This window comes from Armigeres subalbatus, chromosome 3 (assembly GCF_024139115.2).
Source record: "Armigeres subalbatus isolate Guangzhou_Male chromosome 3, GZ_Asu_2, whole genome shotgun sequence".
Taxonomy (NCBI): domain Eukaryota; kingdom Metazoa; phylum Arthropoda; class Insecta; order Diptera; family Culicidae; genus Armigeres; species Armigeres subalbatus.
This window is the reverse complement of record NC_085141.1, coordinates 197103776-197173609: the sequence shown is the minus strand read 5'-3', so window position 1 is coordinate 197173609 and position 69834 is coordinate 197103776. Positions and strand designations below refer to the sequence as shown.

Below are 69834 nucleotides of genomic sequence, written 5' to 3'. Positions count from 1 at the left end.
GACGGCTGAGATATTGGTGTGACAATTCTTCATTAGTAGTCTGAAAATATGTCTCATATTCGTATTTCACAGATATCTCTGAAACCGAATTTTCCAATTGCAGAAAAAAATGAATGGGTCCAATGACAAAAACATAGCTTTCGTTTAAAGATAAAATCGCACAAATCGGTCCAAGGACGACTGAGATCTTGATGGGACATATTTTACCAATGTGTGAAGTTGATACGTCTAATGCTTTATGTTCGTATTTCAGAGATATCTCCGGAACCCAATGTCTAATTGCAAAAACAAAATACAATGGGTTCAATGGCAAAGTCATAGCTTTCGTTTAAAGATAAAATCATGCAAATTGGTTTACAGACGGCTGAAATATTCATGTGACATTATTTTGTTAGTTTTCTGAAAATGTACTTCATGTTCGTATTTCTCACATATCTCTGGAACCAAATGTCCGATTGCAAAAAAAATTGAACTCGTACAATGACAAAGTCATAGCTTTCGTTTAGTGTTAAAATCGTGCAAATCGGTCCACGGACGGCTGAGATCTTGATGTGAGATTTTGTAACGCACACATACGCACACACGCACACACGCACACACACACACACATACATACATGTGCTCAGTTCGTCGAGCTGAGTTGATTGGTATATACGACTTGGGTCTCCGAGCCTCGGATAAAAAGTCGGTTTTTCAAGCGATCTTTATACCCTTCTTAGGGTGTAAGAAGGGTAAAAAGAAGAAGAAAAAGATCAGAACAGGAAGATTCACCCATTGTTGAACGGCTAAAATTCTCTCTTTATTTTTGAACGTCCATGCTTTTTTATGGGTGTTCAAAACGGACCTCTACATAAGGCTGAAAACTCATATAGTTGAACACAAAAGGCTAAAACGAGCAATAGGTAATGTTTTCAACATAACCGTGGGTAGACGTAGGACTTGTATAAACGTAACGTATTTACATTTAAATTCTAACTTTTGGATCAATGGAGTTTGATTATAGTATTGATATTGGAAACGACAACATCCATGCTGTGTAGAATTTTTAGCCATTTGTTTATTTAAAACTTCTGAAAAAAAAAATAAACTATTAAACTATTAAATTAACTATTAAGCCCTTATTTCCTCAAGCAAATGTAGAGCATTTATAGATTTCTTATTGATGATAGTATTATTGATTGATAGATGATATATTCTATTTATAAAATTTTCAAACTTGGGCAAAATGGGGAACTGTCCCATTTTCCAAACAAAGAAATACAGCACCAATTTCGTTGCTTCTGTTTTGCTAATATGCGTGCTTACTATAGGCTGCCCATGATCACATTGACGTATAAGCCAAAATGACCAAAACACACTTTTTTGCGGATATGGATTCTTCGTACGGTTATACATCTTCTTCTTTTGAGCCAGCCTAGGGCTGCAAGCCTCTTTAATAAAGAAATTAAAAAAAAAAAAATCTTCTTCTTCTTCTTATTGTCCCCACACTGGGACAGAGCCGCCTCGCAGCGTAGTGTTCATTAAGCACTTCCACAGTTATTAACTGCGAGGTTTCTAAGCCAGGTTACCATTTTTGCATTTGTATATCATGAGGCTAACACGATGATACTTTTATGCCCAGGGAAGTCGAGACAATTTCCAATCCGAAAATTGTCTAGACCGGCACCGGGAATCGAACCCAGCCACCCTCAGCATGGTCTTGCTTTGTAGCCGCGCGTCTTACCGTACGGCTAAGGAGGGCCCCTGCGGTTATACATATGCTCCATGAAAAAATATTCATGTTTTGTTCGGCGATATTTTGGCGATAATTGTTTTTGGAAAAATGGTCATTTGATCGCATAAGTTGACGTACCTCCATTACCTGCTGCAATATGGAGCAAAAACCTGTCTCATATTTTTTCGACATTCACAATCCACTAATTAAGCACAACATAGGTCGTTTTACTTTGTCGTATTACAGGACTACTTTATGATTTGGGCGTAACTGATTTTTTTTATCAAAAATTAATATGCAAGTTCCTGCTAAAGCAAGCATTTCTTGTTAAATCCACGGTATAATCCGACAAAATAAGCTTTCATCCATCTAGGTGTAGGTCTGGAGATAAACGTTTACATTCTTTTAAATCAATGCTAAATATTGTCGCCAAAAGCTATGATTTAAGACAATCGCGATCATTCAAAAGGAAGTATAATATAAAAGAAGAATGAAAATCCATTAATTATGTAACGCAATGATTAGCCATTTGTGTCACACTTTTTTTAGAAGCATATCAAAACTGTGTATGGAAAATCATACTTTTCTAAATCCCCATTCCTCTTCTAAAGTGTAGTAATTTTTGGGTATTTTCTAAAAGTGCATTTCAGAACCAAAATCTAGCTTCATTTTTTGCGTGACAGTAGAGGTCTGCCACTGACTGTGGTCTTAACACATAAGAATTAGTGCGTGTTAAATGGCTTTTTATGTGTATCTCACAAGGATGTTAACGATCATTCAGTAATTTGCGTTCGATCATTTAGTAGTTTGTCCATAACACATTCCAGAAGCTGAATTTCAAAATGTGTTGTATGGTGGAATTCTAGTGCGAAGGTTTTTCTACAACTTTGCCTAATGGTTCGTTATTAGAATTCAACTAATAACGGAGTTACAGTGCTAGTTATAGTAACTCAAACTAAATGATTGGAATTTTGTTATCATTTAGTCTAAGTTACTGAAACTATAGCTATAACTCCGTTACTAGTGGAATTCCAACAACGAACCATTAGGCAGAGTTGTAGAAAAACCTTCGCACTAGAAGTCCACCATACAACACATTTTGAAATTCAGCTTCTGGAATGTGTTATTGACAAACTACTAAATGATCGAACGCAAATTACTGAATGATCGTTAACATCCTTGTGTATCTCAGTTTGATAATATTAGTGTGTATATTTCGAGCACATTTACCTGGATAGGTTTTACAATTGCAATGCAATTCTTATTAATGTTTTTCATTACCTTACCCGGACAGAACTAAATTATAAAACATGATGTAAGATTCAAAAGAGCAGGCAAAAATATCAACAAAAAATGCAGCGAAATGTTATTTAAATATCAAGATGTGTTAAGGATAAAAGCAATCTAATAGCTCGAGATATTAATCACTTCTTCCAAATACCATTAACTGATAAACTCATGATATTTCAGAGCAAATTTGGATATTGTCGTCTGATATTTTGTTCTTTTATATCCTACATATAAATCAGGCCCATATCTCATTTTGCAATCTAAACACGATTGATTTGGGGATTGATTTGGGATTGAAATAGGGATTGGAACCATTTTTGCTTAAAATTTGGTTGGAACGAGGGCTTTGGCCAATACATGAAAATGGTAACTGCTTGCACACTTGGTACAGAACCATACTGATGCTGTAATAGTGTAAAAATCCCTGTACGGTACTGATTAAATTCTTTGCAACACGAACTCTTCCACACATAATTTTATCTTTACCACATAATTTTAATTTTCACGGAAAGAGCTATCCGAAAAACCTTTCCCGGAAACTCGAACCTTTCAAAAGATTTCCCTTCTTCAATCAATAAATCGTTGGAACTAACTACAATTATTCTTTAGCGCTATAGCGCTACGCGTGGTTGTAGTAGGCTGGTTTTTACGCCATGTTGTGGGAACAAACATTTAACAAAACGTTTGTTCGATCGCATAAACTGTCGTATGCATATTTTGATCACTTCAATTAAAGGAATAATAATTAATTCCCCGCGGCCTACTAATATTGTCCATTTAGACAGATTAGTTCTTGTATTTTGTTGATTGATATGATGATTCGGGTAAAATTAATAAAAATGCGTTTTCTCAACATCGATGGTGCTGGTTGTTACGTCAACTATGAAATCATGGGCTGCTTACTGCTGAAAAAACAATAAGAAACAGGTCAAGGAGCAGTACCCGGATAAAAGTGTACCATACGCTCAACAGTGTAAACGATTGAATTACCATATGCTCTACGGTATACAATAAGATATATTGTTTCTTGATGGTTGTCCATATTGTATCAACATCGTGGATATAATACGTCAACATAGTTCTCTAATGTAACAATACTTCCAATTGTTTTTAGAACATTTACTGTATAAATTTTAATCAATGATAACTTCTGAAAATGTTGTTCAAATTGCATATAAGCATATAACAATATTTATCCCATTGCCGCAAATATGCATTGTTTTTCTTAAAATTTCATTATTGAACGGTAGAGCCGTCATAATTAAGAAATCCAATATTGTATTGTTTTACTATAAAATACAATTCAATGTAATGTAATTTGAACGGTTTTCTTCGGATATTTCAACAATATATTTACGATACACTCTATTGTTTTACAAAAAAAAGTGTATGAAAAAATCTCAGATTTTGTATAGTTCAATACTTAACAACCCGTACGTTTTAATGCGAAAACTTCATTTACAATTTAACAAATGGTTCATTACAATACATTCTAATGTATTTCTATTATTTCATCTTCAATAAAATCTATTGTAAATTTGTTGTGTTTTATAGTGATGTTACAATAAATTGTATTGTTTTTCTATAATATTTTTTATTCGGGTGGTGTTCAAGTTGGCGCTTCGGTCGTTCGTGTGTGATATCGTTGGTCGAATAAATTGATTGTTCGTGCCGCTGTTGGTAAAACCTGATGGATGTTTGAATAAACGAGAGGTGGAGTCAATGTTGGTCAAACTGTTTGATCGTGTGTACGTTCTATAATGCGTCGCATTTGGATAAAAAGATTCGCAAGCGCAACACGGATCGAGCGTGCACAGTTCTACGCAAATTTAGCGAGATTGTTTCATAATGGTTCTACTTTTTTTTTTTAATTTAACAAATGAAAAGTGTTATAATTAAATAATTTCTTTACTAAATACGCGCTGGATTAGAGAATCTGGAAGTTTGTTTATGGACCCCTTATCCAATTGATAATGGTAGCTTAAACAGGCGGGGCTTATTGTGTACAAAAGTGACCTCGGACTGGTCATGAAATACCAGGCAGTCTGTAACGGGTCACTGGAGCTGCAATAGAGCTAGCACTTTCTAACTCCCGGATTAAATCTGACTGTTTAATCATGTAATACATACAGCTTTCTTCCATAACATCACTGCCAGATAGTGGGGGTTAGATTGGACACACACTTTTGAGCATTATGTTGTTAATTTGTTAATTAAAAATATATAATTTTTGTCTTTAATATAGCAATACACGAACGGCTTGTTTTAATAAGAAATTGCAGAATTTTTTTAATGAAGAGCCATTTCTTCATCCAAAGCATACAATTTTTTTTTCATTCAATAACATCATTGGCAATAAAGCTATCTATCTGTGTGTAATTTAAAAGGGGGAATTAAAACATTATGAATTGCAGAATTTAAAGGTGATCCATCTTGCCCCGCTGCTTGGCCAATCTTACCCCGGCATTTTTTGATTGATAGAAAAATAGACTTCTACTTTAATGACTCAAAATAAAATAAAAAGTGTAATTTTTGTTATTTTATAAACCTGGCTTAAAAATTATGAGCTACTTTTATACTGCCGTTCTACGCATAATTGTCCCATGTTACCTTTGATGAAAAAATTCATACTCGAGTCAATTTGTCCCACTGAAAAAATGAAGTTGTTGTTTGATGATAATGAAACTGAAAACCGTTTTAATAAGTAGTGATTCGTTTTATGTCCTGGAAAAGTGTTGCATACGCTCATAACATCCCAAAAACATTTGTTAAATTTTAAGATTCAATCGATTCTGAAATAAGTGGGACAAATTGACTCGAGTTTGGATTTTTTCATCAAAGGTAACATGGGACAATTATGCGTAGAACGGCAGTATAGATCCACGTTGAATAGTAGAATTAAAATATTTGTGTTTTAAGGCAGTCTGGGTTCGTCTTAGGTGACTCTTGTCCCATCCTACCCTACTTCTTACGCTACAATCGTTTGAGGTTTATTATAGGTTCAGTTTCATTTTCTTCTTCTTCTTCTTATTGGCATTACATCCCCACACTGGGACAGAGCCGCCCCGCAGCTTAGTGTTCATTGAGCACTTCCACAGTTATTAACTGCGAGGTTTCTAAGCCAGGTTACCATTTTTGCATTCGTATATCATGAGGCTAACACGATGATACTGTTATGCCCAGGGAAGTCGAGACAATTTCCAATCCGAAAATTGCCTAGACCGGCACCGGGAATCGAACCCAGCCACCCTCAGCATGGTCTTGCTTTGTAGCCGCGCGTCTTACCGCACGGCTAAGGAGGGCCCCTCAGTTTCATTTTAGAAAATTATTTGTGTTAGACCAATGGGCCGGTCTTAAAAACAAACGAAGGCAAATTACATCACATTACATTACTCTTTTATATCGATTTTTATTGAGTTGACATAACATTATTTTCCATGCTGTTCAAGGTCATTCCATGTTTTCAGTTCCTTGGTCCAGTTACTCAGATTACGAAACCAACCCGTGTTTTTCAACTTTCAGTAAAGAGAGCTTTGATTACATGTTTATGTACATACATCTATTTGTGTATTTAAACAGATGCTGGAGCGAACTTGATGCATTCTAGTATGGAGCAGACAAATCAAGGATTCACAATGGATTGCACGAACCCATCCAGAATCTCTCCTCCTAAATCAACAATAGACTCAACACCCCTCCAGCCAGCTATGGACAAAAATAAGGAATGTAAGTAATACTATATACATTTAATTTAAGAGATATTTATAGTTTCTGTTTCTGTTGAACCCCAGCTTTCATTTGCTTGATTGTATTTTTATTTAGAAATTTTAAAAAGGTTTTGTAACGCTAAACTGATTATTATTAGTTGTGCAACTAAGTTCCCATTGTATATATGGCCAAATAAACTCGGCAGAGCAACAAAGTGGACCGGAGCGAGATGACTCTTCTGCCCTTTCCGTCACTCGCTGTCACTCTTCATCAAACTAATCATTTCGTTGGCGTCGTTGTGCAGTAGAGTGGCCCAGACTTGTATGGGGAGAAAAAAAAGTTGTCGAATTCTACGGGGCACCCCCCAGGATTGTGCCTTTGGGTAAGCAAATCAATCTCTGAAAATTTCAGCTCAATCGCTTGTTGCATAAGCTGGCGCAATTGATTTAAAGTTTGTATGGTGGTTTCAGCCAAGATGCATAGGAAAATACACCTCCGTCACTCTTTTGTTCAGGAAATTGGTCAATTTCAGATCAATTTCACAGAATATTATACGATAATTAAATGAACTTTTCTATAGTTTTCGGTCGATCTATTAGGGGTTAGGTTGTATACACCCAATTAGGTTCAATGGGAATGCCATTTCTCATTAACATAACATGTTCAAATTTCTACAAAACATTCTCGAGATGCCAAGTTTTTGAAATTCAATTAGGGAAAACAATGATATCAATAAGTATTTGGCCGTATACGTAGTAATGGTAATGGACATCTCGTCCTCGCCAACGATGCAGCAAAATCTACTAGCACTGTTTCAGAAGCCATCGAACCTTTCATCTCCCACTGACCATCCCGCTCTCGACATAGGCACTCGACGGGCACTACCGAGCCTGATCACGTTCGACGACGCTCCTGATATTTGCCAAATGTATTGTGATTCTCGAGATATTATAGCATTTTGCTCATTCACCTCTGCCTCGCTTAGTTGTGCGCCGCTAAGGTATTGTGTCATATTATGGTACTTTACTCAATTTAAGTGTAGAATATTACATCACAAATTAAACATAATTGCACTACTAATCTCCACTTAAACAATATCCCGAACGCAACACAGGCGAAAGAAAAGCAAAAAACTACTAAACCTCGAACAATTTCACTTAAAAATATCTTTTCGTAAAGGGACGACAATATGCTACATACCTTACAAGCGAATGTGGAAAAGCTTACCGAAAGCTCACATCTATTTGACATTGGTTTATTTACTTTTTGCATGGCGCACAACTCGGCGCATGGGACCCGGCGCGTAACTGGTGAGCCAGTATGCTAATTTTAGAAAAGAATCGCAATATAATCATATGATCACCGCCGAGCAGATTACGAAAGTATTTGCGATGCTACCACACGTATTCATTGGTCATCCATCGAACATGACGTTTGTGTAGACAGGGATTGAACTTATCATTTCATTATCATTTAGTATGCAGCCAATAACTCATTCAAGAGGCGGAATTCCGAAAAGTATTGTATGGCGGACTTCTAGCGCTACATCCCCACTACAACTTTGTCTAAGGGTACATTGCTCTATGTCTAATATTTACATCGTTAAACGCTAGAATCACATAATATACTAAGGGTCTGTCTCGTTTGGAGAATTAAACTGAAATTAAACTTAAAAGTGACATTTCAATAATTATCAAATAACCCTGCTCGCAGAGCAAGATTACTTTTGACAGATATCGAATCATTTTCCATCGATGTCCTATTGGAATTGCTGGGTAGCACCAGCCATTCTTATAACAAATAATTAAGTTTAATTCTCCAAATGAGACAGACCTTAAGTCACTAAGGGTCTGTCTCATTTGGAGAATTAAACTGAAATTAAACTTAAAAGTGACATTTCAATAATTATCAAATAACCCTGCTCGCAGAGCAAGATTACTTTTGACAGATATCGAATCATTTTGCATCGATGTCTTATTGGAATTGCTGGGCAGCACCAGCCATTCTTATTACCGGGTTATTTGCTAATTTTCGAACTGCCACTTTTAAGTTTAATTCTCCAAATGAGACAGACCCTAAATGATAATAAATGTTATTATCATTTAGTATGTTAAATGATACTAGCGTTTCACACAGTATATATCAGTGGTGCTCAGCACTTTGGGCGTTTTTTACATTAATTTGCTTCTTTCACGTTAAAAATGAGCTTTCACCATACAAATTAGCACTTAGTCGAAAGCTTCCACACTTCTTTCTCCCTTCATACGGGAATTTGGCAGAAGGAAGGTCGTGCGATATACACCTGATTCTGTTATTACACGGATTTTTTTACATGGCCGTGTAAAAAAATCCCATAAAATTTTTTTACAAAGTTGCTCCATTTTGCTTAATTTGTCGAGAAATCATAAAACTTTATTGACACGGATTTTCAAATTTTGAACTGAAAGCTTTTTTTACACGGAACGCATCCCCCGTGTAAAAAATCGGGTGTATGGTAAGACGGTATAATGCGCCCCACCTGGCCAAAAGGCCCCCCTTTGATTTCTAGAAAACTATACCTAACTAAGGGTAAAAAACAGTTGGAACCTATAAATATTTGTAAAACCATCATACAATGTGAATTTGGAAATATTTTTCTATTACACAATGAAAATAATAGCAAAATACAAAAAGTTACAGTTTTGATGTAACTTTTCATGTTTGTTTGCTCAACATTCTGGAGCGACTCTGGCATACTGTCCTCAAAACTTGCACTGGAACACTCAGTTGGGCAACAAAATAAGTTTTCTCAGTAATTAATAAGATATAAAATTGCTTCCATCTTCAAAAATGTAACGATTTTCGAAAGCATGTTTCACTGGCCAAAACGCCCCATTGTAGGCAGGACGATATGCCCTTACCAACTGTACACAAGCGCAGCGAGCCTGCAGCAGTTGCTTCCAAATTGTATGGACAATATTAAAATGTAATTCACACCTGCTTAAATGGACTTATGTTAGTTTTTTAATGTCAAGCGCATAAGGATTTGTAGCCTTTTTATTATGGGATTGATAAAATACTAATGAAGGGCCATGTCTTTGGTTGAAATGGGGCGTATTGCCCAGGCACTTTTAGAATTCATTTTTCACGACTTTTCAAAAAAGCTTTATTACGTGTTATCTGTAATATTTTTATATGACTACTCACGGGCAATGCATTTGCGACTTCCTGGACTACCAAATAACACAAAGTTTGCATAAATTACTTTGAAAAGTAAAAAGTTTTCATAGGTATTGTCTTAGGGGGGCATATTATACCATCTTACCCTATACCATCACAATTATTGCCCTCCGTTCGTTTTCAATCGACTTCTATAAAAACATTCTTCATGCCTGCCGTATCCTAACGGAACAACCGCGCACGCACCATACTTTGCGCAGTTAAGGAAATGCAAAATTTAATCAACTCGTACAACTTACGGGAAGTAGCTATCCGCCTGAAATAGTTTCCATGCTGAACTATTATTATTATATTATTGTTTGAGTACTAAATTTGGCACAAAAATTTGAAATAAATAGTAAATTAAACTTCAAAGGGGATCCCTTATTATATGCCTAACTTTGCGCATATAACTTGGAAAATTTCTAACACGAAGCAAGCAACTATCATACAATTTTTCATCCAAATTTTATTTTTTCAACTAATACTACTATTACAAATCATGTTCATTCCATTTGTAGGCATATATGAGCATATTTGAGAAAATTAGGGCGCCCGGAATTATTTTCTTATGATTAGACATTCTTGGTATGTTCTTACGTCTGTTGGTGTATGTACAGCCCCATTTATGTGCATTGATCACAGCGAATTAAAGTTCTTTTTTGTGAAAACCATTTTCCGATGAGGTATATCATAAATGTTGAAAATACTGAAGAAATACGAGTTGTGTGCAAAATTAGGTACACTTTATTGAAAAATGGTTCCTAACATTGCGCATAATATATTTTAACGACAAATATAAATGACAAACCAAATTCTCATGAGATGGCTACAACAATATTATAATTATTGGATCCATGTGTAATCAGATGTCACCGAATGTAAAAATTTACAAAAAATATAGTTTTTCGGGTAAACCGTCACTTGTCATTTGTGCTAGAAACACGCCATTTTGGTCATTTTTACTGTTTTCAGTACAAATTTTAACTAATAAAACGAAAAATGTGTCATTTAACAGCGGCAAAATGCCTGCACTGTGATAATAACATGCTGACTAGTTGTAATTATATTCCGAAATTTAATTTAAACGCATTCTATAACAAAAATAACCGCAAAATGCGCAAAGTTAGGTGCGTGCACGTTATCAATTATATACTTTCTCCTCTATATCTATCATGAACATGTACGTCTAAGTTTGGAAGATGATATTAGCATTTCCATATCATTGTAAATCGTTTAACTTCACGTAGAAGTAATAAACTCAAATCATTAATAAGTGTAAGATTTTATGGACTGATCTTAGTATCGGAATTTCTAAACGTTTTGTTTTCTTCTTATTGGCATTACATACCCCACTGAGAAATTGCCGCTACTGGCAGATACAGAGGTGGGGCACCACACGATGCAATCACACTATTGTTCTCATAGGCTATTGTTCTTGCGCCAAGTGGTACCCCACCAATAAACAATAGCTGGCACCGCCAGTGATTGCCGCCTCGCTGCTTTGTATTCATTCAGCTCTTCCATAGCTGTTAACCGCGAGGTTACCATTTTTGCATTAACATATCATGAGGCTAACACGATGATACTGTTATCCCCAGGAAATTTCCAAACTGAAAATTTCCTAGACCGGCACCAGGAATCGAACCCAGCCACCCTCAGGATGGTCTTGCTTTATAGCCGCGCAGCTTACCGCTAAGTTAAGGAGGGCCGAGAATGACTTGTTATCTTGAAAGATCAATAAAACATATATAAAAAAAAATCGATATCTGTCAAAAACTCAAAAGTAATTTTGCTCTGTGAGCCTAATCATCGAGAATTATTGAACTGTCACTTTTAAGTTCAACTACAGTTTAATTCAGGAAATGGGACAAAAAGTTATGCTGAGGGGATTGAATTGTGCAATACAGAATTTTGTCCAATTTTCATTTTGCAGTTTCCCGAGCAGGAGCGACGACCTCGAAAACAGAAATTTGTATGAACCTTTGAACTAGATTTGCAAAAGAGGTAAAATAGAAAACAATAATACCAAAATTAATATGCAAAATACATTAGGCATACTTAGGTATTTCAATACCAGGCGAATAATAATGTGTGATGCGTTTGGTATCGTAATAACAGAGTGTGTTATGCTTGAAGTATTGCGCATATGAATTTTTGGTATTATTTTTTGCCAATTTAACCTCTTAAGCAAGGCTAGTTCAAACCAGAGTATGGTATCAATAACAGAATAAGGTATTATTGAGTTAATTGCTCCTGCTTGGTTTTCCTGCTAGTTCTGTTCTATAATAGAGTAGAAACTATGATTTGCTTGTTCATCAAATGTTCAATATTCTTCTCCTGGTTAGCTCGGTTTCCTCATCTTATCACGCTTCTTTTCTTTTTTTCAGCACTGAAAGTAAAACTTTTGGTCAGAAGATCTTTGAACCAGTTAGTGGAACAGGGAATTATGCCATGTAAGTATGCGTCCACCACAAATATATCAGCATCATACTACCCCAATTCACACAAAAGTCCCATGTCGATTTTTGACGATTGTGATTTTCATTCAGAAATAAGCCAAAAATTACCTCCTATTTATGATAAACTGATGAAATGATAAACTTCGTTCAAGAGATTTGAAAATTCAACCCCACTTATGTTGTCCATTCTTGATATTTATTACACTAAATTATATGGCCCGTTTAATAGTTCCATAACAATATGTACAGTTAAAGAATATTACGTCAAATTTTCAGAAAGATATCAGAGTTTATTAGAATTTTTGTATTTCTCTACCCATGTAAAACGGGTTTGAAAACGGCAAATTACTCAAGGTTAAGAAAACTGGCATGGGACTCTTATGCGAATAGGTTTATCATATCGGGACTGATTTGCGATTTGAGCGTAACTTCTTATGTAAACACATATTGGATGGCAAATTCCTGGTAAATCAAGCATTTCCAGGGAAAACCACGGTATGGATCAGACCAGTTTTCCTCTAACAGATAAGGGAAGTTCAATCAAAGTTAATTGCCTATTTCCGGGGATTGAACCACCTGACTTGGACGTTAATTTACAATGTTATGAAAACTCATATGTGAATATGTACGTTATGTGGAAGATATTGATTTGGAAAATGTATTGGAGGTAACCACTTTCCCTTCGATGGGACTCGAACCCATGACCCTTTATTTATTTATTTATCATCAGACTAAGGCCGGAGTGGCCTGTGCTGCACATAAAAGACTTCTCCATTCAGCTCGGTCCATGGCTGCACTACGCCAACCACGCAGTCTGCGGAGGGTCCGCAAGTCGTCCTCCACCTGATCGATCCACCTTGCCCGCTGTGCACCTCGCCTTCTTGTTCCCGTCGGATCGTTGTCGAGAACCATTTTCACCGGATTACTGTCCGACATTCTGGCTACGTGCCCGGCCCACCGCAGTCTTCCGATTTTCGCGGTGTGAACGATGGATGGTTCTCCCAACAGCTGATGCAACTCGTGGTTCATTCGCCTCCTCCACGTACCGTCCGCCATCTGCACCACACCATAGATGGTACGCAACACTTTCCTTTCGAAAACTCCCAGTGCGCGTTGGTCCTCCACGAGCATCGTCCAGGTCTCGTGCCCGTAGAGAACTACCGGTCTTATAAGCGTTTTGTAGATAGTCAGTTTGGTACGGCAGCGAACTCTATTCGATCGGAGCGTCTTGCGGAGTCCAAAGTACGTACGATTTCCAGCCACTATGCGTCTCCGAATTTCTCTGCTGGTATCGTTATTGGCGGTCACCAGTGAGCCCAAGTACACGAATTCTTCAACCACCTCGATTTCGTCACCACCGATAGAAACTCGTGGTGGGTGGCTCACATTGATCTCTCTTGAGCCTCTTCCTATCATGTACTTCGTCTTCGACGTGTTGATGACTAGTCCAATCCGTTTAGCTTCACTTTTCAGTCTGATGTAGGCTTCCTCCATGAACAGTGGAAGAGGAGGTCCTTCGTAGCTTAGTTGGTTAAAGCACCAGTCTAGCGTACTGTAGGGTCATGGGTTCGAGTCCCATCGAAGGGAAAGTGGTTACCTCCAATACATTTTCCAAATCAATATCTTCCACATAACGTACATATTCACATATGAGTTTTCACAGATAAGGGAATTTGAAGAAAGGCGCTTGCATTCTATGTTATTCATAAAACAATGTTTGTTTACAAATAAGTTACGCCTAAATCGCAAATCAGTTTGATATTCCCTTTTAAATTTAACCGTCAAATCACCATATCGTGCACACCTAGTGCCTAATTCTGCAATTTTTTTGATAGCTTTTAGATATTGACAGTAGTTCCGAATAGCATTCATGCGTGAGTAAAAATCACATATACATGTTGAACATAATAATTTCGGGATTATTACAATAAATCATAAAATTTTGGCTCAAATACGCAAAATTAAGAACAACGCAGAATTAGGAGCTGACATGATATTTGTTCTTTAATAAAACTTCGTACCTACATTACAATGTCTAATAATAATAATGTGTGAACAGTAAACACTACCTCACTCGATGTTCAGTAACTCATTGTGTTCTCTAATTCCATGCAAAGCTTTCTTCATACTAATTTCTAAATGTTACCCCTGTAACTCGATTCGTCCCTTCCTAGATATTCCCAATATTGAGTGAGGAGAGTTCACTGTAGTATATGCGTTATTTAGCTGTAAACAATATTAGTTATTGAGCATAATACAGGATGCGAGTAAACGAAAAGATGAAATGTGAAACAATAGTGAAATGCTATATAATCACCCATGTCCATAACTGCCATATAACTACGAATCATACTCCTCCATTTAAAAAGATTTTTTTTTTCAACTCATTTATGATCACTCTCTATTTTACAGCACCTAAAACTTCTCCGGCAATATATGAACAACAGCGGCAACTTGAACGTGCCAAAACTGGAGACATGCTCAAGGCCAAAATAAAGCAGAGGCCGGATCGGATGGAACTAGAACGGAGACACATTTTGGAGCACCAGGAAGGCAACATTGATCCCAGTCTTGCAGAGAAGAAGCGAATGCTGGAAAAAGCTCTCTTGGTGGACCATCTCAATTCCAAGATATCCCATCGGCCAGGCCCACTTGAACTAATCGAAAAAAACATTCTACATGCAGAAGAGCCCATTGAACGGATAGTCAAGGAAGGCTTAGTTAATTATACTTCTACCGATGAAGCTGTTTCACCAGCACAAACACTCAGAAGTCCTGAAAGCATGGTGTGCATAGAAGATGATTCACTAAGCTCGGAAGGTGAAACCCAAAATTTGCAACGCCTCACACCTATTAATGTTTTGTTACTCACGCAACCACAAAGTACAACAGTTTCTACCGATGCTCTCATCGGAACATTCTCGGTTGGCGTTGGTACAACCAATGTCTTGGAAACAGCTAGTTCCAGTGACACTACCAAATTTGCGCGACCTGAAACTTGTGTCAAAAAAGAGGGAATTGAACCAGTTCCCTTCAACGTAGTTGAATGTATCAAAAAACCCTATGTTGGTAGCAGTGCTACATCATCTAAAAGTGATTTAAAAGAGAAAAGCAAAAAGAAAAACAAAAATAAGGTTATATCTAAAACCAGATCAATTAAGTTTCATGAATACAAAGGTCCGCCCAATGCGCAAAAACACGCTTCTAGTTTACACAACAGTGGCGAAACCAACTATCAGCTCATAATGAAGCAACAATACCTTCTGGAGTATTTGGAAGAAATATGCAAGCATCCTCCGGCAGCTTCAAGCAGCTCGAGTATGTCATTTTCGGTAACGGCAAGGGAAAAAGATGGCAACACAGTGACACTGGGTGGCGATTCTCAAAAACTACCACCAGATCCGGCAACTGAAACCTTGAATAAGCTCAAAGTATTCCAACTGAAGAGGTATTGCAAAAAATATAATCTTCCAGTGTCGGGTTCTAAATCAAGTCTCATCGACCGACTTAAACCTTTTCTGCCCTTGATGGAACAAACTTCCGACTTCGAAGGTAAAACTGAATCGGATATATCGCTGAATAGCAATCCAGCATCTGAAGCTAAAGCTACTGAAGGTGTGGATGAGCAGGTGCTCAAAGAACAACAGAAACGAATTGCTGAACTGCAAATGCTATTGAAGAAAAGTCAAGATGAACTGGAGCATATGAAAATGATACAGCAGCGTTCTCCACAGGACTTCAACCAAATAGCCAGCTCCAGTTCTGATAATCTTGAACAAATAAGCGAACCAGAAACGACAAAGATTTTCAAAAGTGAAGAAATCAACATCACATCCTTACATACTGATAAAATCTTGTCTGATATGGACATTAAAATAACCGTTAGAATTGACACAGATTCTCCAGATTCTACAATTAAGCCTAAACTTGAGCCGAATTTCACCGGAAAAGACACCATGTTAAGTGTTTTAGATGGTCCTAGCAGTATACTTAATACAAACGCAGCGAAGCAGTGGAAAACTGATGCATTGCTCGATGCCGTGGTGGAAGAGGAGCACATGCTACAATGCGATGCCATACCTCATAGAACAGTCAGTTTTCCTTCAAACACTGAAACACTCGACAAATTGCTAGGCCAGGTCCAACCTGGCATTCCTAATTTAAACGATAGCAAAGATCAAGTATATAAAATGCCTTTGGATACAAACGCCCAAAGTGATATGTTGAGCAACAAAGACATGGACACAAAATCGATGAGCGCTGAACCGATGCACACTCCCCTAGTGCTTAACGATTACAATGATGTGGACTTGCTCGACTTCCATATGCAGATTGATGATACCAGTGACAATTATGCGATACCCAAGTCGATTGACAGTGCTTTCCCTAGCATGGATATTAAGGAACCCGATTGCAACACTGTCAATAGTAATAAAATGAACTATGAATCGGTTACGTCGGACAGCAGCTTAATTTACAATGGAGACGATGACAAAACAAACGCTTTCAATGATTTCGATGGTATGCGCTTTGTGCACAATGGGCCATACAGCGAACTTTTTAAGCTGCATCATACTGGTATGAATGTGATTCAAAACCCAACAGTAGATCCAGAGTCTTATTTAAAGATGAACCAAACAAACGATATCAACGATAACTTCACCAATATCCCTGCCAGCCATGATTTAAGCTGTTCGTTTGCTCCGAAGCATTTAGATCTTTCCTCGAGCTCTGAAGCATCTAACGTAAAACGGTGCTGGATGCCCAATAGTACGTTCTACGATGGTTCCAAGCTCAAGATGGTTGCCTTAGATAACCAACACCATGGTCTGCAATCGAATCAAAATCACAGTGACATTATAAACATAGCTGGAATGAAAAATAGTGATGATAGATATAGTTTTGGCGATCATAATAAGGACACTTTGTTGAATAGTACATGCAATAATAGCACACACACCGGACACATCAGTCCGATGGACTTTGATAGTTTGTTGTCGAATATGAATTCACCTTTAACTCCGCAAAATTGTGATCGTGGCGTACTTGATGAGAATCAAGACAAAGCATTGTATGATTTACAACAAAATAATTTACTTGATTACTTTACCGATGATTATGGTATGCATAATGCAATTATATAATATGTGAAAATAGATAACACTAGATATTAGAAAAAACAAACGGATATACCTATTTGTTTTTCTCAAATTTGAAGACTCCGTCATACTTGATATCAGGGACACATATATTGACATATATGTTTCAATAAATACAGATAAGTTCTGCATTGGGTATCCACTTTTCACTATTACCACCAGGGCCATAATTTCGACTTAAACCACGGAATGACCTGAATGCCGTCTGGTGGTCACCTCCGGTCATAACAGAGTAAGAACTGTGTATTAACTTCAAGATCACCGACAGAAATGGCTTGAAAAATTGCGCTGATGACTATTTTTACTGACGTTCCGGATTATCCGGAAGGCCGCATGGTGACCACCTGCGATCATAGAAGAGTACGAACTGTGTATTAACTCTAAGATCACCGCCAGAAATGGTTATGAAAAAATTTAGCTGCTCCAGGACGAACATTCTAAAATGACAATTTTTACGGACGTTCCGGATTAGCAGGGCTGGGTATTAATTCTAGGATTACCGTCAGTATCGATTTAGAAAAAAAAATGCGCTGCTCTATGACGAACTTTGTGAAGCAACTATTTTTACAGACATTCCGGATTATCCGGAGGCCGTCTTGTGGTCACCTGCGGTAATAGTAAAGTAAGAATTGTGTAGATCACCGTCAGAAATCGTTTAGAAACATAGGCAAAAACGAGCTGATCTAGGACGATTTTTACGGACGTTCCGGGGTTTCCCTACGGTTTCTTACCTTTTACGGTCATAGATGAGTGAAAACTGCGAATTAACTCCAAGGTCATTATCAGAAATAATATAGAAAAATCGTACCGTGACCTGCCCTAATTCCGCGCATCGCCTAATACCGTGGTTTTCATCAAAAATCAGAACCTGGCTATCATGGACATCGTATCATTTGGTTTGAACATATTATGTTTGAACATTTCACCAAATAATGTGATGTTCATGATAGCCAGGTTCTGATTTTATATGAAAACCACGGTATTGGGCGATGCGCGGAATTAGGGCAGGTCACGGTACTCCCTTTGATGAACTATCAATGAAATAAATGAATATTTCATAAGAAAAAAGGACGGGTTTGCGCTATTCCATTTAAGTACACTACTTTATTGTACCTTCAACAGATACGTATTTCGACTTCAGCAATAAGGCCGTCTTCAGTGTCTCGTAAGTTATTAAATGGAAAAATAAATATTATCAAGTTCAGGTAAGACATTTCTTATATAGATATACTGCCGTGAATCGCATATTTTCCCATATGAATAGGAAACCCAGCAAAGATGGGACAGTTATGCAATTCACGGCAGTATAGATATAGAACTCAAATATGATTCTCTACTGTAAACTTTTTTATTTTATTTTTCTGTCTTTGTACTTTCCGTTTACCATTGTCGATAGTTTGTGCACAGACAAAGTTTGTGTACGCTCCGTATCGCTTTTAAAATAGTCAGGGCGCGTTTTTTCACGTTACGAACAGCAGAACGATCGCGTGATCTCCCGAAATATTATGTTCTGCATAGTGCGGTCGGTAATAAAGTTAATCATTGCGCGTTTGTCGCACTCTAGTTCCCGGGGAACCGGTGCTAAAGAGGTACTGTTTGAGCTTCTCAATTTGGCACCAAATTATCGAGTTTCGTGTTATGAAACATAAAATTGCTTGCAAATATGTGCTCTGATGATCCCAGCTGTATTTGCTATATTGTATATGCCATTTCTGAGCAAATTTATCCCTCGAGCGGTCATCGGAAAGCCCTCTGGAAGATCCGGAACTTCCGTAAAATTGGCCAATTCTAAAAGTTCATCCCAGAGCTTCGCGATTTTTTTATAACCATTCATTCTGGCAGATAGTGGGGGCAATCAATAGTTAAAGCCTTCTGTGACCCCCAAATGTCTCAGAAATCAGTCCTCCGGAAGATCCGGATCATCCGTAGAACGGCCAAATCCGAAAGTTTATTCTAGTGTTTATCGATTTTTTGATAACCATTCATACTGACCCTCCTTCTGGGGCCCTCCTTAGCCGTGCGGTAAGACGCGCGCCTACAAAGCAAGACCATGCTGAGGGTGGCTGGGTTCGATTCCCATTCAGGTCAATAGGTAAAGTCTTCTGTGACCTCCAAATATCCCAGAAACGGTCCTCCGTAAAAGTGGTCAATTCTAAAAGTTAATCCCAGAGCTCCACGATTTTTTCGTAACCATTCATTCTGGCAAATTGTGGGTGCAATCAATAGTGGATGTCTTCTGTGACCTCCAAATGCTCCAGAAACGGTTCTCCGGAAGATCCGGAACATCCGTAAAATGGCCAATTCCAAAAGTTCATCCCAGAGCTTCGCGACTTTTTGACAACTATTCATTCTGGCAAATTGTGGGCGCAACAAACAGTTAAAGTCTTCTGTGACCCCAAAATGTCCCAGAAACGGTCCTTCGGAAGATCCGGAACATCTGTAAAATGGCCAATTCTAAAAGTTAATCCCAGAACTTTGTGATTTTTTTTGGAACATCCGTGAAAATGGTCAATTCCAAAAGGTAATCCCAGAGATTCGCATTATTTCGTAATCATCCATCCTGACGAATAATGGATGCAATCAGTAGTGAAAGTTTTCAGTAATCCCAAAAAGCTCCAGAAACGGTCATCCGAAAGATCCGGACCATATGTAAAAGTGGCCAATTTCAAAAATACATCTCAGAGCTTCGCAATTCATTCATAACCGAATCGCCTGTCTTCTGCGACCCGAGAATGCTCCCGAAAGGAGCAGATACCACAAAATCATTCCAGAGCATTGCTATTTTATTCATAACCATCCATACGGGCAAATTGTGTACGCAATAAATTGTTTAAATCTTCTAAGATGACCACAAACGGCCCTCCGGGAAATCCGAAACATTCGTAAAAGTGGCCAATTCCAAAAGTTCATCTCAAAGCAAATTCTCGAAACTGTTTATATCATCGAATGGATTATGCAATCAATAGTGAAAGTCTATTGTGGCCCGAAATGACCACAATACGGTCCTCAAGAAGCCCGAAACATCCGTAAAATAGATTAATCCTAAAATTTGATCCCAAACTTGAGCACTTTTGTTAGCATTCACGTAGTAATGGTGAATTATATGTGGAGTAAATAGTGAAAGTCCTCTGTGACCTACCAAAAGTTAATCACATTCGATTTTTTAGACATTAACATTCACATTGTTAACGGCTCCGGTTCTCCGGGAAATTTGGGACATCCGCTAAAAGTATGAATTCTAGAAGTTTCTCCCAGAGCTCCAAATTTTATTTCGAAAACATCCATAGCGGAGAAGTGATTGTGCAATCAATAGGGGAAGGTGGAGAGACTTGATCCCCGGGGAGACTTGATCACCCCCTGTTTTATCGAGAACTAAAGTAGTTTTGTTCTAGCGTATTTTTAAGTGTAGATCCTCTAATCAAATAACCAATTATTCGTTTGGTCAAAACAATTATTCGTTTGGTATTGAAATACCTAAGCATGGTATGCCTCAAGTATTCTGCATATAAGTTTTTGGTATTATTTTTTGGTATTTTACCTCTTATGCAAGGCTAAATCATACCAATTTCTGTTATCAAGGTGGTCGCACCTGCTCGGGTTGCATTCGACGGGGGACAAACTCTAGTTGAGCACTATTGAATATAATTACGATCGGTCATTGCGTTCAAAAGTTATGAAGAAAATGGTATGTTAAACCAATAGAGGTAGTAAACTATAGAGAACGATTGTCGCTGCGGTTCCCTTTGTTCTCGTCCCAAACGTGTTGGGTACACATTTGTCAAAACGTACTGAATTTTCCATCCTTGACATTTAGCGCCCTATCCTCGCCAGCAAAAGATGTTTCGCCAGTAACGACAGCGACAGTCTTCCTCTATAGTTTATTAGCCCTATTGTTAAACCATATACGGTTGGCTGATTGATTCGCCTTATAGCGTATGCACACGGTGTGTTTGTTTGTCCGGCTTATTTTCAAAAAATCAATATCTCTAAAACACCCACTACACGAATGTATAGGTTTTCCTCTTTCACGTAGGTGCATTTTTAAAATGTTCTATCGGGGGTCATTTTTCCATACATTTTCATCGGCTATCAAGTATCATTTGAAATTTCTATGGATTTTGAACCAAAAATAGTGAAAAAAATAAATAAAAATTGTTCTAGATCCCCCGATAGAACATTTTAGTTTACCCACTATATGAAAAAGGAGAGCCTATACTTTCGCATGGTGGGTGTTTCAGAGATACTGATTTTTGAAAAATAATATCTCCCCATAGAGACAGCGTGTGCAATAGCCGTAATGTAGGCAATTATTTATGTTGTGTATCATGCTAAGGAAAAACCAAGGGATTGAATCAAGAAAGGCATCGTCACCGCTAGGTTGATTAATCTGGGATTTTCTAATGGGATACCTTAAACTCTCTACAACTACAACTCGGGCAGGGGACTCGAAATTTTCAGATTCTATAAAATCTTTATTAAGGTTTTTTTTTTTAATTTTTAATTAAGTTCACACCGCTAATTGTTGTATGTATTTCGTAAAGTAAGTAAAAAATGTAAAACTTAAATTTTCGTACAATGGCCGCCCAAATCCCCACAGTGCAATAGTAACTGCAGAAATGCTTAGAATGCTAATTTAAAAAGCAGACCAAGTTCCAGTTGGAATGTAGAACCATTGAAGAAGAAGAAGAAGAAGAACGTAAATTTAAATTATGTGCGGCTGTCGTAACGATCGTTATTATTCGTAGTGCTCACTACTAGTTAGGTGAGTGAAGATAATTAACCTCAAAATGTGGTTCCAAATGTACCACCATTCAAGACACTTATTCTGCCCATAAATGCATAACAGTTACTGTTCAGTATATGTTAATAAACTAAGCAAATAAAAAACAGTTATGCGTGCAGCGGCAGTATTCTACGTGGATGTTTCATCACTGCCGATCGGTAAATTCTCATAATTCTATACTTATTGAACGGTCTTTTATGTATAACCGTGTTAGCGTTTCCCATAAATCGCAAAAGTCCAATGTATTGTTCTCAACTGTGTACATATGTATCGCTTATTTTATCTGCGGTTTGATATTTTATTCGTTAAAATTATACTAAGGGCCCTCCTTAGCCGTGCGGTAAGACGCGCGGCTACAAAGCAAGACCATGCTGAGGGTGGCTGGGTTCGATTCCCGGTGCCGGTCTAGGCAATTTTCGGATTGGAAATTGTCTCGACTTCCTGGACATAAAAGTATCATCATGTTAGCCTCATGATATACGAATGCAAAAATGGTAACCTGGCTTAGAAACCTCGCAGTTAATAACTGTGGAAGTGCTTAATGAATACTAAGCTGCGAGGCGCCTCTGTCCCAGTGTGAGGATGTAATGCCAATAAGAAGAAGAAGATACTATGATGCAGGGTTGAACTTTATTTATAAATTAAAAAAATGTTAAGGTTGTATTCAAGACACGACTGCTCGACGTAAACTACGTAGGGAAAACTGGGGTAATATGCACTCCCGGTGCAAAACGACCTTTTGGCATTTTTAAGTCCAGTCTAGGCAGTTTTTCGAGAGTATTTTGACGTAAACAACGTCTAAGGGGAAGACTCGGATACAGGGTGTAAAATGTAAATTTCAAAATTGGGGACCGTCACGAAATCATGTAAGATTTGAAGCATTAATAGGTCCTTTATCTTTCAATGGATTTTAAAGATTTATACATCAATCGATTCATAAACTTTCCACCAATTTTCCAGTACTATTGAAACTTTTGAGTATCAACGCTAAACTATTGAAAAATTCAGTTCTTTCATGCATCATGCATCTTCTATTCAGCGCGTTCCAATCATTGGAAATTACCTACTTTTAGGGTATTATCAGTTGTTGAACTGGAGTGTTGTGTATGAATGGGGTAGCCCAGCTACTAGACAGTGGGGTTTCTACTCCCTACGGAGTGCCAGATGCTACTAAAGCTGGGTAGTAGTGTCGGTTAGATAGTTCCTTCTCTTCTATATAGAGCGGAATAATTGGTTCAGTGAACTATACAGTATACCCTCGCTGATCCGACAAATGTATGGCCGGACTACTGGGGTTTCTCTCGTTAATCCGACTGTCAATTCCATACAAATGATCCAAAACAAAATCACAGCACAAATTTGAAAACTGACAGCATAATGTGTTTAAATGGGTGTTGATACTTTTTAATCCGGAAAATTCCGAATTAGCGAGATCCGGACTAACGAGTCGTCGGATTAGCGAGGTCCGGATAAGCGGGGGGATACTGTATTTGCTTTTAGGGTAAACTGGGGTAATATGCACCCCCGGGGCAAAACGACCTTTTGACATTTTTAGCGGTGTTCCAAGAATATTTTCAAGAATGTTTACTACTGGATTGGTAGTTCGAGATCCGAACTACATGCGCTGTAGTAAATACTCTCTAAACTAAAGCCAAAAATGATTCAATGGATTTATACGGCGATTGTGAAACCCAGAATATCATATGCCGCATTAGTATGGTGGCCAAAAACAAAAGAAAGGGTGGTACAGAAGAAGTTGGGAAAACTTCAAAGATTAGCTACTCTTTCAATAACTGGTGCGATGAGAAGCACGCCGAACACAGCACTAGACGCTTTGCTCCACGTGCTACCATTGGATCAATTTATTCAATTAGAAGCAGAGAAGAGTGCTTTGAAGATCAAAAGAGATTCAAACCTCTTCGAAGGTGACCTAACAGGACATCTTAGTATTCTAAACAAAATAAGTATCAACTCACTGATCACTAGGGCAGTTCAAATTTCAAAAATGTTGGAAAATTCCAACTCCCATATGTCTATTAGCATCATTTTGATAATATAGGAGTCCTGGCAAAATTTCAGGCAATTCGGTGGCCATTTAGGGGTGGCGCGAAGTCAATTTATGTTTATATGGAAATTTGTATGGGAAAAACTTAAATTTATTCAAGTCTCCCCACAACTGTCAAATCGTGATGAATTCAAATAAACATCCCCAGCCTCCCTTTTTGGAATCTATATAAATGAGACCTCCGGATAACACATCAGTTATGAGTGGATTGAACGGTTCTATTGACAGTGTGAATATGAGATAAATGGCTAAAATGGTGTAATTAGCCTTAACGTAGCAGTGGAAATAAAAATCAAAATAATGAGTTACCCACTGGTTGAGCTCAAATAGATTCCAAAAATGGTGGTTGGGGATGTTTGTTTGAATTCATCACGATTTGTGAGTTGTAGGATGATTTGAATATATTTTAAGTTTTTCCCATACAAATTTCCATATAAACATAAATTGACTTCGCGCCACCCCTAAATGGCCACCGAATTGCCTGAAATTTTGCCAGGACTCCTATATCATCAAAATGATGCTAATAGACATATGGGAGTTGGAATTTTCGAACATTTTTGAAATTTGAACTGCCCTACTGATCACAAACAACGATGATTGGATGAGAAGAAGATACAACTTTTATCGAAGTTTTGATGTAATTAATCTTGAGCGAAGCACATGGACAAATGGTGGACCAAATCTTCGCTCAGGATCGATTGTGTTTTACACCGATGGTTCAAAGCTGAACAATCAAGTTGGAGCAGGCGTGACTGGCCCAGGGACGAATATTTCGATTCCCATGGGCAAGTGGCCAACTGTTTTCAAGCTGAAGTTCAGGCTATTCTTGAATGCTCTAATTTATGCATACGTCGAAATTACAGGCATTCAAATATTTGCATAATGTCTGATAGTCAAGCAGCATTGAATGCTCTGAAATCAGCAAGATGCACATCTAAACAAACACAAAATGCACATGAACACAATTGAAGTAAATTAATTTTAATACACAACACTCTACACTTATCGTATTCACTGCATAGTCAACTGGGCACAGTTTAAGAACTTTTACAGTTGAAAACCTAATAAAGAAAAAAAGTCTGTTTAATAATTAGTCACTCCAAACTCAGTCAACAGTGAAATTTGTTCTGCAGATAAAGATCAGTTATTTTGTTGTTAGAAAAATGATGTTCTGCGGTATACATGAAGATTGAACATCTGTTATGACATTGTCCGGCAACAGCCCCCTGTTGAAGAACTGTAATCTTTTTCTAAAAATTGCCGGACAATGGCATAACAGATGTTCCGAGTATTCCACATGTATACCGCAGAAGCGACATACATGATCTTGAAGTTTTCCTAGCAGCTTCAGGTGATAACGGCTCGGGCAATGGCCTGTTACAAGACCTGTATATGTGTTAAGATCTTCTTTTGAAAGATCTAAAATTTTGCGAGTGATAAATACGTTTGGTGTGATGAAACGGCTAGACTGCCTCGCAATCAAGGTGTTCTTCCAAATGTCCTCTATTTTTGAATGTTCCCAAGATTTGAGTTCCATTCTAAGAGAACACGCAGATACACCACAAAAAGGATTTGGACCTATGAATTGTCGAGATGAACCAAGTCTTGCCAGCATATCAGCTTGTTCATTGCCTTCAATGCCACAATGACCAGGAACCCAATATAGGTTCACTTTGTTACAACTGCCCAAGGTTTGGAGTGACTGAACACATTCCCAAACGAGTTTAGATGTGCATCTTGCTGATTTCAGAGCATTCAATGCTGCTTGACTATCAGACATTATGCAAATATTTGAATGCCTGTAATTTCGACGTATGCATAAATTAGAGCATTCAAGAATAGCCTGAACTTCAGCTTGGAAAACAGTTGGCCACTTGCCCATGGGAATCGAAATATTCGTCCCTGGGCCAGTCACTCCTGCTCCAACTTGATTGTTCAGCTTTGAACCATCGGTGTAAAACACAATCGATCCTGAACGAAGATTTGGTCCACCATTTGTCCATGTGCTTCGCTCAAGATTAATTACATCAAAACATCGATAAAAGTTGTATCTTCTTCTCATCCAATCATCGTTGTTTGTGATCAGTGAGTTGATACTTATTTTGTTTAGAATACTAAGATGTCCTGTTAGGTCACCTTCGAAGAGGTTTGAATCTCTTTTGATGGTAGCACGTGGAGCAAAGCGTCTAGTGCTGTGTTCGGCGTGCTTCTCATCGCACCAGTTATTGAAAGAGTAGCTAATCTTTGAAGTTTTCCCAACTTCTTCTGTACCACCCTTTCTTTTGTTTTTGGCCACCATACTAATGCGGCATATGATATTCTGGGTTTCACAATCGCCGTATAAATCCATTGAATCATTTTTGGCTTTAGTTTAGAGAGTATTTACTACAGCGCATGTAGTTCGGATCTCGAACTACCAATCCAGTAGTAAACATTCTTGAAAATATTCTTGGAACACCGCTAAAAATGTCAAAAGGTCGTTTTGCCCCGGGGGTGCATATTACCCCAGTTTACCCTAAAACCAAATATAGTTCACTGAACCAATTATTCCGCTCTATATAGAAGAGAAGGAACTATCTAACCGACACTACTACCCAGCTTTAGTAGCATCTGGCACTCCGGAGGGAGTAGAAACCCCACTGTCTAGTAGCTGGGCTACCCCGTTCATACACAACACCCCAGCTCAACAACTGATAATACCCTAAAAGTAGGCAATTTCCAAGGATTGGAACGCGCTGCATAGAAGATGCATGATGCATGAAAGAACTGAATTTTTCAATAGTTTAGCGTTGATACTCAAAAGTTTCAATAGTACTGGCAAATTGGTGGAAAGTTTATGAATCGATTGATGTATAAATCTTTAAAATCCATTGAAAGATAAAGGACCTATTAATGCTTCAAATCTTACATGATTTCGTGACGGTCCCCAATTTTGAAATTTTCATTTTACACCCTGTATCCGAGTCTTCCCCTTAGACGTAGTTTATGTCAAAAAATTTAGTGTGCAGTAAAATTTCAGAGTTTCGTTATGCAACGTACACACCAGTCAAACAGTTTGACGAACATTGACTCCGCCCCCAAGAAAACGCTTCGGTTGCTGCTTTGTTTGAACGTGTGTGAAGTTGTTGGAACAACCATTTGACAGTTGGCGGCTCGGTTGGAAAAAATTAAAACGGTTTGATTTTGGTTTGAGTTGTCGGGGGCGGAGTCAAGGTTCGCCGAACATGTTTGAGCATTTGTAGTGAAGTTGCACAAACCCCCATATATTTTTTGATGGTTGGTGCTCAAGTTGTTGTCGGTCGGTTGGTATGGAAGCGTAAATAGAACATTGCCTGCAGCGACCTAACGATAGAATCGTGGCGACCAGCTGTCGCCGTCGCGGCGATGAAATCGCTTAGGTTTGGGGGAGCCTTTATTTTGAAAGCTTTTTTATCAAACCCTCGAGTTATCACATGCCACTGTAACCAAAGATGCTGCCTGTAATGCTGTATTAAAATCGTTTGTCTGTCTGATACATATGCCTTTAGATTAAGAAAAGTAGGAATACTCAGAAACGTAATGCTGGGGGTTTTCACTTTTCAGTTAGCGTTTTAGGTAGGTACAAAGACAAAAAGGAAGAAATGTCACGTAGAAAAAATAAAATATTCTTCTTTTGAGGTTGAAAGTTGAGCAGTTGAGGGAGCAGGTTGAATACAAAGAAAACTTTTAGTAGACTCTACCACAACAATCCTCTGCATCTCTATGAGCGCACTGGAAAGGAATAGTATGTTATTTGGGAATGAAATAGGGGTAATGACGGCTTTGGCAGGTTTTGTTCTATTATTGTCAGGGGGGGTTTTTATGACTGATAATGCTCAAATTTGGCCCAAACATTCTTTGCATATTTTATTTCATTTCATTTCATTTATTGAATAATACTTGTAGTGTAAGGGTTTTCCCTTATAAAATACTACAATCGTTTATTTTTACTGTTCTTACCACTTCTATTCTAAGTTATTAACTAAAGAAAACAAAATAAAATATACGCTATGTCTATCGTTACTACTTGATATTCATTGATTCTTTGCTTCGTTCACTTAATTCCCCTCATTGAGCCAGGTCATGCAGTTACGGCGAAATCTTGCTACAGTAGAAACAGATTTTAGTTCGTTCGGAAGTTGATTCCACAAGATGATTGCACGCACGAAGAAAGTATTGCCATAGAATGAAGTGCTATGCTGGTTTAGAACAAAGTGTCGTACGCGTATACTTCTAAAAGATTGCAGCTTATCACTGAGATACTGAGGTCCTTCATGAATAATTCTGTACAATGTAGTGAGCCAACGCAACTTGAAATAGTTATAGAAGGAACATCCCAAAAGCTGCCGATGCAGGTGAGTTACTCTGGAATATCTAGAAAGGTTGAAAACCCAGCGCACGCAATGGTTGAAGCAAACCCTCAATCGATCAAGACTGGCAGCTGAAGCGTTTATTATTAGTTCAATACCGTATGACAAATGAGGCTGCAAGAGTGATTTGAACAGCTTAATTTTGATGTGAACGGGCAATATTCCAGCTGTGAGCTTCAAATGCCGAAGGCTGCCATAAATTTTACCACACTGAGAATTTACTTGGTGGTTCCACTCAAGATTGTTTTGAAAAATAATGCCCAGGTTTGAAGCTCTATCGACATATTCGATTGGCTCATTGTTGATTAACAAATCAGGTAAAAGTACTTGATTTCGATGCCTGGAAACAAACATGGCTTTAGTCTTTGATGGATTTATAGGAAGTAAATTGTCATTAGACCATTTTTGGACGCGTTTGAGATCATTATTGATGAGCAAGGCCATTCTATTCAGATCGGTATCTGTTGAGCAAAAATAAAGTTGCACATCATCTGCAAACATATGAATAAAACATGATTTAAGCACTAAAGGGAGATCGTTTTTAAACAATGAAAACAGTAGGGGACCCAGTACGAATCCTTGAGGGACCCCTGATAGTATATTGACAGGACTAGATAACCTATCATTCGCATCTACCACTTGTGTGCGTTAGCTCAAATAGGACCTAATAAGTTCAACAGAATTACGATGAAAATAGAACTGATTCGATAGTTTTTTTAAAAGTTTGCCATGTTAAACTCGATCAAATGCCTTGGAAAAATCCAGGGTTGTTACGACTACGCGGATTTCGCGATTTTCGCGGATTTCGCGGTTTTCGCGGATTTGGCGCGGATTTACATAACGATTTTAGGGTTTCGCGCGGATTTGGCGCGGATTTAGTTTTAGGTGGAAATATAATGAATAAAATGCTAAATCTCAAGAAGTTTATTTTGAAATAAGTTTGATGCCTATCTAATTAATTTTCATTAGCAAATGTTGTTGAGAACAAATTTACGTTTCAAGGTTATTAACATTATTTTTCGGATATATCCAAGTCCTTATTTAATGGCATGCATTACACTCTCAAGCATTATTTAAACAAATGTTTTGAGGAGAGATACGCCACTTGTTGTCATTTTTAATCCATTCTAAAACACGACGCACAACAAACCATGTCTATTGAAGGACATGAACACCCATTTTCATCTTGCAATTTCTTTGTAATTCCAAGATATTTCAGTTTCCAAGATATCAGTCAGTTTCTGATTGGTTGTTTCTTTTACGATGAACCACTCAGCATGATATATTATATCATTCTTCAAAAGTCGTCAGGAATTCTTTCATAATATTGGAACATTTTATATTTTCTTTATAACATTCATCTAGGACGAATAAGGGTTTATACAACAATTGAAAACATAAAAATTTTCTGTGATTTAATGCAGATGCCTCATTTTAATAAGCAGAAAGTCGATCAAAAATTAGAAGATGATGAAGTTATGATGAAGATGATCAAAAGTTATTTCTGTCGGTTTTTGCCTTTCTCGTATACAAAGTATACGTAAAGGCTATATGTTCGCTCCAAAAACAAACTTTTTATAGGAGGCTCGGAGACCCATAGTGTTATATACCGATCGACTCAGCTCGACGAATCGAGGTGATGTCTGTGTGTGTGTATGTGTGTGTATGTGTGTGTATGTACGCAAAAGTTCGCAAAAAGTCTAGCCCATTTTTCAGGCACTTACCCATCGATTTGCTCAACAAGTTGCATTCGACGCAGAATCCAGTCCCATTGTTTCCTATTGAAAATAGTACGATCGAACTATGGGCTTAGAAGTTATGGCCAAAATTTTTGGAAGAATTTCCTGGAGCGGTAACCGCAAGTATGACTATAGAAAATCGAAAAGAATGCCGCCTAGAATTTATAAGGAGTTAGAGCGATGATCACAGTAATTGCTTTATTAAGTGTTCAAAAACAGAAGCGGGAGTTTTTTTTTCCGCAGGAAGTCACCAATCAATTTCTGCAAGAATTTCCAAAGCGATTTCCGTAGGAATTCATGAAGGGATTTCTGCAAGTACGCACCGAAGATTTTCCGCAGGTTATTCGAATTCACGACAAAATTCCCAAATAAATTACAAAATAATTTCCCAGGGGAATTTTTGTAAGAATACTCGGAGGAACTTCTGCATTTCAGAAGATTCAAGGGCAGTTGGATTTCTACAAACATTTCCATGAAAATTTTCGGAAGAATTTCCGGAGGATGACCCGCAGAAATTTCTGGGATGAATCTGTGCACGAAAGATGGATTTCTACAGGAGTTCTCGGAGTTTTTAAATGAAATTCCAGTAGTAATAGTCAAAAAAGTTTTGGCATGAACTTTAAAAAAAACTTGTTACAAAAATTGAAGGAGAAATAACGGACTAGATTCTGTTGGAGTTTAAGCAAATTATTCAGCCGTATTTCCAAAGAAATTTCTTCTGAAATTTCTAAAAATATTCCTCTGGAATTTTTTACGGAATTTACGCTTGATTACGACTTAAAAATCTTGAGCAACTTGTTCTGTTTAGTTCTTGTTCTCTTAGATTCAGTACTTCTAGTGGTGAATAAGGCCATTTAGTAATACTTACTGCGGTTTTATTAGTCCTATTAGCATTTTTATACAAACATATGTTGGAGTTTAAAATAATATTTGAAATCAGTAATATTGTAAAAAAAGAACTTGAAGAGAAGACGTTCAATAAATTGTTATGCAAAAATTGACATTTAACGTGTATTTGCTTAGAATTAAGATCTAGATTGCCCAGATTTGGCGCGGATTGGATTTCATGTCGCGCGGAAATGGCGCGGATTTAATTTTAGTCGGCGCGGATTTGGCGCGGAAAATATGTCAGGATCTCCGTAACAACCCTGAAAATCTATGAGTAGCAAAAATGCCACACCTTTTTTATCAACTGTTTGATGGATGTCGTCGTGGACTTTTAGTAATGCTGATGTTGTCCTATGTCCAGATCTGAATCCGGATTGGCGGGAACTAAGAAGGTCGAAACACTGGATATGTTGTTGAATTTGTGCTTTTAATATCTTCTCGAAAGCCTTGGAAAGTGAACATAGGATGCTAATTGGACGAAGGTTGCTTAAGCTGCAACCTGTAGGTTTTTTGCGTATAGGAATGACTTTGGCACATTTCCATGAACGGGGAAACTTTGACGTAAAAATGAATAAATTAAAGAGATAAGTAATAGGAGATATCACATAAGGCAGAATTATCTTGATAAATTTTAAGGGTACTCCATCTAAGCCAACCGCATTCGATGAAATGGAAAAAATTGCAATCGCTACATCGAGTTCGTTACAGGGTGTGAAACTAAAACCACCTGGATTAAGAGGAGGTATTGAGTAGGAATTAGGTTCAAGAGTAAAGTTACCTCCAAAGTAAGAATTAATTTCATCACTAGTGTGGTCGAATTCTATCTTGGTATTTGAATCAACAACCTTAATTTTTTTAAGTTTTTTCCACATATCCTTGCTAGATGACGATCTTTCCAAGTGAGCACACATATAGTTCGATTTGGCTTTCCTTACCAGGTAGTTAACTTTATTTCGGAGCCGTTTATACTGTGAACGATGGTAGTCGCTTTTACTAGTAGTCCATTGGGAATATGCTATATTCCTCACAATCATAGCATTTAAAATGTCATCGTTGAACCATGGTGCCTTTGGTTTCGAGCTGGTCACACGAAGTGGGACACAATTTTCGTAAAGTTCAATTATATAGTTGTTAAAGTAATCAAGAGCCAGATCCGAATCACTTATACTATAAAAGTAGTGACCAATCAAAATGTTCGAGAGAATGTTGTAGAAGGGAATAATTCATCCTGTTATAATCTCTGAATGTACGATGTTGGTCAGTTTGTACACGATTTATCGCAAGTGATGCAAAAATGATATCATGTTGCGAAAATCCCGGAGCAGCCACTTGATTGAAATTGAACACAAAATTGGAATTGTTTGTTAACAATAAATCAATCAGCGAGCTTCCACCTTGGTAAAAATGAGTTGACTCATTGTTAATGCAATTGAATCCGAAATTATCCAATACATCACCAAAACGAATTGTTCGTGGACAATTTTGGTTTAAATTTGTATTGAAATCACCTGTTAAAACTATGTTTTCGTAGTCTAAGGAAAGCTCCGATAGCTGTTGCTCTAACATACTTGAACAGTCTACTCCTGGGGGACAGAAGAAAACACCCAAAAGAAATTTGTTTTGGTTAACATGTAATTCTATGAATAAAAATTCTACTCTATTAGCATCATCCAGTCCTGATGCATCTGAAGCAGCAATCACTTGGCACTCAATATCATTTTTGAAATATATGCAGACTCCTCCACCTCTTCCATATTTTCGATCGTTTCTCAAAACTTTATAACCATCGAGATCAACAATAGTATCCGAAATATTTTCCTTTAGCCATGTTTCACTAACACAAATGATGTCTAATTTGCTATTAATGAAACAGTATCTGAATTCGTCGAGTTTTCCCAATTGACGTGCGCATAGACTTTGGGCATTCAAATGGCATATATATTAATAAAATCGTTAGGCAGAGCTACATTCATAACCACGCGTGGTATATTAACAACACCTTCAACCGCGTGTGCAACCCGGCATCAGTAAAAGGCAGCAAGTTCAATCGTAACAGCTCAACCTGACAAAGATGGAAGAAAGTTGTGAACAGAAAAAGCAATGAATCAATTAACGTACTATTAATCTTTACAAGGAAACTCATATTTAATCTAATAAAGAAGTGGTAAGGGAACATGAATTCAACGAATAGTGTTTATATAACGACTTCAATCAGTATTATCCAGTAAATAATTTTCAGCATCCACTAACAATCGCAGCAATCGATATCCAGCACCTCCACAACAACAACAGCAGCAACAGACCCAGGCAACTGGCAGAAGAGCGATGATTGACGTCCGAGGTATTTCCGCTTTCACCGAATTTAACTTTTAGGAAGGACGGTATCATGGAAAACTAAGGATGGAATCATAGGATATTACATGAAAGGATCATAGAAATTTTTCAAAGGATAGGTTTTAATATTCGACTTTTAGGAGGGGAAGAATCATAGGATGCAACGGATCGGATTCATGGAACAACTGGGAAGGACATGATATTACAAGGAAAGGTTATTTTCTGCTTGACCCATATTTTGTTAGATCCTCAACATCGAAGACTGGTACAGCAGCATCATCTCCCAACGGTTTCACGAAAATTGTGCCATCTTTGGAAAAAACATTCTGAATTCGTACTTTTCAATTTCAACGCAACACCCTTGATACTGCGCGCTGATTCCGTGAGATTTTCATTTAGGTACACACGTTTATCAACACCAAAACCAAGCAAACCTAGGTTCAGGTTCTTCTTCGAGAGATAACGGAAGAAGAAATCATCCCTGCATGCTTTGAAAGCAAATTGCAGAAGAACTGGTGGTGTTGAGCCCACTGCGATAGGTGCGCGAGCTAGTCGTTTAGAAAACACTAGTGGATAGTTGGGTTCACAGTATCCAAGAGCTGCACTGCCGTGAATCGCATATCTGTCCCATCTTTGCTGGGTTTCCTATTCATATGGGACAAATATGCGATTCACGGCAGTGCAGATATCGTTTCCACTATGACATTGGTACTTTCTGTTGGGTTGTAGGGTATTCCAGACAGGATAAGATCGTTCGACTTTGCTAATCTGTTCACGGCATCCTTGTTTTTGCGCACGGCTGTATCCGTTTTTACCTGCATCTCACTAAGCTTTCCAAAGTCCAAGTAACAATCCGCTTTCAGCTGGTGTACCTCCTCACGTAGAGAACTAATCTCGTTGACAAGAGCAGCATTATTGGAGTCTATCTTCTCTTCGATTTTTGCATTCCCATCAGCGATCAGTTGCTTCATTCTAATCAGAAGGTCATCAAAACTTTCAACAGAGTCCTCCATATGGTCAAGATCTTCTCGTGAGCGCTTTTTGTTGTGGTTCTCACCTCCTACTCCTAACGGCGGGACAAGCGCATATCAAAGAATATTGTGGCCAAATTTCATAAAATTCGGTCGACAAAAACCCCCCTGCCAATAATAGAACAAAACCTGCCAAAGCCGTCTGTTCCCCTATATTGGAAACCTCCTTGGTAAGCAACTAATTATTTCTTTCGAACGACGCTATATACATGATGATACAAAAACGGAAAAGCAACGCGTGTCTTACGTATTTTCCCGAAGACTGATTCGATATCTTAACTACTTTGCGACTACTAAAACACGCACTGCACAACGCTTGCTCGATGCTACTGCAAACCATTGAAGATCGCGCTTGTTTCAACCGGAGCAACGCGAAATACACCCGATTCTTTTTTTACACGGATTTTTTTTACACGGCTTTTTTTACACGGATTCTTGAAATAACACGGATTTTTTTTGCACGGTTTCTCGAAATAGCACGGATTTTTTTTACACGGATTCTCGAAATAACACGGATTTTTTTTACACGGATTTATTTTTACACGGAACGCATCCCCCAGATTAACAAAGACCCGGTTACTTTTTTTACACGGATATTTTTTGCACGGCTTTTTTTACACGGTTTCTCGAAATAGCACGGATTTTTTTTGCACGGATTCTCGAAATAACACGGATTATTTTTACACGGTTTCTCGAAATAACACGGATTATTTTTACACGGATTTTTTTCACACGGCACGCATCCCCCGTGTAAAAAAAGAATCGGGTGTACATGCACATAAGCCACCGAGCACCAGATAGATAATTTATCATATTCTCATCGATTGAAATACGCAGTTACTTGATGACTACTGCAAACTTATGAGCCACCGAACACCGTATCACTTACTCAGCATACAAAATCACTGTTTCGTTCCCTTTTTTCGAAAACCTCTCTCCGCGAGGTACCCGCCCATCTCTGATCAATCTAACGCCCTGAAAGATGATCAAATTATCTTTCGAAACTGCCAAAAAAATCTGAAATTAGTCAAACCCTAAAAAGTTATAGCAATTTCAATTTGGGTTTAATATGATAATATGACAGACAACGCAAGTTTTTTGAGCACAGACAGAAGGTTAATACAGAATACAAAAAGTAGAAAGTTGTATCAGAGACACGACCGCACAATCAATGTAGAATTACGTATTAGAGTGCAGAATCGTAATTATAGGTTTCTTGCCTTTAAACATTTTTCGAATATGATTTTTAACATTTATCAATTCACGCGCCAGATGACAAATAGCCGAAATGTAGGCAATTAACTGTGTATAAAAAGTTTCCAACAGTGCCTGACGAAATTCATTTTTGCCTTTCTCGTACAACTAAGTTGTACCGAAAGGCTATCATTTCACTCCGAAAACGAACTTTTTATAGAAGTCTCTGAGACCCATAGTATTATATACCAATCGACTCAGCTCGACGAGCTGAGCACATATCTGTCTGTCCTTTTTTTTTTTTTTTTTTTTTCTTCCTAAACAATGGAGGGGGAATCTGCTCAACAGACATCCTGGGTTGACCATATCTGTCTGTCCGTGTGTATGTATGTGTGTATGTGTGTGTGTGTATGTGTGTGCACAAAAGCTATAAAAAACATTAGACAACTTTTCGTATAGTAATCCTTAACCGATTTTCTCGCAACAAGTTTCATTCGACAGGGGACAAAGCCTTGTTGATCACTATTGAATTTTATAAGGATCGGTCATTGCGTTTCAAAGTTATTAAGAAAATGGTACATTGGACCATATAAACCCCATATAAGGTTGGTGTCTTAACTAAATGCGAGAAAGGCACCACCAACGCTAGGTGGATTAATCTGGGTTTTTAATGAGTTATTAGCCCATACCTCCTGACCAGTTTTCGTGACGGTCTCAAATTTGTTTCTGCAGAATGACCCCCCCATATTTTCCCGAAGAACGTATTCTACGTCAAAAATTCAATGCTACAACCCGCAGTTTCCTGTTTGTCATAATGACAAATATTTGCCAAGTTTATCCGGACATCTATCAAACGGATTAGAGAACGACATGGATATAAGGCTGAGTTGACCAATATTTGTCATCTTGGCAAACAGTGTACTGATAGCTTAAGGATATGTGCATGAATATAAATTCAAAATAACAAAATTAAATTACAATGAATTAAATACAATTAATCATGTATACTAATCGTAACCCTCCTTAGGCGTGCGGTTAGAGAGTGGCTGGGTTCGATTCCCGGTGTCGGTCTAGGCAATTTTCGGATTGGAAATTGTCTCGACTGCCCTGGGCATAAAAGTATCATCGTGCTAGCCTCATGATATACGAATGCAAAAATGGTAACCTGGCTTAGAAAACTCGCAGTTAATAACTGCGAAAGCGCTTAATGAACTATAAGCTGCGAGGCGGCTCTGTCCCAGTGTGGGACAGTTAATAACTGCGAAAGCGCTTAATGAACTAAGGTACCCCGGGGCAAGTGGGACCTAAAAAAACGCTAGTTCAGCAAAATTGTTAACGCATACTTAGAAAACAAGGTATTTCAGGACATTAACCACGAATACATCATTATATGCTTCAGTTGTTGAAGTGTAGAAGTGTTGTAAGTTATTTATTCAGCTACAAACGTTTTTGGTAGTGACAAAAATAAATTTACCTGTGGGACCCACTTACCCCTTCAAACGGGGCAAGTGGGACCTATTCTGCTTTATACTTTCGAACGAAACTAATTTGAAGAATGTAGATATAATGTTCATGTTATTTCTAAGTCGTAGTTTTTCAGATCATAGATGGAGGTTTATTGTTTGTCAGACTTTTGTTTTTGCAAAAAGAAAGGGATTACAATGTTAGCAGACATAAAAACAAGACAACAACCGGTTTACTGCTTATTTGGCTGTTGCCTGGCTTTCCATTAGCTTACTTTCTGACCAAATGTGTTAGATGGAAAGAATAAGCAAATTTTTGTTCACTTTTCGAATAAATGTTTCTCTGTTTAGAACACAAAGTATTACATAAAACAGAACTTTAAAAGGAACGTTTTTATTCAGGCGATGCGCAGTGTTGTAAATTTGTAATAGAACATAGTGGACAATTTATGTCTTAAGCACTTTATTTATCTGAAAATCTGTAAATCTGATGCAAAGTTTGAAAATAACAAAACACAAGACAAAACCTGTTGATCTATTGTAGAATAAATAGATTATTTGTACTGTAAACGAAAAATTTCGCATAGCTACAACCATTGCTCTTTTCCATGCGGGAGATAATTTTCAGAAAGTAAAATCAACTGTACACTACTTTTTAACAACGAAACCAACGATATCAACTGCATTTGATTCAGATCCATATGATATAGACAGAGCCTAAAATATTCATCTTCATGAAGCAACTTCGGTCCGAATTTTGACAAACATCGCATGAATATTCAAAACATAGAATGACATAGTCAGACGACTACTCCACGAACTCATTCATTCGACTGTCACTGAATGTGTTTACTATGTGCAAAAAAATTCATAATTATCATTGTTTATGTTGATGTTTACCGCTGAAAGTGCCTCGCGGGTGAAAATCGGATTCAGTCCTGTGTGATAAATCACTTTACTCATTTGAAACGTGTTCAGATTTCAGATAATTTATCAATTTGTAAAATGTGCATAAATATTCAATGACTAATATTCAACTGAATATTGACTGTTCAGAGCCGACTATGAATGTGTCGAAAGTGAACTGACAAATGAAGAAAAATGGACTTCACTAAAAATTTTCGATTATTTTACACTCTGGATATATAAATGCCGAAGTTATTTTTCACTAGACAACAATCTAAAAACAAGTGAAATGGCTCTATCGAAAATGTTGTTCAAATATGTCCCACTTGCCCCATGTATGTTAAAACTCAAGGGCAAGTGAAAATTGCAGATTTTGGCTTTAATCAAAACATTTAAATCGTTTTCGATGCCACACAATTATTAATATGCTCAAAATATTCACTTTCCACATCAATGATGAATTTAGAAACGACTATTTTGTTGGAAATCCATTTAATTAGAATAAAAGTAATAGTTTTTGCCGGTAGTTTAAAGTCATGATTAAGCAATACCATTAGTATGGTGCCGCAAATGGTTTTGATTCCAAATATTTTTGTGTCAGGTGAATTCGTTGATAGTTCTGCTTCATCTTTCTAGAACATTATTACCATTAAAAACATTCACCGATTAATCGGCAGCCATAGTACCCACTTACCCCGTATTTTCACTTGCCCCGGGGTACCTTATAAGCTGCGAGGCGGCTCTGTCCCAGTGTGGGGATGTAATGCCAATAAGAAGAAGAAGAAGACTAATCGTAACAATATTGCTGCCTTAATGAGTAATTGAAAAGTAACCATATAGAATCATGAATGAACTAAATAACTAAAATGCATCCGATATTAATATGTATGCTCCGAAGTTTATTGAATAGTTCATATCGCTTCTTTATTGACTTTCCATTACTACTGAAACTGTTGATTGATAGTAAGTCAATCTCTTAACCTCACGTCACGTTTTGCAAGCCGCAAAAAATGTTAATTGTAACATTCACATGGACCCTCTCTCGGGTGGTATAAATACAACGACGATCGAAAGTTTACAACCTACATGTGGAAAATTATTCATACGAATTAGAATTCAATCCGAAGGGGTTAAGGAAAGGCTTCGATTTAATTACCTTTTAGTTCAGCACTCGGTGTCATCGCGATTGGTTCGAAAGCCCATCAGTTTCAAACAACATACCGTACTCGTCAGTTGAAAACATTGAAAGTGCAGTGAAAAAGTGTATTATGAGCCGTTGTCAGAAATCTAACGATTGTTCCGGTTCTAACCGATTATGTACAGGTAACACTATTGAAGAGATTCAATTGTGCGAATTTATTGATATATTTTTCGTGCAAATCTTCTGGTATATTCAAATGCTTTGAACTTCAACAAAAACTGACATAGTGAATTATTAATGGATAACATTGAAATCTCTCAAGGCCTCAGATTTTAAGTGAAGTAGTTTTTACTGTTTCTAGCCGTTTTAATTTTTTTTTATTAATTTAAATTATTTAAATTATTAATTTTTTTTAATTAATTGGGGGCCCTCCTTAGCCGTGCGGTAAGACGCGCGGCTACAAAGCAAGACCATGCTGAGGGTGGCTGGGTTCGATTCCCGGTGCCGGTCTAGGCAATTTTCGGATTGGAAATTGTCTCGACTTCCCTGGGCATAACAGTATCATCGTGTTAGCCTCATGATATTACGAATGCAAAAATGGTAACCTGGCTAAGAAACCTCGCAGTTAATAACTGTGGAAGTGCTTAATGAACACTAAGCTGCGAGGCGGCTCTGTCCCAGTGTGGGGATGTAATGCCAATAAAAAGAAGAAGAAGAAGCCGTTTTAATTGTACGACGATATTGTACAACGGTAGTTTAATTTAGTCAAACAGTTAAATTGAGAAAATGGTGTCCGCCTTTTTCTTCCAACGGTATGGAGTTATCAAGCACAAACGAAAAACTGCCCTTTACGGTATATCTTGAAGTTAATTACTCGCGTCCTGATGCGGGATCACCAAACCACTGCTTCAGAAGGTTTGCATCCCCAGTAGCGTATTTTTAGCTATAGATCCTCTAAACAAATAATCATCAGGTAGTGATTCATTTTTTTAGGATTGAGTTTCTAATTACGTTTTTGTTTTCTGTTCTACCAAATCTCTAAAGTGCGGCAACTATACTGACGTGGCATTTTACCCGGATTTACCCTATGTACAGCACATGTTCCCGAAATGGCGTGATAGGCATGATAACCCTACAGAACAAGTCGGCATCAACATTTCAAAAGGGCGAAACTGCTTTTGTAAACAAGAGCTTCTCACGTCGCTGGTGGGCTAATTTGAGCCCACCCACGCAATCCAACACCACTGATGGAAGCAGCGAATCCTCTTCTTTCATTCAATTGCTCTGGATTGCGTGGGTGGGCACAAATCAGCCCACCAGCAACGTGAGAAGCACTTGTTTACAAAAGCAGTTTCGCCCTTTTGAAATGTTGGTGTCGAAGTCACGTTTGCGGAAACCCCAGCAGAATCCGAGTATCAACCTTGGTTATTATTATTATATATTTTTTCAAATTGTGTGGTACCCCTTCAGAACTTTGCATAGCTGGAGATACCCCCTACTTTGTTTCCTAATAAAACATAGAACTAAAAGCTCAAATGGCTTCTATAAAACAGCATTATTCATTTTTTTTATTAGAGGGCGCTGGCTCACCTCTGATATCATTCAATTCGACATTTTTTTTTTTTTTAATTTACATCGGGTTTCTGACGCTACATTAAGGTGCCTCCCCGTGTATAACACACCGTGTTATTTTTTCTATCTTTTCTCTCTTTGTAGCATTGTCACCTCGTAATTTTGGAGCGGTGTACTTCGATTGGCATTTGTTTGATGTAACTGTAAATGTATCAGCATTTACATTGCGAGTAAACACGCGCCGGTGATACTTTTTCAAAGTCATATTTGTTGTAGATAAAAAAATAAGCATTCAATGATGAAAATGATGACGATTTGATGTTTGTTCGTGCTTCCCGTATCACCTTAAGGATTTATATACATTACATAGCATTTAAAATTTGGATCTTGGTTTTCAAAGGGTAGCATGTAAATAGAAAAATAAAGGTGTTTTCAAACAATGAAACAGTTTTTGAAAATTTTAGTCTTTTGGTTCAAGACCATGATGTAGGTGGCTGGATTCGATTCCCGATTTGGTTCAGGAAATTTTAATAGCTTTCTCCAGAGCTCCAGCCTCAAGATATTATTGAATGCAGAAGTAATAGCCATGCAGATATTTATCATTGAAGTGCCTAATGAACACTAAGATGCTATGAGACACTAATGGGGGAGAATATGATGCCGAGAAGAAGAAAAAGAATTTTCGGAATTCTGATATTTTTATTAGTTTCAGTTTTGAGAATATGGGATTCCGAGTGAAACTTTGGAAATCCTAATTTGAATTTTGATGAGACTTTTGAAAATTAAGAATCTTTGGATATTAAATAAAATTATAATATGTAGTGCGATGTGCATCATGACTCAGCGAAAATACGGATTGCTGCAAAGCAGATCATGCTGGGTTAGAGGCCTAGAGAAGGGCCTATATACACAATATGGATGGATGCCCATACATAATATTGATTGCTTATATTATTTTTCATTCATAAATCGATGTAGCTGAACTACTTTTTACACAGAGGCTTCTGTTATGCGGTAGGCTGATAACGTAAAGATTTTTGTTTCAATTTTAAAGAGAATTAGTGTAACACGTGTAATGTGATGTATCGTGTTAGAAAATTTGTCCCACAAATAGAGGTAATAGCTCTATTGTCCCACAACGTGCACTTTTCAGTTATTATTATGGCTGTATTCATTCTCTTTTACAATACCTCATAATCGTATGGGGTCATGCTAGCAAGTCCAATATAAGAAAACTACAAGTCCTACAGAATAGATGCCTAAAAATTATAATTCAACTGCCGCAATTGTATCCTACGCCTACCAGTCAACTCTAGACAAACGGTTATCATAGTATCCTTTCACTTCGCGGATTATGCAAGTTACATACTTGTTTATTTGTGTATGACATGCTAAAATATCAAAATTTACACTACAATATCACGCTTACTACTATGAGTCACGAGCATAACACTCGATCCGCAAATAATTTATTACGTTCGAGAGCATCAACTTGTCTGGGTCAAATGCGTATCTCTTCTACGGTCCATCTTCATATAATTTACTACCAGAATTTTTGAAAAACATAAAAAATCTTCTCTTATGCAAAACCAGATCAAAACTATATTTCAAATCAAAAACAAATGATTTCTTGTTATATATCAGTGAGAAATTTCAAAATCCAACAGGTTTGTAATTTCAAGCGTCTCCTTGTTTTTTTTGTAGCATTTATTCTTTAACACTCAAATTGTCGAGCAAATTGTTAGAATTCAAGAGAATATTCCTTCAAATCTTCACGAGTAAGGACGGATTTTTTTAACTGAATTTCCATGAGGAATTCTTCTGAGTTTCTTTTTTAAGAATTCCCTGAAGTGATTCGGAAGAATTTACCGTGAAATACATACCTGAAGAAACTTCCACAAGATTTTCTGAAGAAATTTCTGGAAGAATTTGTAAAGAAACTTCAGGATAAACTCCTGTTGGATTTTTAGGAAGAATTCCTAGAGAAACTCCTAAAAAGTACGGAGGAATCGGGTTTTTGAGCAGAGAAAAATATGAGGTTTCTTAAAGTTTAACATAAAGAGCATGCTTTTCTGATCTCCAACATATTTTTATTTTGTTTGTAAACCTTTTATTTACATGTTTGTAAAGCAAACAATAAGCCATTTCAATCGATAGAATGGCACTAACATTCATAAAATGACAGTTGGCCCATGCAGCATAAGAATAAATTTTTAGTCATATATAAATTTAAAATGCATATTAAAAATAGTTCTGGGACTCCAAAAATTCTGAAAAATTGGCTTAGTTTTTCATGCAGATTCAGAATATGTAAAAACATATATACCCCTAAACAACCCAATTGCTGCTGGAACATCTAAAGTATTTTCTGAAGGAACTTCCAGATAAACCAGAAACTTCCGGGTGATACGCTAGTTCCATTAGCATGGAACTTGCGGAGAACTTGCAGGAGTGAAAATTCCAGAGGGATTTTCTGGAGGAATTACTGATGGATATTCCCGAAGAATTCGTGAAGGATTTTTCTGAGGAATTCCTGAGCAATTACTGAAAGGATTTGCAGTGGAGCTCCTGAAGAAATTTTTGAAGAAACTTTCGTAGGAATTTCTGGACAACTTTTGGAGGAACTTCCTGAGGTATTGTTGCAGGAATTTTCGAAAAATTCCTGGAGAAAATAACAGAGAAATTCCGGAGTTTAATTTCAGAGATATTATTGAAGAATCTTTCGGCAACATTCTTGGAGAATCATCAAGAGGAATCCCTGGAGAAACTTCCGAGGGATTTTTGAAGAATGAGGTTTCTTAAAGTTTAACATAAAGAGCATGCTTTTCTGATCTCCAACATATTTTTATTTTGTTTGTAAACCTTTTATTTACATGTTTGTAAAGCAAACAATAAGCCATTTCAATCGATAGAATGGCACTAACATTCATAAAATGACTATTGGCCCATGCAGCATAAGAATAAATTTTTAGTCATATATAAATTTAAAATGCATATTAAAAATAGTTCTGGGACTCCAAAAATTCTGAAAAATTGGCTTAGTTTTTCATGCAGATTCAGAATATGTAAAAACATATATACCCCTAAACAACCCAATTGCTGCTGGAACATCTAAAGTATTTTCTGAAGGAACTTCCAGATAAACCAGAAACTTCCGGGTGATACGCTAGTTCCATTAGCATGGAACTTGCGGAGGAATTGCAGGAGTGAAAATTCCCGAGGGATTTTCTGGTGGAATTACTGATGGATATTCCCGAAGAATTCGTGAAGGATTTTTCTGAGGAATTCCTGAGCAATTACTGAATGGATTTGCAGTGGAGCTCCTGAAGAAATTTTTGAAGAAACTTTCGGAGGAATTTCTGGACAACTTTTTGGAGGAACTTCCTGAGGTATTGTTGCAGGAATTTTCGAAAAAATTCCTGGAGAAAATAACAGAGAAATTCCGGAGTTTAATTTCAGAGATATTATTGAAGAATCTTTCGGCAACATTCTTGGAGAATCATCAAGAGGAATCCCTGGAGAAACTTCCGAGGGGATTTTTTGAAGAATTTCTGAACGAATGCCTACAGTAGTTTCGAGAGGCATTTCTGGAAGAACTGGTGGAGGAAGTCGTGAAAGAAACAATTTGTGGAGGAACGACTGGAGGTATTTCCGACGGAATTCTTCGAGGATCCTACTAGAAATTTCTGGACGAACTTATGGAGGAGCTCCTAGAAATATTTCTAAACGAATTTCTGGAGAAATTTTCTGAAAAATATCTGAAGGAATTTGCGGACGAATTGCTGGAGGAACTTCAGGAGGAGTTTCAGAAAGAATTCCAGAAAGGACTTTACTGGAGAAATTCTTAGAAGGATTCTCAGATAAAAATCTATAAGAGTTTCCAAAGATATTTCTAGATTATATACCAAAGGAATTCAAGGAAGAATTCAACGAGATAGTGTAATGAGTGTCCCCTGAACTTTCTACTGAGTCTTTAAAAAAACTCTGACGGATTTTTTTATGAAATTTCTCTGATTTTTTTTCATCAAATTATTTACGTAGCAATTGTGAGAAATAGCCATTCAACACCAGAACAATTTCAATTTCTTGTCGACATTCGTAAGAATTTTCGTTCTTGGAAACTAAAGAAAATTTACTGAGAAAATTGAAAATAATTTTCTTTTGAAATTTATAACTTTCTGTAAAACTATGGTACATGGAAAATCCGAAGAGACATCCCTAAAATTTCAAATACAAATCACGAAAATTTAGACAAATTTCTTGTGGAAATGACATAGAATTCATTGTGGGAGTTCAGATGATTTCCCCGCAAGAACTAAGACGAATTCTTGTGGAAATTGAGATGAATCTCCCATTTAAATTTTGGAGTAATTCCTTTATTTGCCCATACGGAAATTATTATAAATTTCCAAGATAATTTGAAAAGAATTTTCGATTTCAATTCTCTTGAATTTTTACGAGAAATTCCCCAGAATTTTCATGGGAAATTCTCCTTATTTCACGGGAAATTATTTTTTAAAACGATTTTTCACTAAAAATTATTTCTAAAACTCACAAAAAATTCAAAGAGTTCTTCAAAATCTATTCTCATTCTCGACGGGTATTCTGGAAATACCGATTACACAGAGAAACAGACGTCTTACTCATCGTTCCATCGTTCACCTTTTTAACGGTTGATATTTTTTTTGTAGGTGGTTAATCGGCACCCTATGGTGCTTCGACGGATTTTGCTTGTATTTGACTTTTGCGCACCACCGCCATTTGGTTGCGACTTGGCCACGCTCAGTGATTTTAGTATTGAATTCCGGAAGCAATGCTTCCGTGACGATGATTTTGATTGCATTTTGCTCTGTTTCTCTGTGCCGCTTTGTCTGTTTCTCTGTGCCGAAAAGATCAGATGAATTATGAAGAAATAAAAAAAAATGTTCTAGCCCAACAGTTGAATAGATTTAAGAGACACGTCGAAAATGTCATCGCTACCTACGAAAAATTTAAACGAATGCTGAAATAGCAAATTTTTGAACCATCATACAACTAAAAAAAGCACGTTTGACGTCTAAAATGTGTTGCAGTTATAAACCTTATCAACCGGCTAGTGTAAATGTGTTTTGACGTTTAAGATTTTTAGCCCGGGACATTAGTTTATTATGTATAACTTTTGTAATATTTATATTCTCTGCATATAGAAGTCGCAGAATTTATAAGTTAGCAATGAAATTATATTTTCTATTCACTAGCTTATTGATTGTTTGTTTTTTAAATTTTAAAATTAGGTTCAGCACTAGCTTATTGATTGTCTTGAGACCTTTAAATAGGAAGGTAAATCTTCAAATATTTTGAAAAGTCTTCAAAATGTCTCCATGAAATAAATGTCTTCACAGAGATTCAAATGTCTTTAAATTGAAGACATGTATTCAAATCTGGCATCCCTGCTCGCGATACACAGCACTAACAAGAGCAGGAAACGAGCGTGCGTGCTTAACGATTATGTGGAAAGTTGCTCTGGTCAGCCATAGGGATCAATGGTCAACTTCCGAAAACCCTCATATTTTACCGTATTCTAAATATCAAAATATCCCAAAGAGTGCGGTGAAGAACAATCCCTTGATCAGCAGTAATTTATTTAAGGAAGTTAGCAATTCCATTCTTCCAACCTACATGCTTCAATTGGGTGTATTTTATATCACCAGCAGGAATATATATATACACAAGTTACGCGGTTTTTCACGCAGTGCATAGGATTTACGCCTTTTTTATAATTTACGCGGTATTGACATTCCCGCGTAAGAATTGACTTCAGTGTATTGTATGTTTTTTATTATTGACAAATGTTCATCTTATCATTCCGTTGACATATAGGTACCAAAATTTGAAAAGGGCTTTTTATCTGTAAAAACTCACCCGCTAATTATAAATCATTACCCTTATTCTTGTTTACGTACGAACGCGCTTTCGAACGAAAGCTGATGCGCATTCTCGTTTACGCCAGCAAAATCAAATGGGGAAAAGATTCGAACGAACTGCATTCGTTCGAAAGTTTCGTTCGTCCGTAAACAAGAATAGGGGTGCATATCTTATAAAAAGGGCTATAAAGAAATCCAAAACATGTCTTTGCAATTTGTATGGCAGAATTCACTTTTATTTTGTACTAGCAGACCCGACGAACTTCGTTTCACCTAAAATTGATTTATTCTCTTATTCGTTCTCGAGCTATGCAGAAATTTCTGTTTCATTTGTATGGGAGCCCCCCTTTCCAAAGTGAGGAGGGGTCTCAAATCATCTTAAGAACCTTACCCGGCCCCAAAAAGAACTGCATACAAATTTTCACGCCGATCGGATCAGTAGTTTCCGAGTCTATAAGGGTCAGACAGACAGAAATTCATTCATTTTTATGTATATAGATGAGTCACATACATTACTTACATAACCAGCTGCAAAACAAATAAATGCTAGCATCTTTGTTTTAATTCATCCTTTGCAGAAAATTCTCCACTGAGCATCGACAGTGGTAACCCATTATATCATGACGTGTATCGACGATCGATAGAAGAGCCTCAAGCATTCTGGGGAGAACTCGCAGAGCAACTGATTGATTGGGATAAACCATGGGACAGTGTAATCGATGATAGTAATCGACCATTCACAAAATGGTAAGTTATAGAACACCTACAACTTTATTTAAATTTTCTAATGTTTGTGTGACCAATTACCAATGACCATTTATATACGCTGGGAGTGTGGGTATCTTAAACTCGTCAAAACTTGTGGGAGTATATATGCAGCCTCTTGGATAGATATAAGTCATTTCCTATCGAAAACTCTCTAAACATCTGCTCTCTGATATCATCTAATGAACCTAATGGAAAGCGGTTCGAAATATTGTATATATGTATAGTTGAATCAATGACCTGTTTAAATATGATTTTTCAACTTTTTTGGCAGAAAAGAAATACCAACGTAAGAGTTCGGTGGCTCAAGTCCATATCGAAGTACGTAACGTATTTATCTAAGTTAAACAAATCAAATAAATCAGTCACATGTAATTCCCAACAGATTTTCATGCAATAACATTCCCTCCCACAGAAAGCTATGATGAAGTCAACATGGCTTATCGCACATGTAGGTTGTTGTTAGCGTGGTACGTCGGTAGTGCTTTCAACTGTTGCTTGCTATTCTTCGCCGTAATTGGATGATAAGGTGAAGCATGCAAGATGCCAAAAACTGTCCGGCAATGAAATTCCCGCAGCAGAGATTTCATATCCCATCTGCTTCATGCTGTTGAACACGGTTTTTAAGGAGATTTGCTCATCCTTCCAGGACTTACATGATACTGGATCACTCACGTAGTTACGCCCCTGTTTCGAACGATAAGCGTGCTTTTTTAATGTGTTGTACTTTTTACAACGGTACGAATTCCAGAAGGTAAAAGAAAAGTAAATTTTGACATGGGGTAGGCTTTTGAATATTTACCATAATCCGGTGGCAAATTGATTACTCTGGTATCAAGGTACTAAGCTATAACAACTTTCAAAGGCCCTTCTATTAATTTTGTATGAAAAGGAAACTTTGTCAAACAATCAACTATTTAGATGTTTCATATCATTTTCGTATTATATTATTATTTGTGATCTGTGTTTTTTATTGATGTTAGATTTCAGTTAAATAGGGATTGCGTAAATACAGGGGTCTGTCTAAAATTTACGGACTTACTTTTTGTATTTTTCTCATGATAGTTTTTGAAACTTATGTCTCTTTCAAAAAATTTCTCTAATTTTAAATTGAGAAGGTATGAGATTTTTCCAAATCTTTTTTTCATAAGCTAGATATCAATTCATGAGGCATGACAAACTTCAATAGAGATAATAAACTATAGAGGAAGATTGTCGCTGTCGTCACTAGCGAAACATCTTTTGCTGGCGAGGATAGGGCGCTGAATGTTACGAATTAAAAATCAGTACGTTTTGACAGTTAGGTACCCAACATGTTTGGGAACGAGAACAAAGGGAACCCCAGCGACAATCGTCCTCTATAGTTTATTACCTCTATTCAAACTTCACACGCTCTAATGTGCCTACAACTTTATCTAACCAGACATTGCTGTAAATATGTAACCTGAAAAGTGAAAGGCAAAATGTCATTCAAATGACATTATGTCAAATGACAGTAACATTTTGGAGAAATTTCACTCTCTAGCTTCAGATTCTATTTTACGAGCAATGTACTTTGAGGCAGAAATGTAGAACTACTCAAGCGTTATGAGAAAACGCAGAAATAATAATTATCAACCGAAACATAAGATCGCGGCGATCGATTCATTGTCATCATCGAAAAATGACCACTCGGGTTATTTTGAGATCTCTTTTTTAAAATAACTTTATTTGCTAATTATCTAATATATGGTTTCCCAAACTGTGGGTCCCGACCCCCAGGGGGGTCGCGAGCGGATTGTTGGTGGGTCGCGTAGAACAAATATTAATTGCAGCTCGAATGCCGAACCTTTTGATCATTTTTTTCGGGAACATAATTTCAAGTTCAAACCGCATTTGTTTTTAAATATTCATCACCACGCTATTTTAGAAAACATTTATGCCTAAAAGCTGTCCCCTTAATGAAGTAAAATAAAAACATTTTTACAAACAATATCATGTTTGTCATTTTTTGCATTTGTACATGAAGGTAACGAAAATATTTTTGTAAAACTTGCCGAAACAGATGACATTCTGATTCAATTAATGCCTAATACTACTTGGTATTTTTTTTTTCATAGGTGGGTCGCGAGACATATAGAATCTTGTTAGGTGGGTCGCATACCCAAAAGTTTGGGAAGCTCTGATCTAATATGTACATGCATTCATCTCTTAGACTAGGTGTTCCGTGTTTTTAACACTATCGATTTTTGTCTAAAATTGGAAATTATTTTGTTGGACATTTGTTGCAATGTCTCAATCAGAGGCGCATCCACGTTCCGAGTCGTGGGTAGGACAAATAGAAAATGTCGATTTGGGCAACAGTTGGGCAACGATTCGCAGGCGTTACAAGACTTTTTTGTCACTTACATCCGTTAACACAAATAATAATTTTGGACTGATCACTGGGAGCAAGGCACTCTTCAACAGTCGAGATCTATCCTTACCCCGTTCTTGTGAATGCTGGAGCGAAAAGAATGGTTAATTGGAACACCTATACTTAATAAAGGAGCAGAGAACTCTACGTCCTCCCATCGATGCCACGGGAGGTTTCGTAACTGTTAGTGTGAAAGCTGTAACGGTAGGAATGGTTTTGGTAGAACGTGAAACACAGAAAGAACTAAGGTATACAGAATAGGAAAGGGCGAGTCTGTGATCGAACCCATGATCTCCCGATCATAGGTAGAAACGATAGCCGCTAGACCACCGATCATGTCTCCGATTTGGGCAACAGTTCTGGTATTGAGAAATCAATGCAAATTTTACCTATACTGCCGCTGAAAGCATAACTGTACCATGTTGATATGAAATCCATTTCAAAATGGAAAAGTTATGCTTGCAATATAATCAATTCTAAAAATAATCAGAACTTGAAAAGTTCTTGTGGCCTGAATATTTATATAGGTAATTTGATAAAATTTCCTCGATTTTTAGGAGAAATATTGCTTTTCCATTATCGATTATCGAATAAATTTACAAGCTTCTGTTTTTGAAGCTCAGAACCCTTTAAGAGCGGCCTTCGGTATGTTTCTGGTTACTCAGATTTCACTAGATCTTTTGAGATTTTAAGAAGACTTTTTCCGTTTGCTTTTAATAATCCATTCAATCGTGTTTTATCATTATTTATAAAATATTTAATTAATCGCATTTGTAGATTTCTACAACTTCTATTTCACCTCTGTAAAACCTAGACATCTTTTAGCGCTTTAGGGATTTTAAAGTGCCTGAAGTCCTGATCAACAATCAGTAGTCTATTTCTTTAGGATCCCAAAAACATCTATAATTATTGTTTGGATTCTTGCCATTAAATGACTTCATATGTTCTTACCACAATCATGGGAAGGACAATGCTTTGACTGTCCCACCTAGGAAAATTCATGCGTAGGACATGTCCTACCTGTCCCACCCACTCCCGGCGCCACTAGTCTCAATATTAGAAATTCTATGACGTTCATTGGTATTATACCACGGAGGAAACTTCAGAATCATTTTCAAAATTTTATTTTGAATCTTCTGAAGTGCCTTCTTTCTGGTATTGCAGCAACTAGTCCATATTGGCACAGCTTACAACATGGCTGGTCTTAAAATTTGTTTGTAAATCAAAAGTTTCTTAAGACAATGTTATGATTTTCTGTTTATAAGTGGATAAAGACACTTAATATATTCGTTACATTTGGCTTGAATGCCTTCAATGTGACTTTCAAAAGTTTATTTTTGATCAAAAGTCCCAAATATTTAGCTTCGCTAGACCAATTAATTGGAATACCATTCATAGTGACACGAAGGCTTCGCCCTTTGGCTGAAAGGCCCGTGTCATCTGCAAACAAAGATTTTTGACACCCTGGTAGTAAATCGGTCAGTCAGTCAGAAGTAAAAATGTTATACAATATGGGCCCCAGTATGCTGCCTTGGGGAACACCAGCTCTTAATCACTGTCAGTCACTGAATACGACCTTACTGTTGAGCTCATGGTACAATCATGTGGTGGAATTAAATGGGATGATACAAACTCGTCTTATGACAAGTGAAGACATTCCACCAAAAAGCTCCAAATAATTTTCTTAACAACTTTGGCGTTTTTCTATTTAACTGGAAAGTATGCCAATTGAAAACATTTGTTAAATAGATTCACCAAAAAGGATAAAGAGCTCTCATAAGGTTTTTTGATAAATATCCCTAGTAGCACAGTTTAGACGGGTTTGGTTGCAGCAACTCAAATATAACTAGATTTAGTTTTTTTTGTGTCTTTATTAAGGAGACTTTCAGCCCGAGGCTGGCTCGTCTCCGGATAACTAGATTTAGTTCTGATTGGATTACTAATGGCTTCTTGTGATATTTCAAACGTCATAGGAAGGTGATCAAAGTCAAAGTCAGCATGAGTTACCAATTGGCCACACAGCTGACTTGAATTCGTTAAAACTAAATCAATTGTAGAAGGATTTCGACTGGAAGACAAACAAGTTGGTCCATTGGGATATTGGATAGTATAATATCCCGCAGAACAATCTTCAAATAAAACCTTACCATTGGAATTGCTTTGAGCATTATTCCATGAACGGTGTTTGGCATTGAAGTCACCAATTATGAAAAATTTGGATTTGTTGCGAGTTAGAATTTGAAGATCAGCTCTCACCAAATTCCTTTGCTGCCCATTGCACTGGAAAGGCAAGTATGCAGTAATAAAAGAGAATTGTCCAAAATGTGTTTCAACAGAAACTACCAAGGTTTCGAAAACTTTGGTTTGAAAAGAAGAATATAGTAACTGTTTATGTTTGATACGTCTATTAATGACAATGGCGACCTCACCACAGGCGCTGTTAAGACGTTGATTTCGGTAAATAAAATAATTTGGATCTCTTTTGATGAAAAGACCAGGTTTTAAATATATTTCAGTTATAATGGCAATGTGCACATTATGAACTGATAGGAAGTTGAATAATCCATCTTCCTTACCCTTTTAATGAAAAAGCATCATGAGGACCCATTTACAAACTACATGACGTTTTAGGTTGTGGGAGGGTACTTGTCTGAGCGTTAAGGACTTTATAAATTTCAGAATCCTACCATACATGAAGCATCACTAGAGGCTTGGTGTGGATAGAGTTTAGCGTTATGTAATTTGCGAATGAAACTTAACCGCTGAGTGGATTAACCTGTTTTAACAAAAATTCTTAGCAACTGAATCGCAAGCATCGGATATTCTATCTGCAGCTTTCGGTTATTTTCTCCAGTACGGGTTATTGGTGAGAATGTTTTGATTTTAGAGTTTCACCTATACTAACGTAGTGCTACAAATCGAAAGCGCATGCCACCATTTGGCTACGGGTGCCCCCAGTATTGTCCAAAAAAGTTTTGGTTAATTATGTCGCTATACTAATGGAAATTGTGAAATAAAAATGATAGTTGACATAGTGTGGTTGTTATCCATCCATCTGATGTGCGAAAGCAGGTATGTTCATTCAGAAAACTCTTTTATTGGGCAAAAGAAAAACTCTAGCACAGCCAGCCTGCATAAGTCAACGAAACATGGCTGCTAAAAAACCGAGTCAAAGTTATTTTTCACGCAAGATAATTGCTTTCAATAGTTTAAGAAGTGTATAAATCTAGAGTTATGAAGCAGATATATGTTTGATACACTTTTCTAAAGAAGCAATGGTTAATATCTTCCTACAAATCGACGTATTATCGCTGAAATATTGATTAATTTGCGTGATGAGCCAATGTTACATCCAGGGCCAACATTACCGCCGGTTACCCTATTTAAAGCATCGCCATCACAGAATAGATCCTAAGCTGAAAGTCAGTTGTTGTTGCGAAGCAATCTGACTTTTGTGAGCAAAATTGCAAAGAAAACAGAAATGCTCATTATTGATATTGATGTTATTCTTTTACGTGTTAAATTGAATTTCCCACAATTCACTTTACTTATGGGTCCTGTACACCTCCGGTGGTGCAAAGGGCCGACTATCGACTAAAGGCTATCGCTTTAACCTGTTGCCAGGTTAGATTTCGGTCGACTTCTTTTATTTCTTTATTGAGGCTTCGCCGCCATGAGCCTCTGGGTCTGCCTCTGCTGCGATGTCCCGCTGGGTTCCAGTCTAATGCTTGTTTACAGATTTCGTTTCCGCCCCTACGTAGAGTGTGGCCGACCCAGCCCCACTTCCGATCCCGAATTTCTGTTGCTATCGGCCTCTGGTGACAACGACGATGGAGCTCGTTGTTTGAGATCCAGTTGTGAGGCCACCAGGCCCGAATTATATACCGCAGGCATCTGTTAATGAACACCTGCAGCCGTTGAGTGTTCTCCACTGATACACACCATGTTTCGCTAGCGTATAACAGCACAGATTTCACGTTAGAGTTGAAAATTCGTATTTTTGTGCGTTCACTTATCTGCCTGTTTTTCCAGACACAATTCAGTATTTCCCTAATAACTTTTGTTGCCAGCATCAAATCGTTTAGCAACAACGACGATATTTTCCCTTGTTAAATTTCCTATGTTGCTAATGTATTCATACATTGTAAGAGCCTAATGGGCAATGATGCGGAACGGTTTTGCACAACAGTTACTGTTTTCATAGCAATTTTTATACAAGCTTCAAACTGCTTGTGCTCAGTTAAATTACATCCAAATTAGCTAAAAATTTATGACGATTATTAAAATAGCAAATTCCATCGTTTAAGCATAGGGGAGCAAAAAAGTTCAAATTTGAATCACTCTACTGTACAGTCACCTTAACCTCGTGTATCTTTAGTCTCACTAAGTAGATAGATTGTTTTTAATACAACAATATTAGCATATATCTGTATATAGCATATATAGCGCAGTGTTTCAAATGATGCACATAAAAATCATATCTGAAAACAATATTAAAAAAAAATCAGAAAGGTCGCTTATTTAGTATGTGTAATTTTTTGTCTTTGATGCCCTCCTTAGGTAAGACGCGCGGCTACAAAGCAAGATCATGCTGAGGGTGGTTGGGTTCGATTCCCGGTGCCAGTCTAGGCAATTTTCGGATTGGAAATTGTCTCGACTTCTCTGGGCATAAAAGTATCATCGTGTTAGCCTAATGATATACGAATGCAAAAATGGTAACCTGGCTTAGAAACCTCGCAGTTAATAACTGTGGAAGTGCTTAATGAACATTAAGCTGCGAGGCGGCTCTGTCCCAGTGTTGGGATGTAATGCCAATAAAAAGAAGAAGAATCGTTGGTCCATACTATTAAACGCCGCAAACGGATTTAAAGTTTATCAAAGGGTGATTTTTAACAGCACTTCAAAGTTTGGAATACCCGTTTTAGCTTTCCCCGGTATATCTTATTCGTTCTGGAAGCGAAAAATATCTACAATGTCTAGTCTTGACATTTGAAGCTATCCGATATCCAACTAGATGTCATAAAAAATCAAGATAAAAAAATGTACACATGTTATTCATCAGCTATCAACTTTACACAAACTGATTACCTAATTCAAGGTACGTCGGAGGTCAGCTTAACGCTTGCTATAACGCTTTGGACCGTCATGTACAAAACAACAAAGGTAATAAGATCGCACTTATCCACGATAGCCCCATGACAAATACCATACGCCGAGTAACATACAATGAACTTTATGAAAAGGTATGTTGTACAACATCTTCAATTTGATTATAAAAAGTCATAACAAGCATCCAAATAATCAAGGTTTCTAGGCTAGCTGGCGGTTTGAAGAAATTAGGCGTTAAAAAAGGAGACAGAGTCGTGATATATATGCCATTGATACCTGAAGCAATCATGGCAATGCTAGCTACAGTTAGACTTGGTGCAATACATTCTGTGGTATTTGGAGGTTTGTGCAACTATGTTTAATCATGTTAACTATTTATCAATTACCTTTTTATTGACAGGATTCGCTGCTAGTGAACTTTGTACACGCATTGAACACGCCGAACCAAAGGTTATAATAGCTACAAATTGTGGAATAGAGCCAAATAAAATAATCCATTACCTGGATATTCTTCATGAAGCCGTTGAAATGTCGAAGTGGAAACCACGCACAAATGTAATATTTCAGCGTACGAATATTTTGGTTTCTGACTTGGATAAACGAATGGACGTAACCTGGGAGTCTACACTAGACGAACCTACGGGGTGTGTTCCAGTGGAAGCAAACGACCCATTGTATATTTTGTACACTTCTGGCACAACTGGTATGACAAATCCAATAAGATAGAAGTGGGACATCATGAATTGCGTAAACGTCGTTGTTTTAAATTGCGTTCGCACGGCGTGATGACCTACCTTTTGTTGAAGACTGAGTCCGCTAGGGCTGAAATGGTAATTTACATTCATTGACAAATTTATAGATAAGCCGAAAGGAATCACTCGTCCTACTGGTGGTCATCTGGTAACGCTAATGTATACTATGGATACTATATATGGCATTCAACCGGATGATGTATGGTGGAATGCATCGGATTTGGGTTGGGTAGTCGGCCATTCGTACATATGTTACGGCCCATTACTTTATGGTGCTACTAGCGTAATGTACGAAGGGAAACCGGACCGGACACCAGATCCTGGTCAATATTTTCGCCTGATCGATCAGCATAAAGTTACTGCACTTTTCTCCGTTCCAACCTCATTCCGAGTGCTGCGACGAACTGACCCAGATGTGAAATTCGGGAAAAAATATAATATGAAATCACTTCGCACCATATTCATTGCCGGTGAACATTGCGATTCGGAAACAAAGGTGACAGGTAAAATTCCTGAGTGTAAGAATAAAAAAGGCAATAATTTAATTTCGTTTACAGATGTGGATTGAGAAAACCTTCAAAGTGCCGGTGTTGAACAATTGGTGGCAGACTGAAACAGGATCAGCCATGACAGCAACGTGCGTTGGACTTGCGCAAAATCTAAATCCTCCAAATTTTACTACGGGTCTGCCATTCTGTGGATATGACAGTAAGCATTATATATTATGTCTAGAATATTAATTTAAAAATATACAATTGTCTAGTTCAAGTATCTCATATATGAAGGGTATATGTTTACTTAAGGAGTTCGTTTAACTTTGCACACTAACCATCTTGACCAGCTATCTGAAAAGAATTATTTTTTCTCCTTTTATGTGGAGACAGACAAGAAAATTAAACGTATTACTTGTAAAACGCTTGTGGATAATTTGAGTAATAATTCATAGTCTGATTAATGAACATAGTAATAGCACGCAACTCCTGGACATCATAAAAACACGTTGATCCAAAAACGAATGCTTGAAAACATTCGCAAAAAATACGACTATGCTACGTAGCATCTTTACTCAAACTCAAGGTATAAGGGAGGATATCAAGTGAAATTTTGAAGTAAGTGTGAATATCCGCACAGGAATTTTGGTATACACGTGGAGTAAGAAACAATATTGAGATAGGAGTGTTTTAGATCACGGTTATTCTGACGGTATTCTTTCAGCCTTGTTAAATGTCTAAAACTTACTGCTGTATTCCAGTGAAAGCATAACCATATATATATATATATATATATATATCCCCCGCTTTTTATCTCATTTGCTCAAATCTCAGAAAAGAAATACTTCTCACAAAACTGATGTCGAACAGGAGTTCTTAACTAGCTATTACAAGGAGAAGTTTTGACTAAATTCAAAATAACGTAACTTTGCTCAACAAAATTTGATTTTGATCAAATCGGAACCATCGGCCGCAGAAGTTCTTCAAGTTTTTTTTGTTATATAACATCGGTTCTCAACCTGGGGTACCTTCGCTGGCCTCAGGGGGTACCTCGAGCAAAAATGCGTAATGGCGGATGTATTACAATTCCAAAGAAAAACTCCTTGATAAAGTTTTAATATTTTTTGTATCTAAAACTTTGTATTGTACATAATATGCATGGCAATCAGTCTAATCAAAGTCAGTTAAAAACTTTTGAATCATGTCCACTCCAAGCAGTACAACGTACGAAGGGCTGTGGGACAAAAGATAAAAAGGATAAAAACGACAAATGAACAAATTTGAAAAATCTTCATACATACATGTAACATACCTGATTTTGACCAAATGTTGAATAATATGCTTCTAGACTAAAATCTAGAATATAAAGGTTCAGATTTTTTCAAGAAGCTCGGAAGTCTCCTTTCAAGAGGCTCGGAAGCCTCCTTTCAAGAGGCTCGGAAGCCTCCTTTCAAGAGGCTCGGAAGCCTCCTTTCAAGAGACTCGGAAGTCTCATTTCAAGAGGCTCGGAAGCCCCCTTTCAAGAGGCTTGGAAGCCTCCTTTCAAGAGGCTCGGAAGCCTCCTTGCAAGAGGCTCGGAAGTCTCCTTTCAAGAGGCTCGGAAGCCTCCTTTCAAGAGGTTCGGAAGCCTCCTTTCAAGAGGCTCGGAAGCCTCCTTGCAAGAGGCTCGGAAGCCTCCTTGCAAGAGGCTCAGAAGTCTCCTTTCAAGAGGCTCAGCCTCCTTTCAAAAGGCTCAGAAGCCTCCTTTCAAGAGACTCAGAAGCCTCCTTTCAAGAGGCTCAGGCCTCCTTCAAGAGGCTCAGGAAGCCTCCTTTCAAGAGGCTCAAGCCTCCTTTCAAGAGGCTCAAGCCTCATTGCAAAGGCTCAGAAGCCTCCTTTCAAGAGGCTCTCAGCCTCATTTCAAGAGGCTCAAGCCTCCTTTCAAGAGGCTCAGGCCTCCTTTCAAGAGGCTCAGAAGCCTCCTTCAAGAGGCTCAGGAAGCCTCCTTTCAAGAGGCTCAGAAGCCTCCTTTCAAGAGGCTCAGGAAGCCTCCTTTCAAGAGGCTCAGAAGCCTCCTTTCAAGAGGCTCAGGAAGCCTCCTTTCAAGAGGCTCGAGAGCCTCCTTCAAGAGGCTCAGAAGCCTCCTTTCAAGAGGCTCAGGAAGCCTCCTTTCAAGAGGCTCAGCCTCCTTTCAAGAGGCTCAGGAAGCCTCCTTTCAAGAGGCTCAGAAGCCTCCTTTCAAGAGGCTCAGAAGCCTCCTTTCAAGAGGCTCAGAGCCTCCTTTCAAGAGGCTCGGAAGCCTCCTTTCAAGAGGCTCAAGCCTCCTTTCAAGAGGCTCAGGCCTCCTTTCAAGAGGCTCAGAAGCCTCCTTTCAAGAGGCTCAGAAGCCTCCTTTCAAGAGGCCTCAAGCCTCCTTTCAAGAGGCCTCAGCCTCCTTTCAAGAGGCCTGGAAGCCTCCTTTCAAGAGGCTCGGAAGCTTCCTTTCAAGAGGCTCGGAAGCCTCCTTTCAAGAGGCTCGGAAGCCTCCTTTCAAGAGGCTCGGAAGCCTCCTTTCAAGAGGCTCGGAAGCCTCCTTTCAAGAGGCTCGGAAGCCTCCAAAAGTCTTCGAAGTCTTGTGGGAAACTAGATCTATAAAATTAGTTTGAATTTGAAAGTTTCACGGAATAACGAAAATTTCAGACAATTCTCTAGAGAGCCGTATATTCTGTTAGTTTTCAGGTCAGGGAACGTCCACAAATTACGTAACGCTTAGAGGGGGGAGGGGGGGTTGAGTGAAGTGTGACGATCCATACAAAATTTTCGGAAGCTTCATACAAATAGTGTGACATAGGGGGGAGGGGGGGTTGAAAAAGTCCAATTTTGGCGTTACGTAATTAATGGATCTTCCCTCAGATCTTATGAAATACCGCCGTCGGGGGTAACAATGGGTCAACTACTAATAATGCTTGTAGAATAGATTAAATGCATCTGAGAACAAGAAAACTAAATTATAAGAGACCTTTTTGAACGATTTTGTCATCCGACCTTCAGACTGTCGGTAAGAGCGGTGATCCATTCTCACCCACAGATGCATTGTCACTTACAGCGAAAAAAATAGGGGGTACCTGAATGAAAGCATAAGTTCGAAGGGGTACCTCTTAAGAAAAAGGTTGAGAACCGCTGTTATATAATAACGAATTCCAAGAGTTCCTTTATTTAGTCTTCTTTGTCTACGAAGAAGCGTTCGACTGTCCCAATCACTGGTGCACTCTCAACTGGATCAGAAATATCGAGCTACATCATCGTTGTCACCAAAGACCGATAGCAACTGAAACAAAATCTGTAAACAAGTACTAGACTGGAACTCAGCTGGCATCACAGCAGAGGCAGGCCCAAAGGCTCATGTCGTCGCAGCCTCAATAAAGAAATAAAATAAGTCGACCGAAATCTAACTTGGCAACAGATTAAGTCGTTAGCTGACCACCGCCCAGCATAGAGATCTAGTCGGGGAGAATAAATTAAAGCGTGGCTTTTCATAGTTTTGATACAGATCAACAGATCTCTGTCAGGACATCCAGGCATCGTTGGGGTTTTGTCACAAGCACTCTGATTACTTTAACTTTGTAGACTAGAGAGGTGTTATCTGCCAACAGTGACAGGATGCCATATCGGAGGTGAACAACAGGAGCTCGAAAACAGTGCCCTGGCGAACGCTAATGGTATTTACCAGGTAGCTGGACAAATAGTAACACTGTAGTTTGTACACCCTCCTATGATACGGAATGCCTTTTTGCCCAGAGTGAAACCAAGGCGGATGGAGACAACCTTTTTCCGGCTGAGGCTGGCTTTGGCAGGTATTGAGCAATAAGCCGCGACGAGCGTGATGGTGCCAACAAAAGTAGTGATTTCTACACCGATGGCCTTGATGACACTCAGCTGGAAGCTGTAGTCTCTCGGCTGCTCCGACGATAAATTGTATGGGAATTTATGCTAAGCACTGGTTCAACGGAGAGCCGGCCGTCTTGATTATTGAAGAAAGACACGTTTTTTTCTTCTCTGTGCGTATAATTCTGCCCAACATTGATCAGAATGCCGCAGTGAACGGACGAGGAGCGTCACCCCAAAAAACGTGATCGTCAGCTTTCTCGGTATGAAATTGTGTTTTAAATTGCATAGTATGCTCAGCAAGTATGTTGCATACATCAAGGGTACCATTTTACAAAATTTATTTTTTTATTAATTTACTCAAAAGTGAGAAAGAATTTTTTTTTCAAAATTGGTTGTAACAAAAATGGCGTCTTCGGGAAAGTTGTCACGAATATTGTACAGAAAAACTTTGTCAAAAACACTACGGCTCTATCTATTGAAACGAACAAAATATGACTCAATTTTAGATAATACAGTAATTTTAACCGACAAACACATGAATAACTATGAACTGCCTATTTTTTTAGGTCAACGATGTTTACGTTTTCCTCACTTATCTACACCCTTTTTCTTTTGTATTTTTGATTTATAATAACTTTTTCTTCCTAGTTTTTATCGTTCCGGTTTGGTCCTACGGTCTATTGGATTTTGTCTTTCCTTTTTTCATAATTATTCAACAAATTAACCCTCTAATTAGATTATGATAATGACTTGTATTGCAACTTCTTACTACTCTATACGATCTTTGTACAGTATTTCCACTATTTCCAATATTTAGGTTCAAAATTGATCTAGAACTCATTTCACTTACAAAACTTTTCGTATCGCAAATTTGAGTTTCTGGCTAGCATAAAAGAAGTCGTTTGGCTCGATCATGGTTTGTTACCACTGGGTGTAAGCTACCAGTAAGCTTATAACATTGAATTTTTTTCTAGTGTGGGATAAAGGTATTAGAGGCTCACCGGCAGAAAAATCTATAATGGGAAGGATGCTTGTGGAGGACCTAGTCAAACATTTAGACCTACTAATTTTCGTCTACTTCATTTTTTGTATTTTAAGTTTGTAATTGCTGCTTTCACGTCCATTAGATTTTATGCTCATGTCTCATTCCTTTTTTGTCTTTCTCGTACAACAAAGTTGTACTGAAAGGCTATCATTTCACTCCAAGAAAAAACATTTTGAACTGCACTGTAAACAATATATTTTGTATCTGATTCTGTTTTAAATTCCCAATAAAATAAGTTATTTTTGTAAATAATTTGTAAGCTTTTGGTTTCAAGTATGGGAAGATCCATTAATTACGTAACGCAACAATTGGGCATTTTCAACCCCCTCCCCCTATGAACACTTCTTGTATGAAACATCTGAAAATTTTGTATGGACCGTCACGCTTCGCTCACCCCCCCTCTAAGCGTTACGTAATGTGTGGACGCTCCCTATTGGTTTATATAAACTTAGATATTTTAACAACAACCTGTACCAAGTTTCTAACAAATTTTGTTTTTGAAATTTGATATAACAAAATAACAACATAATAAACAACATAAATCGTGTTTCAAACATAGTAAAATAACATATTATTTAATTTATTATTTATTCAGACTAAGGCCGAAGTGGCCTGTGCGGTATATAAGAGTCTTCTCCATTCGGCTCGGTCCATGGCTACACGTCGCCAACCACGCAGTCTACGGAGGGTCCGCAAGTCATCTTCCACCTGATCGATCCACCTTGCCCGCTGCGCACCTAGCCTTCTTGTGCCCGTCGGATCGTTGTCGAGAACCATTTTCACCGGGTTGTTGTCCGACATTCTGGCTACGTGCCCGGCCCACCGCAGTCGTCCGATTTTCGCGGTGTGAACGATGAATGGTTCTCCCAACAGCTGATGCAACTCGTAGTTCATTCGCCTCCTCCATGTACCGTCCGCCATCTGCACCCCACCATAGATGGTAAGCAGCACTTTCCTTTCGAAAACTCCGAGTGCGCGTTGATCCTCCACGAGCATCGTCCAGGTCTCGTGTCCGTAGAGGACTTCCGGTCTAATGAGCGTTTTGTAGATTGTCAGTTTGGTACGGCGGCGAAGTCTATACGATCGGAGCGTCTTGCGGAGTCCAAAGTAAGTACGATTTCCAGCTACTATGCGTCTCCGAATTTCTCTGCTGGTATCATTTTCGGCAGTCACCAGTGAACCCAAGTACACAAATTCTTCTACCACCTCGATTTCGTCACCACCGATGCCAACTCTCGGTGGGTGGCTCACATTGTCTTCTCTTGAACCTCTTCCTATCATGTACTTCGTCTTCGACGTGTTGATGACTAGTCCGATCCGCTTGGCTTCCCTTTTCAGTCTGATGTAGGCTTCCTCCATCTTCTCAAAGTTACGTGCCATAATATCTATGTCGTCAGCGAAGCCAAATAGCTGGACGGACTTATTGAAAATTGTGCCACTCGTGTTAATCCCTGCTCTTCGTATTACCCCTTCCAAAGCGATGTTGAATAGCAGACACGAAAGACCATCACCTTGCCGTAACCCTCTGCGAGTTTCGAAGGGATTCAAGAATGCCCCTGAAACTCGAACTACACACGTCACCCGATCCATCGTCGCTTTGATCAACCGTGTCAGTTTATCCGGAAATCCGTTTTCGTGCATTAGCTGCCATAGCTGGTTCCGTTCGATTGTATCATATGCGGCTTTGAAGTCGATGAATAGATGATGTGTGGGCACGTTGTATTCGCGACATTTCTGCAGTACTTGGCGAATGGTGAACACCTGGTCCGTGGTGGAGCGTTCGCCCATAAAACCCGCCTGGTACTGCCCCACGAACTCCCTTGCAATTGGTACTAGTCGACGGCATAAAATTTGGGAGAGTACCTTTTAGGCGGCGTTCAGCAATGTGATTGCGCGGTAGTTGCTACAATCCAGCTTATCGCCCTTTTTGTAGATGGGACAAACGACACCTTTCATCCACTCCTGCGGCAAAACTTCCTCCTCCCAAATCTTGGTAATAACCCAGTGCAGCGCTCTAGCCAGTGCACACTGGTTCAGAAGCCCCCAAAACGTGCGTTTTTTAGTTTTCGACCTGAAAACTACATTTTAGAGTCATGATGTCTTCAGAAGAGTTGAAGGATATTTCTTGGGCTTGCTTTTGATAAGAAAATATCAATGATCTATCCACCTTGAAGGGCGGTAAGGAATGAAAAATTTACGCAGATGTACAAAAGCAGTGGTTGTTCTCTGCAATGTTATAAAGAATGTGAATTGGAACATCTTTTCTGAAGACACAATATTTGACAAACGGTTTTGTAAGGAATTAGAGCACGTTTTGTATGAATGACCCCCAAAAATCATATTTTGAGCATAACTTTTTAGAAAATGATTTTAGCACTATGGTTTATTTTAGAAAGTTGTGCATAATGACAAAAAACATGTTTGTCTAGAAGACTACTTTGATCTATCTTGAAACCTGTCAATGTTATTAAGGAATCTTCAGAAAAAATAGTCAATTTTCACATCAACACACCACGAAAAGCGGCAAGAGGCGGCAAGCCAAACAGCCACCATCTGAAAGATTCGGGTTTAGGCTACCGAATGCACATTGTTTTGTTTTGTTCCGTCGTGTTCCACTATTGTTTTGAATCAACTTAAAATAGTCCTTAATGTACGTTTTTCAGTACAACTGTTACGTAAACAATTAAGTGGCTAACATGATTTGTTATTTATTGCAAAGTAACCGTCTCGATCAAGAAGAAACGGCCTCCACATTTAAGACGAACGGCTGTCATTTGTCGAGATTGTAGCCATGCAATAAATAACTAATCATGTTAGCCACTTTTAATGAATCGCCTGCTTCGAGCGTGCTTACAGCGGCACACTAAGAGTTCACTTTCCGAAATCAATATGGCGAAAGGTATCTAAGATTCGATTTCTCAAAATTAAGCACCTTCATCGAAAAAATATTTGATAGGCGACCTTCCTACACAACTGGTACCAAATAGGTTTTCGTGAAAAGTTCCTACTTTTGAGAAATCACGCCTTAGATGCCTTTCGCCATACAAATTTCTGGTGGTTAACTCATGCTGGTTATTTGCGCATATACGATAGCGCCTGGATGTGGCAGCGACGGGTAGAAAATCAGCCACTGCCAATAATTCATTGTTTACGTAACAATTGTACTGAAAAACGTACATTAAGGACTATTTTAATTTGATTCAAAACAATAGTGGAACACGATGGAACAAAACAAAACATTGTGCATTCGGTAGCTTAAAACCGAATCTTTCAGATGGTGGCTGTTTGGCTTGCAGCTTCTTGCCGCTTTTCACGGTGTTTTGATGTGAAAATTGACTATTTTTTCTAAAGATTCCTTAATAACTTTGACAGGTTTCAAGATAGATCAAAGTAGTCTTCTAGACAAACATGTTTTTTGTCATTATGCACAACTTTCTAGAATAAACCATAGTGCTAAAATCATTTCTAAAAAAGTTATGCTCAAAATATGATTTTTGGGGGTCATTCATACAAAACGTGCTCTAATTCCTTCATAAAACCGTTTGTCAAATATTGTGTCTTCAGAAAAGATGTTCCAATTCACATTCTTTACAACATTGCAGAGAACAACCACTGCTTTTGTACATCTGCGTAAATTTTTTATTTCATACCGCCCTTCAAGGTGGATAGATCATTGATATTTTCTTATCAAAAGAAAGCCCAAGAAACATCCTTCAACTATTCTGAAGACATCATGACTCTAAAATGTAGTTTTCAGATCGAAAACTAAAAAACGCACGTTTTGGGGGCTCCTGAACCAGTGTGCAGTGCCTCACCACCGTGTTTAAATAGCTCTCCTGGTAGTTGGTCAACCCCAGGGGCTTTGTTGTTCTTCAGCCGACCAATCTCCTCCTGGATTTCCTGGAGATCCGGGCCGGTAGAATTATGTCCTGTGCGCGTTCCCCCAGGTCCATCACCATACTTCCATCTTCGTCTGCCACATCGCCATTCAGGTGCTCTTCGTAGTGCTGCCGTCACCTTTGGATCACCTCACGCTCGTTCGTAAGAAGGTTCCCGTTTATGTCCTTACACATATCAGGCTGTGGCACGTGGCCCTTACGCGAACGGTTCAACTTCTCATAGAACTTTCGTGTGTTATTAGCGCGGTACAGTTGCTCCGTCTCTTCACGGTCTCGATCTTCCTGCTGACGCTTTTTCCTCCGAAAAATCTAGTTTTATCTGTTCCGCGCCCGTTTATATCGTGCCTCGTTCGCCCTCGTGCGGTGTTGCAGCAATCTCGCCCATGCTGCATTCTTCTCTTCTACTAACTGCTCACATTCGCCGTCATACCAGTCGTAATGCTGGGTATACCCGTAATGCTGGGTAGACACCTTTACGTGGTGTGTTACGGGGTAAGATCTACCACGGTTACATTGCCAGCTACAGGCACATCCTGACCCAACGAATACCTTCCTCATTATCCAAATCCGTGGTACTTATGAGGGTGTCGCTAAGTCGGTGGCCTCTCGTTAAGTTAGTACTACATCAACACTTCCTTCCTCTCCCTTGTTACGGTGAAGATGGACGTGGCCAGGAGTAGTAATCCTCATGCTTTTGTTATTTTTGTTTAAGACTGGAATCAAGAACCACTCCCCTTCTTAATTTCTGATAGCATTCTAGATAAGGATCTCAAAAGTTAAACATGAGTATCACTAGTGTCCAATCTACGAATTACACCGTAACAATGCTAATGCTAATGCTAATGCTATGCTACATTCGCCGTCATACCAGTCGTTTCTCTGATCCGGGGGCACCGTGACAAGTGCAGCGGTTGCGGTGCTACCAATGGCGGATCGAATATCTCTCCAGCCATCTTCAAGAGATGCTGCGCCTAGCTGCTCTTCCGTTGGGAGTGCCACTTCCAGCTGCTGCGCATATTCTTGGGCTAGTCTACCGTCTTGTAGCCGCCCAATGTTAAGCCGCGGCATAATGCAACGAGGTAGTGGTCGGATTCAATATTCGCACTGCGGTAAGTGCGGACGTTCGTGATGTTGGAGAAGAATTTACCGTCGATTAGAACGTGGTCGATTTGGTTTTCCGTTTCTTGGTTAGGTGATCTCCATGTGGCCTTGTGGATATTTTTGCGGGGAAATAAGGTGCTTCGGACTACCATTCCGCGGGAGGCTGCGAAGTTTATGCATCGTTGGACGTTGTCATTCGCACACCGTGCAGACTATCCGGTCCGATGACCGGTCTATACATTTCCTCCCTTCCTACCTGCGCGTTCATGTCACCGATGACGATTTTGACGTCCCGCAGTGGGCATCCATCGTATGTCTGCTCCAGCTGTGCGTAGAACGCTTATTTCTCGTCGTCGGGTCTCCCTTCGTGTGGGCAGTGCACGTTGATGATGCTATAGTTGAAGAGACGGTCTTTAATCCTCAGCTTGCACATCCTAACGTTGATTGGCTGCCACCCAATCACGCGTTGGCGCATCTTATCCAGCACTATGAAGCCGGTTCCCAGCTCGTTGGTGGTGCCACAGCTTTGGTAGAAGGTAGCCGCCCGATGCCCGCTTTTCCACACTTTCTGTCCTGTCTCCTGCAGCGCCACGACGTCGAAGTTGCGGGGATGTAATTCATCGTAGATCATCCTGTCGCAACCTGCGAAACCTATCGACTTGCAGTTCCATGTTCCAGCTTCCAATCGTGATCCTTTATTCGTCGCCTAGGTCTTTCCCGATTATATCGAGTCGCATTATCTCTTATATTGTTCATAATGAATGGTTTTCCAGGCGGCTAATTGGGCCAGCGCAAACCTCCTGTCTCGCCGGAGGGCCGTCGTGTCAGGGCTGTTTAGCGTCCCACCTAACACCAGGACTTGGGCTTGTGCGCTTTGAGCGGCACACGGTCGCTTTGGCGGAGCCTACTTGCGGATAGATGCAGCTTTTTATAGAGGTTTAACAGGGCCCACTGTCAAACCCCACCACAACCTAGGCAGGCGCCACAACTCGCAGATAGCCTGGGGAGGGATCGTCAAGCCCTTGGACATAGTCCCTGCTGCCCCTAAAATAACATATGTTGATATAATTTTGATATGACCTTCTAGTCGGATATGCTTTGCACCAAAAGGTCAAACTAATTGAGGTCATGCACTAATTATGTAAGGACTTTGAGGGATGGAAAGTAATCTACCGCTTCATGCCCTACAAAATCTTTGAAAAAATCATACTGTGATGGAACCCCGAAAAATCCTCTACTTAAGGTGATTATACAATCAAGCCATGTGGTGAATTTTAAATTCACCACACGCTTTTCTTTTCCTATTATCAAAAGTTCAAATCTTGCGTAATAATTTTCGTACAATGCTGAAATTAAAGTCGATTGTTAAGCATAAGTAAGCAAACGATCTACGTATGTCTCATCCCCATGGGCGTTGTGGTTCTCTCAATTCGTGCTCTTGAAAAATCACTAGAAAAAAGCACGTGGTTTCCAAGAAGGCCGATTTGTGGCTTTGTTGTATAACCACCTTAATAGAAACTATCTGGTTAAGAGATTTTATATGTTTATACTATAGCAACTATAGCAACTAAGGAAACTTATAGGTATATATTGAGATGTTTTTTTTATCATTTCTAGTCAGAGTGTTACATCCAGATGGAACTGAAGCTGATTCTAATGAATTGGGTCGTCTAGTAGTGAAACTGCCACTTCCACCAGGGACCATGTCTACCCTTTATAAGAACGCAGAATTATTCGAAAATCTGTATTTCCAGAAATATCCTGTAAGTTCATATGTATGTGTTCTAAAAATAGCCACATATTTAAAATTCTTTTTTTTTTTAAATTAGGGATTCTACGACACTATGGATGCGGGATACAAGGACAAGAAAGGTTACGTTTTTGTTACCGCCCGAGATGACGACGTAATAAATGTAGCTGGTCATAGGATATCAACGTCGAGCTTGGAAGATGCAGTATTGAGGTATATTATTTTGATTCATGCGCTTATCTAAAAAGAAACTCGATCTCAGCCAAAAAGTCACACTAGGTAATTCTCAGGAAACATAAGATGTTTTCTGACGCATACGAAACTAAAAAAAACAATTTTCAATGCTCGAATGTTCTAAAGCTTTCACTTTTTTTGATAGGCATCCCGATATAGCTGATTCTGCTGTTTTTGGGGTGCCAGAGCCAACAAAAGGACAAATCCCACTATGCCTTTACGTTATTAAGGAGGGAGTGAGTAAAGCTACTGCCAAACTTTCAGTAGAGCTTATTACATTGATACGAGAAGTGATTGGCCCCATTGCAGCCTTTCGGTTGGTGGGCAGAGTTGATGGTCTTCCAAGGACCAGATCAGGTAATCTTTGCAAATGTGCTAAATCAGGATATTATTTTCACACAACGTTTGTATTCTTCACAGGGAAAACAATGCGAAAGGCTATGGCGGACTTTGCTGCCAATAAAACAGTGATTTTACCTGCAACAATTGAGGATGTTGAAGTTTTTGAGGACATTAGACGAGCATTACAAGAACTAGGTTACGCTATGAATGCCCCAATGCCAGTTGTTGGCAATAAAAAATAGGAATATTATTTACCATTTAATGATTTGGCTTATAAATTTTTTACTTTCTTGAACGATTATAACAAATAAATGTTAAGGAATTATGTATTAAATAATAAGTAATGATGTATTTAAATAAAATATTTATAATTGAATATGTTATATGGCCTGCCTGATATTTATCTCTACAGTTGGTAGAACAAATTTATCGATAATAAACCGTTGGAAAAAGCCACTCTTGAAATAGTTCCTAAATTTCTTTTATCGACAATTTGGAAACAACACACACAACCAGCGGAAATTAGTTTACAGTTCTTTTTTTGTTTAGGAAATATTACGCTCCTTCTCCCGTAGGCATAAAACCTCTATTTTTTTTGTATATCAACAGTTCACAACCAAATGATACATACATGATAACCTTAAAACTAAAAATTGATGACAAACACTAGATTTTACAATACAATCTTAATACATTATTACTACGTCTAACATAACAAAAGGCTCAACTTATGATTGGTTTATTTTGGAAATAATTTGTACGGGACATGGGGAGACGAATAAAATTGTGGCAGCGAAGATCACGACGACGAATATCAATATTTATAAGACGGAGTAAACTACAACACTCAACGTTTGAGAGCAGAAGGTCAGATACAAATGAAGCCTTTGCGACATCACGCCGCAGATACAGCGGTTAAAGTCCTATGAGTTTGCAACGATCCTCGTATCTTGGGAGGTTCTGAGGACAGCAGACAAGAGACAAGAGACGAAGAGCAAAACGAACAAACTTACGCTGGATAGACTCAATGCGTTGGGTGCCATTTTGATAGTATGGGGACCACACTACGGCTGCGAATTCTAATATTGGTCTAACTATAGAGCAATATAAAGCTTTCAAACAGAGCACATTTGTGAAGTTTTTAGTAACTCGAAATAGAAATCCAAG

General features: G+C 38.2%; 2 protein-coding genes across 4 annotated transcripts in view; both read left to right on the top strand.

Moving 5' to 3' along the window:
• The window catches only part of LOC134224912 (myocardin-related transcription factor B), a 26142-nt gene extending 8586 nt beyond the window's left edge, over window positions 1–17556 (top strand). For all 3 annotated transcript variants that reach the window (XM_062704563.1, XM_062704565.1, XM_062704564.1), the window contains 3 exons: window positions 6584–6730; window positions 12301–12366; window positions 14785–17556. In XM_062704563.1, coding sequence (XP_062560547.1) covers window positions 6584–6730; window positions 12301–12366; window positions 14785–17516 — 2945 coding nt within the window. In that variant the 3' untranslated portion in view covers window positions 17517–17556. The remainder of the gene's footprint in view (window positions 1–6583; window positions 6731–12300; window positions 12367–14784) is intronic.
• Window positions 17557–39418: 21862 nt separating this feature from the next.
• LOC134224897 (acyl-CoA synthetase short-chain family member 3, mitochondrial) lies at window positions 39419–69398 on the top strand. Its single transcript, XM_062704544.1, has 11 exons — window positions 39419–39645; window positions 47517–47685; window positions 55197–55341; window positions 55405–55549; window positions 55608–55910; window positions 56067–56455; window positions 56517–56667; window positions 67959–68104; window positions 68171–68304; window positions 68471–68682; window positions 68746–69398. The coding sequence occupies exons 1-11, from the start codon at window positions 39591–39593 to the stop codon at window positions 68907–68909; spliced, it is 2013 nt and encodes a 670-aa protein (XP_062560528.1). The 5' UTR covers window positions 39419–39590; the 3' UTR covers window positions 68910–69398.
• Window positions 69399–69834: the final 436 nt, after the last annotated feature.

Excerpts from the sequence above, each read along its gene's own strand:
- LOC134224897 (XM_062704544.1), top strand. The coding sequence starts at position 39,591 with ATGAGCCGTTGTCAGAAATCTAACGATTGTTCCGGTTCTAACCGATTA. Across the intron at positions 55,342-55,404 it reads ACAATGAACTTTATGAAAAG|GTTTCTAGGCTAGCTGGCGG; the intron begins GTATGTTGTACA and ends CAAATAATCAAG. Across the intron at positions 56,456-56,516 it reads ATTGCGATTCGGAAACAAAG|ATGTGGATTGAGAAAACCTT; the intron begins GTGACAGGTAAA and ends TTTCGTTTACAG.